Raw genomic sequence first — 60,948 nt, 5'->3', positions numbered from 1 at the left:
GAAAGGTAGTCTCTATTTACCAATCTGTGGGGTCGCCAACATTTCCCCCATGTTCTGCCCGCCCCCTCACTGACAGGAAGCTACTGTGTAAGTAAGTCAGCATACCTAGCTAGCTTCCTTAGACTGCCAAGTTTGAAATCAAATAGGATTATCACAGAGAAGCTACTTTTCAGCTACTTGCTCCTAAAAACAAAGAGCATTTTTCTGAAACTCAGAGTATCCTTTCCAGGGGAAAAAAATGTCCCAGGAACCAAGTGAGGACAGTGAGTCAGACTGGTTGCCTCCGAGATTTCATTCAGCTCTCAGATGTCTACTCCACGGTTACTCAATATTTGCCACAAGAGTTGTAATAAAGTCAAGTGCAATTCACATTGGTCCTGTTAAAATATTGAAGAGAGTTATGGGGTATGTAGGTGAGGGTGAGTAGTGCAACTTGCCAGTAAAGTCACACTCAAGTATTTCCCCCCAAAAATCGAGCTCTTAGACTAACAATCATTAATCTTAGCATGTCAAGTGAAATCATGAAATACCAATTTATACTCACTAGATTGGCAAAAAGTTTAGTGTGACGAAACCAAGTCTTGGCTAAGACACACTGCTGATGGGGCATCTAAATCACTATATATACTTGGAAAACAAGTCGACATTATCTTGATGTTATAAATAACCTATGATCCAGAAACTTCACTCCTAGGCATACACCCGAGAAAAACTCCTGAGCGTGTGCATCTGTCTATAGACAGGTACAAACATGATCATAGCAGCATTCCCTATAATACTGAAGACATTATAATAATAATTATATATATTTATATATTATATATAAAAATTATATATAATAAATATAAATATAATTATATATAATATATAAATATATATCATTATAATAATATATATAAATATAATAATAAGAAGAATTATAATAATAATTCCCTATAATACTGAAGACATCTCTACTGTCCATCAGTAGTAGAGTTGATTCAAAAGGGGTATGGAATGGTAATATAATGGAACAGTATATAGCTCTTAAGATAAAAGAACTATAATCAAACAAAAAAGGTATATTTCAAAAACAAGATGTTGGAAGGAAAAAATGTCAAAACACTACACCATTCTACTCCATTTTTTATAAATTCTCAAAATATGCGATACTAAATACACATTTTTTAGGGATGCATTCCTATGAAGCAACACATTTTTAAAAGGCAAGGGGGAGGGGCGCCTGGGTGGCTCAGTGGATTAAGCCACTGCCTTCGGCTCAGGTCATGATCTCAGGGTCCTGGGATCGAGCCCCGCATCGGGCTCTCTGCTCCGCAGGGAGCCTGCTTCCTCCTCTCTCTCTCTGCCTGCCTCTCTGCCTGCTTGTGATCTCTCTCTGTCAAATAAATAAATAAAATCTTTAAAAAAAAAAAAAAGGCAAGGGGGATGCTAAATGCAAAATTCAGAATAGTGGTTACCTATGCGGACAGGAAGGGGAGGATGGAGTTCGGGGAAGAAGTATACAGGGAGTCTGGCAGTAGAAGTAAACTTTTTTTTTTTTTTTTTTTAAGATTTATTTGTCAGAGAGAGAGAGATAGAGCGCGCGCGCACACACAAGCAGGCAGAGGCAGAGGCGGAAAGAGAAGCAGGCTCCCTGCCAAGTAAGAAGCCCAATGTGGGACTTGATCCCAGAACGCTGGGATCATGACCTGAGTCAAAAACAGCTGTTTAACCAACTGAGCCACCCAGGCGTCCCAGAAGCAAACTTCTTTAGCCATGGTGTGCTTTGTGTCTTCATCCTTTCCACATTAAATAGTATATTCTCTTGTGTTCATGAAATAGTCCTTAATCATATTTTCAGAGTCTCTGGATAGAAAATAGAATAGATTGGGACGGGAGAACTATTGTTTTTAATCAGAAGCCATTGCATACTATTCTGAAAAGCATACATGTTTTGCACTCACACAAACAAAAGCTTTCAGAATTTGCCTGCAAAAAAAATGTTGGGGGTTGGGATGTTAGGGCGCCCTTGTAGGCCCTGAAATAAAATGATCTCCTTGAAATATTTGCTGCCATTTGTGTATAAATATTTTTAAGCCTATATGCATCCTAGAGTATGCAAAGAAAAAGTCTAGGAAGATTTACAAGAATCTACAGCAGTTGTCTCTAACAAGTAGATTTTTTCGTTCTATTGTACAGTGTATTTTTTTTATTTAACTTTGTTTTTTTCTTTTTAAGATTTTATTTATTTATTTGACAGACAGAGACCATAAGTAGGCAGAGAGGCAGGCAGAGAGAGAGAGAGAGGAGGAAGCAGGCTCCCTGCTGAGCAAAGAGCCCGATGCAGGGCTCGATTCCATCCATGAGCCTGGGATCATGACCTGATCTGAAGGCAAAATCTTTAACCCACTGAGCCACCCAGGTGCCCCTATTTAACTTTACTTTTTAAAATCATTTTATTCTATATTATAACCGATTGGTTGGTTGGTTGTACCACAGGAGCTTTACGTTTCGAATTAGCATTTTAAAATAAGGGCAGGGCGCGGGAGAAGAGGATGAAAGAAGGCAGGACTGTGCGGACGCCGGCGTGGGGCGCAAGACGGCCTCCACCCGCTGTGCTGGGAGTGCAGAGCCCTCCTCTAGCATCCGGGCCAGGCCGGCCACCTGGCGGGGACCCGGCCACCTGGCGGGGCCGCGCAGCTGGCGGACAGGAGCTCCGCCCCGCCGCGCCCCCGAGCCGTTGCCCTGGCAGCGGGGCGGTGCGTGGCTGAAGCTCACAATCCGCCGGGTCTCGGAGGCTCCCACCCCGCCCCCTGCGCTCACCTGACAGCGGGCTTGCCCGCGGCGGACCAGGGGCCCATGGACATACGCACCCCCTCCCTGCTGCCCCGCGCGCCGCCTCGACCGCTCTGCCCACGGAGACACCATTCACGGCTGGGAGCCCAAGCCGCGCTCGGGGAGCCCAAGATCGCGGCTGGGGCCCCAGCCAGGTGGCAGAGAACAAGGGCTGGGGCCACAGAGCGCCCCCGCAGGCCGAGGCCCGTCGGTGCCTGGTCATCCGCTGCTCCTGATCACCCTTAGGACTAAGAGGTGAGCTTGGCACCTTGCTCCCTGCCACCTGGCCTTTCCCCTGAAATTACTTCTTAACCGCCCTGCTCCCCTCCGGATTTTTTTGAGACTTAAAACTGAAAGGGACAGGGGTGTCTGGGTGGCTCGGTGGGTTAAGCATCTGCCTTGGGCTCCGGCCCTGATCTCAGGGTCTTGGGATCGAGACCTGCATGGGGCTCCCTGCTCAGGGAGAAGTTTGCTTGTCCCTCTCCCTCTGCCTCTCACCCCCGCTGGTACTCTCTCTCTCTCTGCCCTCCCTCTCTCAAATAAATAAGTAAAATATTAAAAGAAAAAAAGGGGGGGGAGCTGAAATGGACAGTAAAACACACACACACACACACACACACACACACCACAACACAACACAACACAACAAAACCAAAAGTATACCGTGGTTTATGGAGGAGGAGTTGAAACCCAGGGAAATTTGATTATAAATCAAAAAGCAAGCCTGCATTGAGGGACTTTGCTAAATATTTTACTAGGATTGCCTCATTTTCTCTTCACACTGGTCATCCCTATTTCATAGATAAAGAGGCTGAGGCACAAACCAGGTAGATAATATGTCCAGGTTTATGTAACCAGTTTGCATAAATGATGCAGAGTAGTATCACAAAACAACAACAGATTTCCCCGCCTGCGATCCTACACTCTTTCCACTGTTCCAAGCATGTCTCCTGCCTTTCCTCTTTCTAGCAAATCACCCTGGTGTCACAGACTCCTTGGAGAAGTTGATAAATTCTATGGATCTTCCCTGTACCAGGACCCACACACAGACACACAGACATACACACACTGCAGATTGTCATATAATTTCAGAGGGTTCAGACCCAAACATGGACCGTGGGTCAAGAAATCCTGTTCTATTCCCTGTCTTTTGAGACTGTCCATATAGATGATGAGATGGGGATACACCAAGGTGGCTCCAGGCCCATACAGAGGTAACGTGTACACGGTGGGGCATGTGTATATATGATGACCCCCCCCTCCCCGAAGACCAGAGATGCTACACAAGTTTTTGCAGATCCCAGAACTAGAGCATATTATGCTAAGTGAAATAAGTTTTTCAGAGAAAGACAAATACCCTATGACTTCACTCATGTAAGAAATTTAAGAAACAAAACAGGTGAATGTAAGGGAAGGGAAGGAAAAATAAAATAAGATTAAAACAGAGAGGGAGACAAACCATAAGAGACTCTTACCTATAGGGAACAAACTGAGGGTTGCTGGGTGGGTGGAGATGGGGTAACTGGCTGATGGGCATTAAGGAGGGCACTTGTTGTAATGAGCATTGGGTGTTATATGCAAGTGATGAATCACTAAATTCTACTGCTGAACCTAATTAAAAAAAAAAAATGAAACTGATGAACCCAGAACCAGAGGGCAGGACTTTTGTTGTTTCCTCCAGAGGGGACGAGGCTCTTGGTCAGCCTTGGCAGCAGGTCGTGAAGGACAGCACTGAGCGAGGCTCTCCCTACCCAGAGTCCTTCAGGGCTTCAGCTGGAAGAGTGCAAGCTGTAGAACCCACCCACGGACTCTGGAATTAACCCACGTAGCTCGATGGGCGGACACCACATGCTGCTAAGTCTTTGTCGGGGGTGGGTACCTCAGAGACAGCCCTGAAGTCATTGATGAGGATGTCCCTACTCGCACAAATGAGGGGATGGAGATTCAGGAGAGTCAACGAGCTATTTGGAAGCATCAAATCCTATTCTGTGTACCTTGTGCCTCCATAGGCAGTATGACATGGCCCCTACCTAGACTATGGCTGGCAATAGCAAGAGAAACCATAAACAGCTGCTAAAGTAAACATGACCACAACACTCAGCAGAGGCCAAGTGGGTGACTTGTGGGGCAGCTCAGGACTAAGTGGGAACCTAGTTACACACAAGGCTCTAAGCAGCTGCGTTATCTGGTTTCCTAGTCCACCACATGTTATAAACAGATTAGAGGGGAAGAGAGGGGCCACAGCAAACAGGACATTAAAGCCACAGCCATGTGACGACTTGATGTCTCAGTGGCAAAGGAGGAAGCACAAAGAAAAAACAACAGCCAGAAGAGTGGGAGGAAAAGGACGTGGCGGCAGCATGAATTTGACTGTGGTGGTCACTCTTCACCCTTGACATGCTCTCTTCCTGGATGTCGCCCAGTCTCAGGCTCCTGTACAGCCACCAAACTCCCACACAGCTCTCCACAGGCCAGGCTCGGATCTCTCTCTTGAATTGTGTATCCGATTGCCTTGTGGATGCTGACTCAGCATGCCCAAAGCATAACTGTCTACACTCTCTGACCAATCTGGACCACACCTTGAGCTCCCCATCTCAGACACAGGTAGCCAGTGGCTCAAGCCAGGAACCTGAGCATTTTCTTGGGTTCCTTCTACTCCTCAATCTTATAACTTTCAGTCATCCTTTATCGAGCAACCACTGCTTGAATGCCTGTGTGAGTTAAGTTCTGGGTGATGGAGAAATAAAGGTATTATAAAACTTCTGTTCCATGAAGGCTCTCGACTAGTGGGGAAGTCACATGACAACACATAAATTGGATATATCTGTACCTATAGATCTACAGAAATGTAATATACAGAGATGTTTCATTATGTGGAAAAGAAAGGGATGAAGTGACATGGTGGCAGCAGTTTGAATGGTGAGAAGGACCAACTGACCAATTCTGCGCCAAGGGAACCCCAGGCAGGGGGAACAAGAAGTCAGAGGCAGAAGTGTGCTTTGTTCCACATATAGGAAGGGGCCAATGTGGCTGGAGATCACCTTATCAAGGGAGGCTGGAGTGAAGTAAGATCAGAAGGGCAGAGAAAATGCTCTTCAAAGATCATCATGAGGTATTTGGATTTATTCTGATGATGATGAAAAATAATTGAACTGCTTTTAAAAGATAGTTTGGAGAGAACTTTCTGACGTGACATGTTCTATATCCTAACAGGAGTTTGGGTTACATAGATGTGTGTGTTTATCAAAACCCATGGAATGGTACACCTAAGACATTATGTATTCAAAAGACAAAAAGAAAAAAAAAACTGTAAGCAAATATTGAAATCCAGATATTATATGCTGGAATATGTCTGCAATTTACTTTGAAATGGATCAAAAAAGATGGATGAGTGGATAGAGAGAGGGATGGCTAGATGTGTGATAAAGCAAGTAAGGCATTCATGGTAGGATTTCAGTGGTAGATAGATATATGAGTGTTCAAGTTTTCTTTATGTTCAGAAATAGTTATGCTAAAATGTTGAGGGTGGAAGCTTGTCTGATCTACATTTTAGAAAGATTTTTCTGGGGACTGAATAAAGAAGGGGCTCTGGAGGGCTGCTGAAGAAGCAGTGAGACAACCTAGAGTCTGGGGCAAGGATTTGGCCAAGGAGGGCACCACTGGCAGCTGATGTTGGGTTATATTCTGGAGGTAGAAATAAGGGGTTTGCTGATGAATTTAAAGAGTAGGGGATCTGCGGGGAAAGAATGAATAAGAATAATTTCTGGTATCTTCCTCTGAGTAGACTCATGGATGGTGATGACATCATTGGAAGTGGGGAGAACTGGAGAAGGTCAGAGTTACATTTACATGCCCAGTAGAGGTCCATGTGAAAATGAAGAGTCAATAGGTAGAGACCTCACTTTGGACTCTGGGGAGAGCCAGAGATGGCTGTATAAATTTGAGAATGAATGATCAGAAGCCTCAAATTGGGATGAAGGTCATGAGATGGGATGAGACCATCAGGGCATTGTGTGGGAATATAGAAAGGTCCTGAGGGCCAAGCCCTGGGCACTCCAACCCCTAGGCTTCTGACAGAAGAGGGGAGCCAGGTCAGCAAAGGGGGGGATGAAGAGTGGGTGGTGATGTAGGAGGGGAGCAGGCAATGGAGATGGGTTTGCCTGGAGAGACACAACTAAAGAGGAGTAAGTGGGGTTCGCTCCTCACCAGTGCTCCCCAGGGATAGTAGGCAAGGGAGCAGGTTTGTGGAGAAAAGGTGACACAGTTTCAAATTTTGCAGTAAGATGGAATCCTTTCCATTGCAAACAACAGAAGCTCGGCTAACTAGCTTATGCTAAGTTAAGAGGGGTGGGGAGGGCATATTTACTCCTGCAACCCCGAGCTCATGTTGCCCTAACATGTCGTGTGGACTCACTTAAGTGGTAGGTGAATTCTGGCACAACTGAGTCCCAAGCTGTGGGACTTGAGACATTCATGGTACCCGGGGAGAGAGTTCACTCAACACTGGCTAAGCCCCGGTCTCAGACCCATTCCTATCACAAGGGATAAAAGAGGCAGCCCCATCCAGAATTTGGGGGTGGGAGCTTGCTTGACCTCATCTGAGATACACTTTTAAATTTTTTTCTGAGGACTGACCAGAGAAGAGGAGTTAGGGGCCCATTGTGGAAGCAGTAAGTCAAATTAGAAGTCTGGGCAACGATTTGTCATCAGATAGCAGGAATGGATGATCTGGAATGGATCCCCAGTATGACAGTGGGGTTCTTTTTCCAGAAAAATTGAGGAAAGAAAAGCAATCTGGGTATGCCCAGCATGACCTATGACTCAATTCAAAAGATTGTTTTTCCAGAGGGAGTCAAGATGGCGGAGAAGTAGCAGCCTGAGACTACATCAGGTAACAGGAGATCAGCTCGATAGCTTATCTAAACATTGCAAACACCTACAAATCCAACGGGAGAGTGAAGAGAAGAAGAACAGCAACTCTAGAAACAGAAAATCAACCACTTTCTGAAAGGTAGGACTGGCGGAGAAGTGAATCTAAAACGACGGGAAGATAGACCGCGGGGGGAGGGGCCGGCTCCCGGCAAGCGGCGGAGGAACGGAGCACAAAATCAGGACTTTTAAAAGTCTGTTCCACTGAGGGACATTGCTCCAGGGGCTAAACCGGGGTGAAGCCCACGCGGGGCCAGCGTGGCCCCAGGCCCCGCAAGGTCACAGAAGGATCGGGGGTGTCAGAGTGTCGGAGAGCTTGCAGGTATTAGAACGGAAAACCGGCTGCAAAGACAGAGCCGAGGACTGAACTCTCAGCTCGGGGTTACCTTGAACTGGTCGCGGGCTGGGTGAGCTCCGAGCGCGGCTAGAGGCTGGGGATACGGGAGTGATTGGGTGCTGTCCTCTGGGGGCGCACTGAGGAGTGGGGCCCCAGGCTCTCGGCTCCTCCGGGCCGGAGACTGGGAGGCCGCCATTTTCATTCCCGTCCTCCGGAACTCTACGGAAAGCGTTCAGGGAACAGAAGCTCCCAAAAGCGAACCCGAGCCGATTACTTAGTCCGGCCGCCGGTAAGGGCGGTGCAATCCCGCCTCGGGCAAAGACACTTGAGAATCACTACAACAGGCCCCTCCCCCAGAAGATCAACAAAATATCCAGCCAGGACGAAGTTCATCTATCAAGGAGAAAGCAGATTCAATTCCTAAGACAGCAGAGCAATTCCAGAGGAGGAGAAAGCAAAGCACGGAACTCATGGCTTTCTCCCCATGATTCTTTAGTCTTGCGGCTACTTCAATTTTTTTTTTCTTTTTTCAATTTTTTTTTTCTTTTTTCAATTTTTTTTTCTTTTTTCTTTTTTCTTCTTCTGCTAAATTTTTTTAAAACTTTTGCCCTTTTCTTTTTTAACATTTTTTGACTAGTTCATCTAAATATATATATTTTTTCTTTCTTTTTTATATTTTTTTATTTGTTTTATTTTTTAAATTTTTTTCTTTTCTTTTTTTTCCTTTTTTTTTCAGAACCTGTTTTTTATCCCCTTTCTCCCCCCCACAATTTGGGGTCTCTTCTGATTTGGTTACAGCGCATTTTTCCGGGGTCTTTGCCACCCTATTAGTAGTTTATTTGCTCCTTCATATCCTCTTATCTGGACAAAATGACAAGGCGGAAAAAATCACCACAAACAAAAGAACAAGAGACAGTACCGAAGGCTAGGGACCTAATCAACACAGACATTGGTACTATGTCAGATCAAGAGTTCAGAATGACGATTCTGAACATTCTAGCCGGGCTCGAAAAAGGCATGGAAGATATTAGAGAAACCCTCTCTGGAGATATTAAAGCCCTTTCTGGAGAAATTAAAGAACTAAAATCTAACCAAGTTGAAATCAAAAAAGCTATTAATGAGGTGCAATCAAAAATGGAGGCTCTCACTGCTAGGATAAATGAGGCAGAAGAAAGAATTAGTGATATAGAAGACCAAATGACAGAGAATAAGGAAGCCGAGCAAAAGAGGGACAAACAGCTACTGGACCATGAGGGGAGAATTCGAGAGATAAGTGACACCATAAGACGAAACAACATTAGAATAATTGGGATTCCAGAAGAAGAAGAAACAGAGAGGGGAGCAGAAGGTCTATTGGAGAGAATCATTGGAGAGAATTTCCCTAATATGGCAAAGGGAACAAGCATCAAAATCCAGGAGATGCAGAGAACCCCCCTCAAAGTCAACAAGAATAGGTCCACACCCCGTCACCTAATAGTAAAATTGACAAGTCTTAGTGACAAAGAGAAAATCCTGAAAGCAGCCCGAGAAAAGAAGTCTGTAACATACAATGGTAAAAATATTAGATTGGCAGCAGACTTATCCACAGAGACCTGGCAGGCCAGGAAGAGCTGGCATGATATATTCAGAGCACTCAACGAGAAAAACATGCAGCCAAGAATACTCTATCCAGCTAGGCTATCATTGAAAATAGAAGGAGAGATCAAAATCTTCCAGGACAAACAAAAACTGAAAGAATTTGCAAACACCAAACCAGGTCTCCAGGAAATATTGAAAGGGGTCCTCTAAGCAAAGAGAGAGCCTAAAAGTAGTAGATCAGAAAGGTACAGAGACAATATACAGTAACAGTCACCTTACAGGCTAATAATGGCACTAAATTCATATCTCTCAATAGTTACCCTGAATGTTAATGGGCTAAATGCCCCAATCAAAAGACACAGGGTATCAGAATGGATAAAAAAACAAAACCCATCAGTATGTTGCCTACAAGAAACTCATTTTAGACGCGAAGACACCTCCAGATTTAAAGTGAGGGGGTGGAAAACCATTTATCATGCTAATGGGCATCAGAAGAAAGCTGGGGTGGCAATCCTTATATCAGATCAATTAGATTTTAAGCCAAAGACTATAATAAGAGATGAGGAAGGACACTATATCCTACTCAAAGGGTCTGTCCAACAAGAAGATCTAACAATTTTAAATATCTATGCCCCTAACATGGGAGCAGCCAACTATATCAACCAATTAATAACAAAATCAAAGAAACACATCAATAATAATACAATAATAGTAGGGGACTTTAACACTCCCCTCACTGAAATGGACAGATCATCCAAGCAAAAGATCAACAAGGAAATAAAGGCCTTAAATGACACACTGGACCAGATGGACATCACAGATATATTCAGAACATTTCATCCCAAAGCAACAGAATACACATTCTTCTCTAGTGCACATGGAACCTTCTCCAGAATAGATCACATCCTGGGTCACAAATCAGGTCTCAACCGGTATCAAAAGATTAGGATTATTCCCTGCATATTTTCAGACCACAATGCTCTGATGCTAGAACTCAATCACAAGACGAAAGCTGGAAAGAACCCAAATACATGGAGACTAAACAGCATCCTTCTAAAGAATGAATGGGCTAACCAGGAAATTAAAGAAGAATTGAAAAAATTCATGGAAACAAATGATAATGAAAACACAACAGTTCAAAATCTGTGGGACACAGCAAAGGCAGTCCTGAGAGGAAAATATATAGCGGTACAAGCCTTTCTCAAGAAACAAGAAAGGTCTCAAGTACACAACCTAACCCTACGCGTAAAGGAGCTGGAGAAAGAACAAGAAAGAAACCCTAAACCCAGCAGGAGAAGAGAAATCATAAAGATCAGAGCAGAAATCAATGAAATAGAAACCAAAAAAACAATAGAAAAAATCAATGAAACTAGGAGCTGGTTCTTTGAAAGAATCAATAGGATTGATAAACCCCTGGCCAGACTCATCAAAAAGAAAAGAGAAAGGACCCAAATCAATAAAATCATGAATGAAAGAGGAGAGATCACAACTAACACCAAAGAAATACAGACAATTATAAGAACATACTATGAGCAACTCTACACCAACAAATTGGACAATCTGGAAGAAATGGATGCATTCCTAGAGACATATAAACTACCACAACTGAACCAGGAAGAAATAGAAAACCTGAACAGGCCCATAACCAGTAAGGAGATTGAAACAGTCATCAAAAATCTCCAAACAAACAAAAGCCCAGGGCCAGATGGCTTCCCAGGGGAATTCTACCAAACATTTAAAGAAGAACTCATTCCTATTCTCCTGAAACTGTTCCAAAAAATAGAAATGGAAGGAAAACTTCCAAACTCATTCTACGAGGCCAGCATCACCTTGATCCCAAAACCAGACAAGGATCCCACCAAAAAAGAGAACTACAGACCAATATCCTTGATGAACACAGACGCAAAAATTCTCGCCAAAATACTAGCCAATAGGATTCAACAGTACATTAAAAGGATTATTCACCACGATCAAGTGGGATTTATTCCAGGGCTGCAGGGTTGGTTCAACATCCGCAAATCAATCAATGTGATAGAACACATTAATAAAAGAAAGAACAAGAACCATATGATACTCTCAATAGATGCTGAAAAAGCATTTGACAAAGTACAGCATCCCTTCCTGATCAAAACTCTTCAAAGTGTAGGGATAGAGGGCACATACCTCAATATTATCAAAGCCATCTATGAAAAACCCACCGCAAATATCATTCTCAATGGAGAAAAACTGAAAGCTTTTCCATTAAGGTCAGGAACACGGCAGGGATGTCCATTATCACCACTGCTATTCAACATAGTATTAGAAGTCCTAGCCTCAGCAATCAGACAACAAAAAGAAATTAAAGGCATCCAAATTGGTAAAGAAGAAGTCAAACTATCACTCTTCGCAGATGATATGATACTATATGTGGAAAACCCAAAAGACTCCACTCCAAAACTGCTAGAACTTGTACAGGAATTCAGTAAAGTGTCAGGATATAAAATCAATGCACAGAAATCAGTTGCATTTCTGTACACCAACAACAAGACTGAAGAAAGAGAAATTAAGGAGTCAATCCCATTCACAATTGTACCCAAAACTATAAGATACCTAGGAATAAACCTAACCAAAGAGACTAAGAATCTATACACAGAAAATTATAAAGTACTCATGAAAGAAATTGAGGAAGACACAAAAAAATGGAAAAATGTTCCATGCTCCTGGATTGGAAGAATAAATATTGTGAAAATGTCTATGCTACCTAAAGCAATCTACACATTTAATGCAATCCCTATCAAAATACCATCCATTTTTTTCAAAGAAATGGAACAAATAATCCTAAAATTTATATGGAACCAGAAAAGACCTCGAATAGCCAAAGGAATATTGAAGAACAAAGCCAAAGTTGGTGGCATCACAATTCCGGACTTCAAGCTCCATTACAAAGCTGTCATCATCAAGACAGCATGGTACTGGCACAAAAACAGACACATAGATCAGTGGAACAGAATAGAGAGCCCAGAAATCGACCCTCAACTCTATGGCCAACTCATCTTCGACAAAGCAGGAAAGAATGTCCAATGGAAAAAAGACAGCCTCTTCAATAAATGGTGCTGGGAAAATTGGACAGCCACATGCAGAAAAATGAAATTGGACCACTTCCTTACACCACACACGAAAATAGACTCCAAATGGATGAAGGACCTCAATGTGAGAAAGGAATCCATCAAAATCCTTGAGGAGAATGCAGGCAGCAACCTCTTCGACCTCAGCCGCAGCCACATCTTCCTAGGAACAACGGCAAAGGCAAGGGAAGCAAGGGCAAAAATGAACTATTGGGATTTCATCAAGATCAAAAGCTTTTGCACAGCAAAGGAAACAGTTAACAAAACCAAAAGACAGCTGACAGAATGGGAGAAGATATTTGCAAACGACATATCAGATAAAGGGCTAGTATCCAAAATCTATAAGGAACTTAGCAAACTCAACACCCAAAGAACAAACAATCCAATCAAGAAATGGGCAGAGGACATGAACAGACATTTCTGCAAAGAAGACATCCAGATGGCCAACAGACACATGAAAAAGTGCTCCACGTCACTCGGCATCAGGGAAATACAAATCAAAACCACAATGAGATATCACCTCACACCAGTCAGAATGGCTAAAATTAACAAGTCAGGAAATGACAGATGCTGGAGAGGATGTGGAGAAAGGGGAACCCTCCTCCACTGTTGGTGGGAATGCAAGCTGGTGCAACCACTCTGGAAAACAGCATGGAGGTTCCTCAAAATGTTGAAAATAGAACTACCCTATGACCCAGCAATTGCACTACTGGGTATTTACCCTAAAGATACAAACATAGTGATCCGAAGGGGCACGTGTACCCGAATGTTTATAGCAGCAATGTCTACAATAGCCAGACTATGGAAAGAACCTAGATGTCCATCAACAGATGAATGGATAAAGAAGATGTGGTATATATACACAATGGAATACTATGCAGCCATCAAAAGAAATGAAATCTTGCCATTTGCGACGACGTGGATGGAACTAGAGCGTATCATGCTTAGTGAAATAAGTCAATCGGAGAAAGACAACTATCATATGATCTCCCTGATATGAGGACATGGAGAAGCAACATGGGGGGGTAGGGGGATAGGAGAAGAATAAATGAAACAAGATGGGATTGGGAGGGAGACAAACCATAAATGACTCTTAATCTCACAAAACAAACTGGGGGTTGCTGGGGGGAGGTGGGATTGGGAGAGGGGGAGCGGGCTATGGACATTGGGGAGGGGAGGCGAACCATAAGAGACTATGGACTCTGAAAAACAACCTGAGGGTTTTGAAGGGTCAGGGGTGGGAGGTTGGGGGAACAGGTGGTGGGTAATGGGGAGGGCACGTTTTGCATGGAGCACTGGGTGTTGTGCAAAAAGAATGAATACTGTTACGCTGAAAAAATAAATAAAATGGAAAAAAAAAAAAAAAAAAAAAAGATTGTTTTTCCATAAACAGAAAAGAAGAGATAAAATTACATATGAGAATGCTTATCACAATTTAACAGTGGGATTATTTATGAAAATTACAGTTGCCTCTCAGCCACTTACCTATCTCATTCCCATGTGAAGTGACATGAATCATCCATCACATTTGGTATCTCACCAAGCCCAGTAGATCCCTGCTTGTAATAAGCACCTCAAGATTCTACACGTTCTTTGTAACTTTTGTTAACTGCTAAAACCTGTGTGGTTTCTAGGTTAGGAAGGCATGCTGGTATGGTGCCATAGAGTGGGGAGCTCAAATTCTTACCTTGGCATTTTCGTTAGCCTTACCTTCTTCATGGATAAAATAGGGAGGCTGTGTCGAGCAAACAGGGGTAAATGAAACAAATTAGATTAACAAGAAAGCTGTATTAGCAAGGCTGATATTAATTATGATGGAAGATTTGTTTTGAAATATTTTAGCTTTGTGCTAGCTGAATATTCTCTGTATTTATGTGTAATTTATACTTTTTGTGACATCAATTGCAATAAATGGTGGTAATAACATTTCGTGAGAAACAGTATCTCTTCTTAGGGAAGACTTAAAATATTATTATTTATACTGGAATAAAGATGACCAAATTAACTTGGAGTTGTATGTTTCTGTTTTTGTGCTATAGTTTTTGTTTGGTCCAGAAAAGCATTTTCAAGAAGGTGGTCGAGTATGGCTTTAGCCGATAGGAGACTTGAGAACTTGCAGATCTACAAAGTTCTTCAGTGTGTTCGGAACAAAGACACGAAGCAGATAGAAAAGCTGATCAGGCTTGGATACCCTGAACTGATCAATTTCACAGACCCCCTCAATGGAAACAGTGCTTTGCACTTGGCCTCGGTTTCCAATGACGCTGATATGGTCAGCTTTCTCCTTAGCCTTGGTGCTCACCCTGATGTGCGAGACAAGATGGGTTGTACTCCGGCAATGAGGGCTGCAGAGCTGGGGCATGAATTGTCCATGGAAATATTAGCCAAGGCAAAGGCTGACATGACTATAGTTGATAATGAAGGAAAAGGTAAAAATCCCGACATTTTATCCAGTAGATGCAATCCATTCTATAGCCAGAAATCCATAAAATTTACTTTCTTGATTTCCAACTGTAGAAGTGAATTACTCCTAAGTTTAAGTGAAAAGCCAGGTTCTCACTCCTGTACCTACGGACACCGTCTCTCTAGAATTTGAAAATGGTATTAAGGCATATTTTAGGGCAACGAGTTCTGAGAGATGTCTCCCTTAAAAAGAAGATTAAAGTTAGATTAATCTGTATTTGGTGATTTTTTTTCTAAATGGGGAGAGTTTTTAATGATATACACTGATATTAACATAGTCATAATTATCAATTATAAAATGTAAAAATCTTGTTTAGAACATAAGGGGAGTATTTCTTACTCTTTTTTATACTTTAGAACCTCAAATAGTACTTGACTTGGACTCCAAAAGGATTTTTCCCCTTCCAATAACAGTCTCATGTAGAAAGGGGCTGCAGTGGGAACTGGAAAGGCTAAGGTGGATTCTAGCATAAAATCCTATTTTCTAGGGTCAGTTTAAATGTAGAAATATGACTTGAGGGTTGAGACATGGCATTTCCATGCTTTTTCAGGTGAGACAGCCCTACTTCTCCACTCTATTCTCCCTAATCTCATCTCGACACCATGTCTGGGAGCTTCTTGCCCAAATAACTCAAGGTTCCAGAAGGACTTGACACAGCCCCATGAAAATCACCAAGAAAATTACCACCAGGCTTAATATAAATTGATAGATTTAATCAGTTGTCCCAAGGAGTTGCTTCAAGTACAAAGCCATTAACATCAGTCCCACACTGGAGAAATAAATCCCATTTTTTAGTGTTAATGTTTTCTGAGAAGAACAAAATCCAGTTTTAAAATTCTCCCCAGACTTGGTTATTTGATAAGTGACTTTCTTAAAACAATAGGAGAGGACAAGGAAAGGACCAATCATTGAATTACTTAAAAGCACCATATAATGAAATGAACTTCAGATGCATTCAGGGATCAAATGTGTTTTAAAATGTAAATCCTGTAAAAGAAAAAAAAAAAAAAAGGAAGCCTCTTAAAGTTCTATAGAATATTACTTCCCAGTGTGTGTTCCATGAACCTCTGAATTGCTGGGATATTGATAAGCATTACATGCAAAATTGGTTCCACTGTCAAACTTGTTAGAGAAACATTGGATACAGCAAATTGAGACATGTTGATTTCACATTTGTCAGACAGACTAAAGACAGTGACATTTTCCTTTTGTCTTTGACCCTTGAAATAGTTTTTCCTTGTGGCCACTTACATGCTTGGAGTCTTGTGAAATATATTTTGGGGAAACACCGTAGTGAAGAACAGTTTACCTTCTGGAGCTTGAACCAGAAATATAAGTTTTTTTAAAAAGTGAGAAATTTTATCATAAAAATCTAAAATTATAAAATTAAATCAACAATAGCAAATGCATTTTGCAACATATTTGCATTCTGTAGCAAATGCAACAGCCATCTGGTTAATATCTAAGCTCATTCAAATTAATATTAAGCCTGTCAACGTTCTGGGAGATGAAAGTATGAGAAAACAATCTGACCAATCACATAGGAAGAATTCAAAATATAAAAGCTTGGAACAAATATACATCATGTTGCATGCATGACCTTGTTAGTCCTGCCCTACAGAGTCTTGATTCTGTCTAACCCATGGTGTGCTTATTGCACACTGTCTTCCCACAGCAATGAATAGAGCTAACCTTGCACAGCTCTCAGTATGACTGCCACGTGCCCAACTGCTTTGTTATTCTGCAGAATTCTCTGCCATTAACATCCTATTTTCCAGCAATTGATGAATCACTCACTGCACTTTTGTCCTAAAGGACAAGCCAACATTTTTATGGTTAAAATACTTACTGGATTTGAGAAGGATGTGGGACACACTCTAGGCTAAACTGTACTTTGAACAATTTTGCAGAACATGGAAAAGGTAACTCTCAAAGCCAGGAAACTCTTCTATATATGTTGTCCTAGGGGATTAATTAGGGTCTGTCCATTCTGGAGAATAGAATGGTGTCTATTCTCTTCAAGGGTTAAGCTAGACTAGCTCCCAATAGCACCCTTTCCATTGGTTCTCCCATTTATAGGAACGTATACCCAGTCCGAAACTCAGTATGCGCATTCTACAGTTTATCATCTTTGCCCTCTTTTTTTGCTTCAGTTTTAGAAGGTTGATTCATGTTCTTTGTGGCTTAGAGTCAGCCCAGATAGATTGTAATTGTGAGTTGCACCTGCCATCATTATAAAATATCCATTTCCTAAGTCACTTAGGGCCTTTTGTAATGAATTTGGCCTCACCTGGCATTCTCTAGGTGGCATTGTTTATTGTCATTTTGGCCCACTTTTGCCTGCTATGAATGATTGTGTCTTTGATTTTCTATTTTAAACCATGTCCTTGGCCATCTTTCTGTTTTTAACTGTTCTGAGTAACCCTATTTTAGATGCATCTGTTTATATGAAATGTATTTAGATTTTGATTTTATATGAATGGTGGTTTTTATTTTAATGGTAGAATGTATCCAATTTACATTTATCTAGATGGCCCAAAGGTGTGGCCCCAGAACTGTCATTTATTTTATGAAATGAAGGTATATTTAACATATATAAATATATAAATAAATACTTATAAAATATTTTCCTATATGGTCCATATGTTCTTTATTTTGGTGTGTGTGTGATATTTTCTAAGGTTAATGATCTGCTTTTAGGTCTTTTTTTTTTGGTTGTTGGAATGATAGTTTTATTTACTGTTATTTACTGATTGACTTTTAAAAATTGAGGTATAATTGACATCAACATTGTATCAGTTTCAGGAGTACACATAATTTGATATTTGTCTACATTGCAAAATGATCACCAGAATAACTCTAGTTAACACCCACCACCATATATAGTTACAGATTTTTATCTTTCTTCAGAATAGAACAGTTTTTGGATTTTTTAATGGCAAGTTTGATAGCTTTTCATATACATAAACCTTTGTTTATTGAATTAGCACTTTACATGGTATTCATTAGTATTTTTCTATGGAAGAAGAGATAATTATAATAACTTTTCACCCTTAAACTTACCTGTCCACTGCTTTTCTATATGTACAATCAGCTTGGTAGATACAAAAAACTCCCATTTTCTTTCTCAAGTGATATTTTAAAGATTGTTTAGTTATTTTCTTTTCTTTTTTTTTTTTTAAAGATTTATTTATTTGACAGAGAGAAATCACAAGAGAGGCAGGCAGAGAGAGAGGAAGGGAAGCAGGCTCTCCGCTGAGCAGAGAGCCCGATGCGGGACTCGATCCCAGGACCCCGAGATCATGACCTGAGCCGAAGGCAGCGGCTTAACCCACTGAGCCACCCAGGCGCCCCTGTTTAGTTATTTTCTAGCACTGAATGTTGCTGTGGCAAAATCTGGAGGTCATCTTGGTTTTTCCTCTTTAGAGAGGACTTGAGTTGTTACCCAGATGCTCACAGAACATGTCCTCTACCTAGCTTTATCTAGGCACACCTTATTGATTGTACTTAATCCATTTTTCCTGAGACCTCAGTATGCTTTTTTAATCTTCAAATTCAGGTTTTCACTTCAAGAAAGTTTTCTTCTATTGTATCTCCATATTTTTTCTGTTCTACTTGGTGTTTTACTATTGAGCACCAATTATATATATGTTAATTCTTCTTTGTCTCTCAAGACCATTTCAGCTTCCATCACCTGTTACATTTTCCTTAGCTCTTTCAAATTTTTCCTTCACATCCATGGTTTTTGTGCTGTCTTGTCACCAGCTTCACTTTCCTTTCTTTGGTAGCTTTATTTTCTTCTATCATTCCTTCCCTAAACTCAGCTGGTTAAACTTCATCTTTTCCTTCTATTTATCTTCTATTGTCCTAGAAGCCCTGCTTTTAGTCTTGATCCATCTTTGCACTTCTGTTTTTAGAAAAAAAAAAAAAGTTTTATTTAACTTCTTTGCTGTCATAGAAATAGGACAGTCAGTAATTCTCACATTGTATCATTTTTTCTAGTGTGTACTTTTTGCCTAGCTTTTATTATCAGGTTTCTTCCTTTCGGTATCTGTATTTTTCATAAGTCCCATGCTAGTTCTTTTTTTGTTGGTTACTGTTCCTCTTTGAATGAAGCCTCTGTTTAGAGTGAGGTCATTACAGAGTCAGTTTGGAGTTTGACTGTTGTGTGCTCAGATTACAACACTACCCCTAATCTGTAGTTCATTTTTGACATGGATTATGTGGAGGGTCTGTATGTCCGAGGTCCTACGTGGGGGGATTTCACATTTTCCTCTCTTCATTGGAACAAAACAAGTTGTCAAAAGGGCAGAGCTCCTTGTCATCAACTTGTTCTTCTTAATGCTGTGATACTGACAGTCTGCTTCTAATAAACATGGCCGGTCTGCACATTTCATCATTCAGTACCATCTGCTTTGTCACTCTGCAGTTTCAGAGGGGACACAGTAACCCATCACCAGCTCTACAACAGACACAGTCCTGCATGTGGGGTACAGATTGCAAGATGCCCAACACCCAAGCTTGACAAGGACTCACCATTCAGCACTCAGATTCTTCTCTGAACCAAGTCCTATCACATTTGGTTATATGACTGTTTTCTAATTCTATTGGAGGTTGACTCTTGTTTTCCTGTCTTTCAGCTGTCTTTCAAGAAGGCAAAGCAAGGCTCTGCCACCTTCAACTAGCCAATTATGGTTTCCAAAATTGTTACTTTTTCTTTGCTAACCAGTTCAAATATAGAGAGACTATTAATGAAGTGCTCTTTGGGGATTCTATTTTTCTACAGGTATTCTGTTTTACTGCATTTTGCCTACTAAACGGCATTATCGCTGCGCATCGATTGCCCTGGAACATGGCGCAGATGTCAACAACTCTACCTATGAAGGAAAACCAATATTTCTTAGAGCTTGCGAAGAAGCGCATGATGTTAAAGACACGTGCCTGACACTTTTGGAAAAAGGAGCCAATCCGAATGCTATCAACTCAGTATGGCTATTCCTGGGATTATCAATATCCCCCTCCCTTTTTTTCATTTATAGAGTCTTAGTAGTGCAATTTTTGCATTTAAATATGGTAAAATTATCCTGTCAGCTTATAGACTGTTCATTTCTATTCAAAATGCTTTATGATGATATATCCTCATTATCTTTATATTGCCATGATTTTACAGTTTATTTCCTAATTACGTTTGGAAAATTGGTATTTATTATGCATAACGGTAAAACATTAGAGAAAATAGAGAAGATATCACCAAAGACTAATAAAAATTTATCTTTTTTGGAAAAAAAATATGTAGTTGTGCTATTTCCCTTATCCATTTGCTCCCTCTCCAAAATGCTCCCTCTCCAAATTTGGCCAATTTTATTGAATTTTTTAGTTCTTTAAGAAGCATTTCAAGACAATAATTATCAATTTATTTCTCATTAGAAAACACTTAAACCTAATTTTAACATATATTTTGCCCTCTTTTCTCCCCTTTTGCTTTACTTTCTTTGCAAAATAAATTGCATCTTTAGCATGATTTTTTTCACAGGGACATGGTGTGACCTTGACTTTGATATTGAAACTCTCTTCATTGATCCACTGCACTGACTTCATTTTTCCCATTTGCTTCGTGGAACTAATAAAGATATAGAGAACTATACCTGCCAGTGTGACTCTAAGGCCAAATGGATTGAGAACATGTGTATACCAAATGTGTTATTTAAGATGTCAAATATAACCAGAATTTGATTTGCTTCTCATCCAGTCCACAGGTCGAACTGCTTTAATGGAAGCATCAAGAGAAGGAGTGACAGAACTAGTTCGAGGGATATTGGAAAGAGGAGGCGAAGTGAATGCCTTTGACAATGAGAGAAAACAAGCTGCACATTTTGCTGCCCAAGGAGGCTTTTTTGATGTAATAATCTGCCTTTTGCTTTAAAATTTTTGCTCACCATTTCTCGCTTTTTCCTCAAATTTTTAAATATCATATGGGTTACACTAAGAATTTATTCCATCTTGATTTCCCTAAATAATTCTGAAATTATATTTTATACCAAATACTATTTTTAATGCCTGTTTCTAGCTCCTTATTCAGCTTTATCTGATTGCCAAGTTTATTCATCTAGTATTATTAACAACGGTTTTCTCTATTTTTAACTATGGCAATTTAGAAGTTTTGCCAACCAAGACTACTTTATTTTATACCTCCATTACATATTAGAATCTTCATAATACATACAACGTGACTGAATTGTGGGGAGAACAATGTCAACATACTCTCATCTCACCGATTTTTTTGTGTGCATCTGATGACTCACCTCAACTTTAAACTCTTCAGTATTCTGACTACCTGGACAGCAAAGGGTATCTCATAGGTACAATGATGTTGCACAAATGAGATAGAAACCTTTTTTTTTTAATTCTCAATTACATCTAAAATTTCTTTACTCAATTTTCTTAGCTTTAACAATTATCTTTGTTTTTGTCATTGAGTTTCTTCCTTGCAATGAAAATCTAACCACAATAGAAGCCACATTTGGTAAAGAATGTGCTTCCCTGGTATTTCTCATAGGCTGATGTTTTCTAGAATTATTAGAATTCACTTGATTGCATGTCCCAGCTGAATATAGAATTTTCTAAACTCTAGATCAACACTATTTGAAAGAATTTTTGGCGATGGTGGAGAAGTTATAATAATATAGTATAATATAGTAGCCCATGTGGCTTTTGAGTATTTTAAATATGGCTAATGAAACTAAGGAATTGGATTTTTAAAAATTGTTTTCTATTTAATTCAATTTAATTTAAAATAGCCACATGTAGCCTAAGTAACTATGGAATAACAACGGTTAGGTGCCAGTCTTCATTCAATGAATGTACATTGTTATTCCTCTATTCCTCTAAATATTTTGCAGATATTGAAGCTTCTTTTTGCTTACAACGGAGACATGGGGCTGATTGCAATGAATGGGAACACACCACTTCATTATGCTGCCATGGGTGGTTTTGCAGATTGCTGTAAATATATAGCTCAGCGAGGTAAAATTACCTGGCAATTTTATGCTTAAAGTATTTATGATTTACCCATGTTGTAGATGAGCAGGGAATCTGGGCCTATCACTTGTCAGTTGCTTATCTTTTTCAATAGCCAAACCTCAGTTATATATGTAGAAAAAAAATGAAAATCTTTTCTTACTCTACCTTCTGTCAAATTATGAATCTGATCTTAAAGTGATGAAAATATTCTCAAATATTTTTAGGTTATTAAAAATCTAAACAGGATTGTTCATGGGCCAACTAATTATTAAAATGCTTATGGTTATTAAACTCTTTTAAAAAAATGTTGACATCAGGGCGCCTGGGTGGCTCAGTGGGTTAAGCCACTGCCTTCGGCTCAGGTCATGATCTCAGGGTCCTGGGATCGAGTCCCGCATCGGGCTCTCTGCTTGGCAGGGAGCCTGCTTCTCTCTCTCTCTCTCTCTGACTGCCTCTCTGCCTACTTGTGATCTCTCTATGTCAAATAAATAAATAAAATCTTTAAAAAAAAAATGTTGACATCAGTCTGAAAGACGAATGCTGAAAACTGTCTTTTAGTCTGAAGTCTTAACTGTTTTATTAAAAATTCAATTGTATCAAGTGTAAAGGATAACTTTTCTAAAGAACTTGAAGTTGTGGGAGAAATGTTTTAGGGAGAAATGTGAAATAAAATGAAAATTTTCATGGAAAATTTGAAATGTAAGTAATATTTTAGGTTTTCCTATAATTTCTATGTTACTATTAACTTAGGAATATGAAGTATGTATATGTAGCTTAATGTATTCCATAAAATGGAATATTAGCTAATTAAGTTTATGGACCAAATTGGTGTTAATTACATGCTGACTGGATGTACATTAAAAGTTTTTAATTTACGGCACCTGGGTAGCTAAATCAGTTAGGTGGCTGCCTTCATCTCAGGTCATGATCTTGGAGTTCTGGGATCAAGCCCCATGTGGGGCTCCCTGCTCAGTGGGGAGCCTGCTTCTCCCTCTGCGCCTCCCCCTATCCCCACTTGTTGTCTGTCTCTCTTGTGCGCACAAATAAAATCTTTATTTAAAAAAAGTTTCGGGACGCCTGGGTGGCTCAGTTGGTTGGGCAGCTGCCTTCAGCTCGGGTCATGATCCCAGCGTCCTGGGATCGAATCCCACATTGGGCTCCTTGCTCTGCAGGGAGCCTGCTTTGACCTCTGACTCTGCCTGCTACTCTGTCTGCCTGTGCTCACTCTCTCTCTCTGACTAATAAATAAATAAAATCTTAAAAAAAAAGTTTCCAGGGGAGCCTGGGTGGCTCAGTGTGTTAAAGCCTCTGCCTTTGGCTCAGGTCATGATCCCTAGGGTCCTGGGATTGAGCCCCGCATTGGGCTCTCTGCTCGGCAGGGAGCCTGCTTCCTCTTCTCTCGCTGCCTGCCTCTCTGCCTGCCTCTCTGCCTTCTTGTGATCTTTCTCTGTCAAATAAATAAATAAAATCTTTCAAAAAAAATAAAAAATTAAAAAAATGTCTAATTCTTCATCAGATCTGGAACTGCGTTATGCTGAATTTTATGGTAGTATTTTTTTTTCCAGTTTAAGAAATAGGCAAAAACTTAGTGTCTGTTCTACAACTTTAGAATAGAGCAGAGAATTTTAGAAGTCTCTGGGACCTAGAGATCCTGCATTGTGACCACTCCTGCATTGTGACCACTAAGTTAAATAAGACTAATATGCCTGTATAACTAATAGTATAATAACTGATTCACTTCTACTTTTTATGAACTTTTACAAGCTTGTGCTTTTTCCCTATTCCCCCAAATAATAAACACTTAACAAATAAAGGAAAATATATCAAATTCAATATACATCAAATGCAATATATCAAATGCCCCCATTAATTGTCTCATCAGTCTTGTTTTCAAATTTGTCACTAGCAGCAATTTATTCTGACATTTTTAACACTGTATATTTCTAAAAACTATGGATCTGCCCAGGTTAAGACAAGCTTCTACAACTCTAACATGTTGACCACTTTATTATTGGGACAAACATCACCAGACATCTACTCTGTCATTTAAGTACTCTTGGGAGAAAGTCACAAAAAGCAAGTTGAGAAGCACATTTGGTCAGAGCTTGCCCAAAGATGCCGAAAAGTATTACCCTCCTGGCAGAGTCATGAGCCTAGACCGTGGTTCCGAAACAAGGGTCTGAAAGCATTCTTTTTTTTTTTTTTTAATTTTTCTTATTAATTAGTCTGAAAGCATTCTAAATTCTGTAGCATGTTTCGAAGTACAACCACTTCACTGGATCTCAGGTGGGGGACCCAGTTCCATAGCGGAAGCGGGAGCAGTTACATGTCCAGCTTTTGAGTCTTGGATCTAAGGCAATCAGAGCAGCAACAGACAATGCATTAACCAAGAAATGCTCATTTCTGAGTCAACTCCCTGGGTTTAGTGTCTTCTGCACCTAAATGTGAAGGATGGATTCCTTTGATACATTAAACTCTTTTCTTCAATGTTCTCCTCCTTTGCCCCTGGTCCTCTTGCTGGAGCAATTTACAAGTCCCGTAAGCAGTGCTAGTACCTAATGCAGGGCAGCTGCTGGGAGTTTGGAGCAGTTCTAGGGAAGCACCCCATGAGGCTTCTCTTTCTCTTGGGCCTTTGGTGGCTGGTGTTCTGCGGCACACACCCGCTGTAAGTTGAGTACCCTGGACTGCAGATCATACGTCACAAAGAGAATGAATGGATCTTTGGTTTTACTAATTATAAAGGAGGAGACCAAAAGTCCCAAGGCAAAAGGAGAAGAAAAAGGCCTTCAGATACTTAAGCTGGGATGTTGGAGTCTTCCCCCTCCGCCCTCCCCCCCACACACAAAGGTTTCCAACTAGGAGGAAACTAAGAGCAGAAGGAGACAAGTTAAAACCACTTTAAAGTCCTTTGATCCTTGTGGGCAAATATAGAAGGAGTGGCTTGGGAGATGGTAGATAAACACCCAGACACCTTGAATCAACAAAAAAGCTAAGTAAAAACAGCATTCTCAAAATTGCTCTGGAATTATGCTATTGAGACCAGTCTCAGGTCCGCTTTCCAAAAAGTCACTGCTCTTAAAACTGTTCAATATGGACATTTTAGAATTCTCATTGTTGTAATACTTTTTCTGAGTTCTTCGACCACTAGTAAAATTATGAGTCTTAGTATGAAATTTTAGTTCTGATAATGCCAAAGGAAGTATTAATCTTAAAAAGCATTGGTCATTCATCTTTTTTAAAAACGATTTTATTTATTTATTTGACAGAAATCACAAGTAGGCAGAGAGGTAGGCAGAGAGAAGGGGAAACAGGCTCCCCACTGAGCAGAGAGCCCGATGCAGGGCTCGATCCCAGGACCCTGAGATCATGACCTGAGCTGAAGGCAGAGGCCTAACCCACTGAGCCACACAGGCACCCCCTCATTTTCTTTTTGGTTAAGGAATGAAACTGTAAAGTATTGGAGGGGCATGCCGCTGCCTATACAATTTGGTTGCTAGACATACTGATTGAGTAACAATATTTTGATTATGTGATATTGGCAAAGCAAGAGAAGAGCCTTCTAGATTCAAAACAGTAGAAAGAGCTGCTTCATCATCGGATTTACTTATATACGCAATGGATTTTTAATGTCTCAAGACACTTAGAGACAGCACAGCCTTCCTAGGGACACTAAGTAGACTCTGCAGTGCACTCGGAGAAGTTTGTTTATTTCAGGAATACTTATATATAATGTTGGTGTCATCATTTTAAGGAAGGGTCCAAGAAGGCAAATGAATGTTCATGCCTAATTTGCACAAGTATAATGCTGGAATCCTTTCAGGTTTGATGAACAAATGACTTTGTCCTCTGTCAGGTTGTTCACATGACCTATCATCACAAAAAGCAGATTGATATAAGTTACAGTGATTGCATGGAGAATATACATAAATACAGTTTAAGACGATACGCAGATTTGCAGTCGTAATCATTCCGACAGAAGCAGGTGTTCAGCATTCTGAGTTCCTAAGGGCCTCCCAAGCTGTCTGAATCCAGCTTCTTTCCAAATTCAAATGCCACCCTTATTCTTTTCCTGTTGGGCAGAAAGTCTACTGAGCAAGTATCCCAATATGAAATTTGTTTCAAGTGTCTGTAGGGATTCATGTTTTAATCCTTTAGTGGGGCAAAGAATGTAAATTGGAAACATATTTCCCTCAGAATTCACCAAAGTGAAACTCACAGAAAAAAAATTCAGTTTAATTTTGTGATTATAAGAGTTAAATGTACTCATCACTCTATGCAAATAATTTAGGGGTAAACTTCTTTTTTTCCTTTTTAAAGATTTTATTTATTTATTTGACAGACAGAGATCACAAGTAGGCAGAGAGGCAGGCAGAGAGAGAGGAAGAGAAGCAGGCTCCCTGCTGAGCAGAGAGCCTGATGTGGGGCTCGATCCCAGGATCCTGGGACCATGACCAGAGCCGAAGGCAGAGGCTTTAACCCACTGAGCCAGCCAGGCCCCCCTAGGGATAAACTTCTGACCAGTAGTTGGAACTTCACATAATGGTTGCACGAATGTCCTCTGCAGAGCCAGGCAGATGCCTAGGCACTATTTCATAATGACAATGCTTCATGTTTTAGGATGTGACCTGAAATGGAAGAACTTGGATCATAAAACGCCCAGGACTGTGGCCAAGGAAGGCGGCTTCAAAGCAGCAAGCAAAGAAATACGGCGGGCAGAGCGAATCGCCAATAAACTGGCGAGGCCAGGAGCCAAAAATCCAAATCCACTCTGGGCCCTGAGACTTCACGACTGGTCGCTGGAACATGAAACGTTCCTTCGGGAAGCATTTTCGTTTGTGGACAGGGGCGATGGGACAGTCAGCAAGGAGGACTTCGTGTTGACGCTGGAGGAGAGGCAAGAATATGTGACCTCAGAACAGCTGGCTACCATAGCTCAGTATCACGAAAAAGTACGGGGAGCTGGGGTCAACATTAATGATTTCTTTAAAGGAACCAAGTACTTGAGTAAGTCTTACGTCTTGGGATCCTATGGGCCTAAGAAGAAGAAAAAAGGAATGGCCAAAAAGCCAAAGAAAGGCAAGTTCGTCTTACCTCTCCCAATCTGCATTATTCCTGACCACGTGTTTCCCCACCGGGGCGACGGCGGGCCACCCTATTACATGATTGAAACCTACAAGAATGTAACAGACAGCAGTCGGTTTAACCGAGACCGGCCACCGGAACATCCCATCCAGGATGACTCTGCCTGGTACATTGATGACCCACCGAAGGTATTTTCAAATATTAATTTCATCACCAAGGCAGGAGACCTGGATTCTCTGAAAAAGGCGTTTGAATCAGGAATACCTGTGGATATGAAGGATAATTATTACAAAACGCCACTGATGACTGCGTGTGCCACTGGAAACATAGATGCCGTCAAGTTTCTTCTTGACAGAGGGTATGTTTTCTTGGTTCGGCTCCCATTCAACCCCAGAATTTTAGGACAAAGAAAGTGCTTCATTCCGGACATCTAGATTACAGACAGATCGTGTATGGGAAAGTGGGTTAATGGGAACCTGGGAATGTAGGCACAGAAAGATGGTTTGCCAACGACAACTAGGAACGAAGTTGCTTTACCTAGAGATTTATCTATGTGACGTGGAGTCACTTTTTATTTTATTTTAAATTAATGAAAGAATTTTTTTGAACTATTTTTTAAAAGATTTTATTTATCTGAGAGAGAGAGATGATGAGCAAGGGGGAAGGGTAGAGGGAGAAGCAGACTCCCTGCTAATCAGGGAGCCCAGCAAAAGAGTTTTTTTTTTTTAGTAGTTTTTGTTTTTGTTATTTTGTTTTTTTTGTTTCAGGGGTACAGGTCTGTGAAGATTTTTTTTTATTGTTGTAGGAACAGATAACATGATGTACCCTCTTAATAGATTATAAGTGTACAGTAAAGTACAGTGTTAACTATAATCACAATATTGCACAGTAGATCTCTAGAACATATTCATTTTATCCATTGCTTTTTAATCTGTCTCCTGTGTGTGGGGATCCTAACAAATTCAAACAAGCGGGTCAGTGGTCATGATGACGGAGGACGTGTCTCTTTCCCTCCCCCAGAAGCAGCAATCTTTTCCTTGGCTCATTTACAAATATCTTTAAGATAACCGGGCATGACATTTTTAGTGAACTTTTAAAGCAACTACTCAGGTTTAATTCCTTCTTTTACCAGGGCTGAATGACCCGGCATAAGTTTCTTTTTTGTGTTTCACTTTTCTCATTTTTATAATGGGGCTCTAATAAGAGTCAGCTTGCAGATTTTTTTGAAGATTAAATGAATTAAAATATGTAAAGCACTTATTAGCAAAGCATTCCATATTTCATAAAAGGGTATTATTATTATTACTATAATTGTCAAGGTCAAAGAAGCATTCAGATTTGTATATTATCAAGAGGGAATATAAAGCAATTAATGAGAATTTGAACTTTTGGACAGTGAAATTTTAAAAAGGACTAACATTTGGGGCGCCTGGGTGGCTCAGTTGGTTAAACAGCTGCCTTCGGCCCAGGTCATAATTCCAGGGTCCTGGAATCGAGCCCCGCCTTGGGGCTCCTTGCTCAGCTGAGAGCCTGCTTCTCTCTCTCCCTCTGTCTGCCGCTCAGCTTACTTGTACTCTCTCTCTCTGCCAAATAAATAAATAAAATCTTAAAAAAATAAAAAGGACTAACATTTAAAGTAATATATTTTCATGCTTAGAATTTTAATAATGAAGGTGCATTTAAAAATCTATAACATGTAGAGAAAGTAGCTACAAAATGAAATAATAGGATTTTTAAAATTTCTTATCAGCTTTAACCTTCATTAGATCTATTTATACAATTTTCCTTAATTTTAACCCTTGCAAAAAGTGTAACCCCTGGGATCTAACTAAGTGCCTTTTAAAACTAAACAAAATATACATGTATATGCAAAGAAATTAAGACTGTCGGATAATGCAGAACACGAGTCAAGAAAAATTATGAAATGGAGTTTAACTTTACTCGGAGCTTCCCTGGCTCACATTTGAACAACTTGGTAACACTGATATGAAATCTTGCTTTGCATTTCCAGGCTCTGGTATTTGGAACAACCCACATTTTCAGCTTATGCATCTATCTTATTTTATAGGGCTAATGTTAATGCAACAGATAATTTCCTGTGGACTCCGCTTCATTTTGCATGCCACGCAGGCCAACAAGACATCGTCGAGCTTCTTGTTAAAGCTGGAGCGACGATAGATGCAGTCTCCATCAACAACTCCACTCCTTTGTCTAGAGCCATCGAGAGCTGTCGACTGGACACCGTAAAGTACCTCCTTGATATCGGCGCTAAATTCCAGCTGGAAAATAGAAAAGGTGTGTGTGCGCATGATCGGTGTTGAGGGTCAGAAGAGGAGAATTTATGTTAGATTCCCTTCTGATTCTCTTGTAAGACCAGATCTCCCCGCGATTAGCTACTGCAGTCACAAGCTCAAGTTGAATGTTTGGGAAGTTGGTTTTATACACAGTGCCTCTCAAATCACGGGTGTGAAAGGACCAGTTCTTTATGTTTGCAATCTGTCATGAATGGATACTTTTGTAAATATAGCAAAACGTGATTTACTAGAAAATGAAGTGGGGGAATAAAATACAAGCATTTAAAAATTTTTTTAATTTTTTAATTTTAATTTTTTATTTCTTTTCAGCGTAACAGTATTTATTGTTTTTGCACCACACCCAGTGCTCCATGCAACACGTGCCCTCCCTAATACCCACCACCTTGTTCCCCCAACCTCCCACCCCCTGCCCCTTCAAAACCCTCAGATTGTTTTTCAGAGTCCATAGACTCTCATGGTTCACCTCCCCTTCCAATTTCCCTCAACTTCCTTCTCCTCTCCATCTCCCCATGTCCTCCATGTTCTTTGTTATGCTCCACAAATAAGTGAAACCATATGATACTTGACTCTCTCTGCTTGACTTATTTCACTCAGCATAATCTCTTCCAGTCCCGGTCCATGTTGCTACAAAAGTTGGGTATTCCTCTTTTCTGATAGAGGCATAATACTCCATAGTGTACATGGACCACATCTTCCTTATCCATTAGTCCGTTGAAGGGCATCTTGGTTCTTTCCACAGTTTGGCGACCGTGGCCATTGCTGCTATAAACATTGGGGTACAGATGGCCCTTCTTTTCACTACATCTGTATCTTTGGGGTAAATACCCAGTAGTGCAACTGCAGGGTCATAGGGTAGCTCTGTTTTTAATTTCTTGAGGAATCTCCACACTGTTCTCCAAAATGGCTGCACCATTTTGGGAACTTGCATTCCCACCAACAGTGTAAGAGGGTTCCCCTTTCTCCACATCCTCTCCAACACATGTTGTTTCCTGTCTTGCTAATTTTGGCCATTCTAACTGGTGTAAGGTGATATCTCAATGTGGTTTTAATTTGAATCTCCCTGATGGCTAGTGATGATGAACATTTTTTCATGTGTCTGATAGCCATTTGTATGTCTTCATTGGAGAAGTGTCTGTTCATGTCTTCTGCCCATTTTTTTGACATGATTATCTGTTTTGTGTGTGTTGAGTTTGAGGAGTTCTTTATAGATCCTGGATATCAATCTTTTTGTCTGTACTGTCATTTGCAAATATCTTCTCCTATTCCGTGGGTTGCCTCTTTGTTTTGTTGACTGTTTCCTTTGCTGTTCAGAAGCTTTTGATCTTGATGAAGTCCCAAAAGTTCATTTTCACTTTTGTTTCCTTTGCCTTTGGAGACATATCTTGAAAGAAGTTGCTGTAGCTGATATCGAAGAGGTTACTGCCTATGTTCTCCTCTAGGATTCTGATGGATTCCTGTCCCACGTTGAGGTCTTTTATCCATTTTGAGTTTCTCTTTGTGTACGGTAAATCACTAGATTGAAGTGATGGAAAGTTCTATCAAATACATCCCCAAATTTCTAAATGCTCACTCTTTTTAAAAAAATTTTTTTCATGTATTTGTTTGACAGACAGAGATCACAAATAGGCAGAGAAGTAGGCAGAGGAGGAAGCAGGCTTCCTGCTGAGCAGAGAGCCCTATACGGGGCTAGATCCCAGGAGCCTGAGATCATGACCTGAGCCGAAGGCAGAGGCTTTAGCCCACTGAGCCACCCAGATTCCCTGTAATGCTCACTCTTGATTTCTTGTTATTTCACCGTGGCCCAGGAAGCATTGCTTTGTGGGATTGTACCAGATTTCAGACTATACTGTGGGTTATGACACTGTCATAGCTACCACATCCCTAGGAAGTGGAATAATTTTAAAAGCTGTAGAAGTTGGATTTTTTCTAAAGCTGAAAAAAATAATAATTCCCGAGTTAGAGGCTCTTTCTAGGAAATAAACGGGAGGGGCCTGTTGTATGTCATAAAAATATAACCTGAAAAATAAGCATTTGAGTACTTGTTTGAGCTCTTTGGTTGGAGGTGTCATTTTCTTAGAGTGGAACCCATTGTTTGCTTTTGATTGGGGAGAGCACCAACTTTTCTGTCTGCTTCAGGCTTACCTTGGGTCACTGGTAGTATTGTTCAAGGCCTGCCTGAGGATATTACAGGTGTCATAATACCCAGCCATCTGCATAGAGCACTGTGACACCAGCTTCCCCAGGCCTTTTTGATTATACCTCCTTGTATAAGGGAAAAGGGATGATAATGTAAAGTTGTCACATGAAAGGAAATGTGTGCAAGGTGGGAAGAGAGCCATCAATCAAATACTCAAATGTAAATATTCTACCAATATTTCCTATCCACTTCTTAAAAAACATGCTCAGAAAAACTAACAAGAAAATGTGTTGCCAGTAAATGGCACTTTACATTATGAGATTTCAGAGTTGGGCCCACCTTAGAGGGTATCTGATCTGGCTCTGTGACCTTACATATAACCACTGGCTGTAGTAATCACCCTTACTACCACATGCTGAGGGCTGGTGCGCTGAGGGTTTTCTACATGGTTTCTTATCAGTCTGTTTATTGCAACTCTGAATTTATGTCTTGAGCAGGACATACTGCCATGGATATTGCAAAGGCATATGCTGACTATAGAATAATTAGTTTGATTCAAGAAAAGCTGGATAACTTGCCAAAACCAGCAGAAAGTCAAAAACTGAAAGGCAAACCCCCTCCTAAAGCGAAGACTGAAGGCCCCGAGGTTAAGAAAGAGGAGGTAAGAAAAGTGATTGACTACTCATTAGTAACTGGAACTTAAAAACTTACTGGGGGTAGGGCAGCGTTACTATTTACATATTGTTACACAACATGGATAAAATAATACACAAGCCATATTTTCAGCACTATTAAGCAACACTAAAAAAAATACCTAGCAAAGAAATTCCTATTACTGAAAAGTCTAAAATGTGCTCATTGCAGATAGAATCCACATAAAAACCAATTTGGCTCAGCCCAATATAATTAGAATGTTGAAAAAAGAACTGGGGTTGGATATGTATATATTTGGTTCTAAGACATACATATTTGATGAGATGGCTCAGACAGGGAAGGAGGGAAAGAGGGATGAAGGCAAACCATGATTTGCCTTCATTCTGGTCTCATAATCTTTCATTTCCCACCTTACCTCCTTCTAAGGAATTTTAATTGAATTTTAATTTTAATTCAAATTAAAACTTGAATTTTAATGACTACCAGTGAACCCTGGGGATATCAAGCCACTTGGGACTTGGATATGCCACTTGGAATGACTCCAGGAAGTTCTAAAGGTGACAAGGTGATTGTTCCTGGTAATCTGGAATGATGTGGGCAAAAGGTTGAGGTTTTTGCCTAGGCAGGTTATGCAGAGAACAAGACTTTGTCATTAGCAGGGAAGCCGGAGTGTATTTCTAAGCTAGAAGTATCTTTTAGGGAAGCAAGAGGATCCCTAAAGATTCTTGGCAGACATAAAACCAGGATGAAATTCAAAAAGGAAAGGCTCTAATGTTATCAAATTGGAAAGTGTTGGAGAAACATGGAAGGGGGGTGAAAGGATTATGACAAACATGAAAGACAATAAACAGTAGAGAGTAATAAACATGTAAGACAAGAGTAAGAGGGTGGGGGCCAGAGGTTAAGGAAGACCAGTTGGCTAAGCTTCTACTACATACATCATTATCTTTTTAGTAGGATAATTTAATTCTTCTAATTAATCAATGGCCCTAGGTCAAGGATGGATATTCTGAAGACTTGTATGCTCTGTCTCTGATACTACTAATTAAGTAGAGTTAAACAAGGCAAACTAATTATCTTTCCCTGTCCAAAGTTATAATAATAATCCATTTCATTTCAAATTATAATTTGCATGATAACATTTTTATTTTTTCTTGACTTCAGAGTAAGACATAGAACAGCAAATAATATTAGCAAGTATATATAGGTTTTTGCAATTAATAGGGCTGGTTTTTCTTTTGTTTCATTTCCAGGAACCACTTTTATCTGTTTATACCATACCAACCGTATCAGAGGAAAAGAAAATACATAAGGATAATGTGGTTTATCTCAATTCTTTGATTACCAGTGGGTATACCAAGAAAGTGGATATCACATTTATTCCACGGAGGGTGAGTACTTTGGAAAGAACTTCATAACGTGTATAAACTCATATTATCATTTTCCAAATACTTTTTATGCAGAGCACCCAAACAAATATCCAAAGATTATCTTTCATTGTTATAATTTGAAGGTGTCTTTTTGCCAAGTCCTACTGCTTTGACTCAGTAAGTCTAACTTGTTCAGCTTCCAATATTTTGTTTCCTCTGTTACTATTTCAATATTGACATTTTAATTTTCCTTGAAAAACTATCTTTTGGTCAACACCATTCCCCATAGCCATTTGGCCACCAATACTATAGGTACATTTTCTTAGTGCCTCTCAGACTCTAACCTTCCCCTTTGTACTCTAACTACCATTTCACTTGGGAGTTTCATATAAGCAACACTGGATTTATTCAGTACCTGCCTAAAACATCCACAATTAGAGAGATGGAGGCATTTTTGAAGTACAAGAGGGGTCTTGCCAATGCTCATCAAAGCATGCTGAGTAAGAGACCACCAGCCTCCTCTTCTTTCTACTATGAAAATCATTTTCTCAGGACTTTCCTATTAGACATAAAGGTAGCAAACTCCAATGATCTTTTTTTTTTTTTTTTAAGATTTTATTTTTAGGGGCGCCTGGGTGGCTCAGTGGGTTGGGCCGCTGCCTTCAGCTCAGATCATGATCCCAGCGTCCTGGGATCGAGCCCTGCCTCGGGCTCTCTGCTCAGCAGGGGGCCTGCTTCCCTCTCTCTCTCTGCCTGCCTCTCTGCCTACTTGTGATCTCTGTCAAATAAATAAAAATAAAGATTTTAATAAATAATAAAATAATATATAAAATTATATATAATATATATAAAATAAAATAAAAAATAATAAAAAATAATAAAATAAAATCTTTATTTTTATTAATTTGACAGACAGAGATCACAAGTAGGCAGAGAGGCAGGCAGAGAGAGAGAGGGAAGCAGGCCCCCTGCTGAGCAGAGAGCCCGAGGCAGGGCTCGATCCCAGGACCCTGGGATCATGACCTGAGCAGAAGGCAGAGGCTTTAACCCGCTGAGCCACCCAAGCGCGCCGCCCCCCCTCCTTGATCTTTTAACTCCCATCACTTCCCTGTTTTGACATGAACAACAGAGGATCATCAGAGGTCACTGAAAAGAATTCCAGCTGCCCAAATAGTCACCATCAGAAATAACAATGCCCATGTAACCACTGATGTCATGTAAGAGGAAAACATAAGTTAAAATAGATTTAGAAGTAGATTTGATAGTTTCAGATGAACTATACTGGGCATTGTCTGTATACTGCCATGTTTGCTGGCTTTCCTACTCATGCCGGCTCTGAATATGGTGGCTTATTTCAGATCTGGAGTCCTGAAGCCACAACAGCAGAGCTGATCAGGAAAAGGGAGCTGCGGCGAGAAAGGTTCACTTATGAGGTAGACTTTGAGGACTTCATGATGCCCTTTCAGAAGCACATCACAGAAAAAGCTAAAGCCTTGGAAGCCGCCCTCAAGATCTAAATCACAGCAATTACTTCTTGGGGTCAACGTTGTGAGGCCCAGGGATTCTACTACAGAGAAAGGTGGTATTTCCATCAAAGTCAAAGCAATCTGCAAATTAAGAATTTGTAACCAAATCTTTGCTTTTGATCTAACAACTATAAATATTCTGAACTATCTAGAAAGTGTGCATTTTATTTTGCAATGAATAACATATTCCAGGTAAACCTCCTAATATCTTCTTTAAGCATGAGTGGAATAAGTGACATTTTGGTTATAAACATAACATTATTGTCAAAAAATTTACAGGATGTACATCATTATGCTGGCTAAAGATATAATGCTGGTGGAAATTGATGAAAAGAATTTAATAGTAGGGAAGAGAAGTAGTTTTAATTCGTTGAGGAAGGAGTTGGTTTCTTACACGCATCATATATACTAGATACTGGTATGTATCTGATACCTTGGGTCAGATAAACTTTAGTATCTCTGGCAGATGCTGCCAGCACTCCACCCCTTTCTCCTCTGCTTTGGGATTGAAGCAGGCCTGACTTCCAGATGTTGGAAGGCTGCCTCCGACACTTAGACTCATATCGTAGGGCCCAAGTATGTGAGAATGAGAGCCTTCTAGAAGCTCTCAACCAGAGACTGAACAGATATAGTGTATTAACACCCCAGCTCCCTCACCGCTCTGGTTGGATTGTTTGGAAATGTGCGTTCCTACGGATTGCTAAAGCTCCCCCAAGAGGTTAAGATCACATTGTCCACAGTGGTAATTTGATAACATACTCTTCACCGGCCACCTTCCCTTCTCTGTCCTCCCACATTTCTTCCAAGCCTGCAGGTCTTTATCAATATCACCTCCAAAATACATATACCTAAACACTTATCTCAAGGTTGCTTCTGGAAGAACCTAGACTAAGATAACAGCTACAGCACTAGTTATGATTTTGAGCACCCCCTAGCAAAAAATCTAAAAGCGCATTCCCTTATCTTCTGTTTACTATAAAATAAACATTCCCCCAGCAAGGACGATGTGCCCCCAGGGTCTTGTGCAATTAAGAAACAGTCCAAGTGATATTCATACACTAGCTGAAATTTTGAGCAAAATTTCCAGATGCCAATAAAATGTATATATGATAAAGAATGACTAGATATCGTATGTGACTTTTTCTTATGGCAAGTGTATTGGCGGTGTTGGAGTGGGGAGGAGATGGGGGAAATTTAAAAGACCCACCATGAAACCTTACAATTGCCCATTGGGATTTAGGGCAGGAGCCTGATACTTGGAAAAGAGATATGTCTTTTCTACAAGAGATATAGAAAAAATCCAGAAAAGGATTCTACCAGAGATATAGAACCAGTAGTATAGATAGATAGGTTGTAGAGGATGATAGATAGATAGATAGATGATAGATAAATAGATAGAAATAGATAGATGATAGAGAGAGAGGGAGAGATAGATAGATAAGGGGACTTACTGCAAGAAACTGACTTACATGACTGTGGGACTGGCAGAGCAGGCCATCAGGAAGGCCAGGCTGAAAACTCTTAGATGAGAGCTGTCCCTGATTCCCAAGTGGAATCTCTTCTTCCTCAGGGAAACTTCAGTTCTGCTCTTAAGGCCTTTCAACTGAGAGGATCAGGCCCACCCACATTATAGAGGATAATCTCCTTTGTGTAAAGTCAACCAGTTGTAGGTGTTAATTCCATCTACACAGTTCCTTCACTACAACACCTAAACTTAGTGTTTGACTGAGTAACTGGGTACTGTAACCTAGCCAGACTGAGACATAAAACTGACCATCGCGGGGCGCCTGGGTGGCTCAGCGGGTTAAAGCCTCTGCCTTCAGCTCAGGTCATGATCCCAGGGTCCTGGGATCGAGCCCCGCATCGGGCTCTCTGCTTGGCTGGGAGCCTGCTTCCTCCTCTCTCTCTCTCTGCCTGCCTCTCTGCCTACTTGTAATCTCTATCTGTCAAATAAATAAATCTTTAAAAAAAAACAAACAAACAAACAACAAAAAAAACCTGACCATCGCTGGAGGTGTACTACTGAGCAAAAAGCGAGGGGGAGGCCTCACCCATACCAGGAAATGCAGTGAGTGCTGGGCAGGAGCTCCAAAAATAGGCACAAAAGCCCCATTGACAAAAGAGTTCACTTTAGGATTGCCTTAGCAAAAGGCACTGACACCAAATTACAACACTGACAGCCATATATGACAAAAACCCTTTGCTCTATCCCTCCCCCACTTTCCACCTGTGAAGAGCCTTTAATGGAGCTGGTGAGTGGGGAGGAGCCTGGAGGAGCCTGGATGAGTGAGCCAGTAGTAACCAGGCCTGTTTTCCCCTGAGGCAAATTCAAGCTGGAGTTTTTTCCAAGTTGTATATTATGGAGCCTGGGGAACTAAATTTTGTTTGTTGTATGAGTTTTGTGTGTATATGTTTATTTTAAATCATTTTGAAGTTTTGAGTTAATGTCCAATGTACAGAAAAGTTGCAAGAATTTTACAAAGAGTTCCTGAATATTCTTCACCCAGATTACCTACATGTTAACCATATGGCTTCTTTATTTCTTTCTCTCTCCATATACACGTAATTTTTTTCTGAACTATTGGAGTGTCAGTGGAAGACCTGATTGCCCTTACCTTAAATACTTCAGTACATAACTCTAAAAAACAAAGACATTCTTTTGCAGAACCATGGTATAGCTGTCAAAATTAGGAAATTAATATTTGAATTAACTATAGATGTTCAGATTTTGCTATTTGTCCCAATAATATCCTTTATAGCAAAAGAAAATCCCAGATTGAGGGCTGCATTAGTTGCCCATCTCTTTCATCTCTTTAACTTTTTGAAACAGCTCCTCAATCTTTGTGTTTTATAACATTGTAACACTGATATATTAGAAGAATACATGCCAGTTATTTTGTAAAATGTCCTTCAATTTTGATGTCTTAAGTTTCCTCAAGATAGATAACTTCAAGTGATACATTTTAGGCCGGAATACCACCAATGTGATATTGTGTCCTTCTCAGTACATCATATAGGGAGGCATGAGACGTTGATATGTGATGTAAACTTTGTGAACTTTAATCTCTTGGTTAAAGTTGTCTCCATCTGGTAAAGTAGTATTTCTCTACTGTAAAACTATTATTTTTCCCTTTGTACTTACTACCTTATGAATAGAACCTATGAAACTACGTAAATTTCCTGTTACCCTAATTTTCACCTACTAACTTTAACATTCATGATTTTTGCCTGAAATGGTTATTGTAGTGATGGCTGTCATAAGATAATGATTTTCTAATTTCATCATTCTTTCTGCATTTCTTAGTTGGCTCTCTAGTTCGAGACAGAACTATCTCTTCTTCCCCATTAACTTATGTATTTACATAAGTATGGACTTATGCATTCCTTTTTACCTTAATGAGTTATAATTCTTTACTAAGATGACTTTGATGTTCAAATTGTCCCTGATTTGGCCAGTAAAAGCCCCCTTCAAGGTGTTTCCTGAGAATAAGATATGTTGGTTCCTCAAATAATTACAGGACATTTTATTTCTTGAATATGGTGGGGAATGCCTTACCCATAGTTTTATTCAGGAAGAAGGAAAGCCCTAGCCTATCAGTATATTGACTGCTGTCATCCTAGTGAGTATAATACTTGCATCTACAGTACTGTTCTGTGTCACCTTCAGCCATTTGCAAATGTACACTGAGAGAAAGTATTAATGTCAAGTCCTATTAATTCTCTTTCCCCATCATTTGAAGGACTCGTCAACATGTTTGAATGGGAATTGTGTGAGGGAACATTCAAACGACTGAGTTTATTTCAAGTTTAACACTAAACCAAAAGAGACCAAAGCCAGAGTTCTCTGTTGGCCCCAGAAAGCCATCAGTACTAATCAAGGAGTGGTCCATGGACCAGCAGCATCACCTGAAGGCTTGGTGCCACCCCCAAAAACTACAGTACAGAACACCACATAAGCTTAAAAAATATTTTATAGAGGAAATTTTACTGACATAAAAAGGCAGCATGTCAAAGACATAAAGAAAAAAAAAAAAACAGCAGAGGGGCGCCTGGGTGGCTCAGATGGTAGGCATCTGACTTTGGCTTAGGTCATGACCTCGGGGTCCTGGGATGGAACCCCCTGTTGGGCTCTGCACTCAGCAGGGAGTCTGCTTGTCCCTCTTCCTCTTTTTTTTTTTTAAAGATTTTATTTATTTATTTGACAGAGAGCGATCACAAATAGACAGAGAGGCAGGCAGAGAGAGAGAGAGAGAGAGGGAAGCAGGCTCGCCGCTGAGCAGAGAGCCCAATGCGGGACTCGATCCCAGGACCCTGAGATCATGACCTGAGCCAAAGGCAGCGGCTTAACCCACTGAGCCACCCAGGCGCCCTCTTCCTCTTCTTTTGATCCCGCCACCGCTCGTGCTCTCTCTCTCTCTCCCAAATAAATAAATAAATAATGTCTTAAAAAGCAAAACAGTATAAATAGTATGTAATTTCAGACCTGTAAATATGCAATACTCAAATAGTAGTTTTTCTGGGTTTTAGAATTCTGAATTGACTTTCATTGTTTTAACTTATATTTACTATCCTTCTTTTTAAAAATAAGCATGTATTACTTTTCAATAAAGAACAAAATTATTTCTTTGAAAAAAACAAGTTCATCCGAAAGTCCAGAATGCCAAAGTGATTTTATTAGTATTTGTCTGTTTTATTCCTTTATGTATATTGACTTCATTATGATTCTCTCAGAGGGAGGCCCTGAGCCAGGAATTCAGGAGCAGGTGATTTGCTGAGAAAATACGGGGGATGCAGGGGCTGCAGGGGCTGCAGGGGTGCAGGGGGTGGGGGTGAGCAGGGCAGAGAAATGAAGGAAACCAAATGAGGGTGAGTTTTCTGGTGAAGTCCAAGCTTTGTTTTAACTCATGGAGAGCCATAGAAAACAGGCAAAAAGTACTGGGCTTTTGGATTCCTGCATCTGTTAATAACCACAGCCTAGGGAACGCACTGGTAAGGCTATTCCAGTGCTCAAGGCAATTCAATGAATTGCAGTTGGAAAACAGACAGGTGCTCTCAGTGGGTGCATTATGGGAAAAGGGACACCTGCAGAAGTGGGGATGTTTAGAAGGAAATACTCTCAAATAAAAAAAGGAAACACGCTCTTCCATGCATGTCTTTATCTTTAAATTGACACTGTGTAAAAATGGTTAAGAATGTGGCTGTTGATACAAACATCGTGATCTGAAAGGTCACCTGCACCCCAATGTTTATAGCAGCAATGTCCACAATAGCCAAACTGTAGAAAGAGCTCAGATGTCCATCGACAGATGAATGGATAAAGAAGATGTGGTATATATATATACAATGGAATACTACTCAACCATCAAAAAAAGAAGAAATCTTGCCATTTGCAACGATGTGTATAGAACTAGAGGATGTTATGCTAAGTGAAATAAGTCAGAGAAAGACATCATATGATCTCGCTGATATGTGGAATTTAAGACACAAAACAGAGGCTCATAGGGCAAGAGAGGGAAAAATGAAACAAGACAAAACCAGAGAGGGAGACAAATCATAAGACACTTTTTTTTTTTTAAAGATTTTATTTATTTATTTGACAGAGAGAAAGGGATCACAAGTAGGCAGAGAGGCAGGCAGAGAGAGAGAGAGAAAGGGAGAAGCAGGCTCCCCGCTGAGCAGAAAGCCCAATTCAGGGCTCGATTCCAGGACCCTGAGATCATGACCTGAGCTGAAGGCAGAGGCTTAACCCACTGAGCCACCCAGTCACCCCAAGCGACTTGTTTTTAACCCTCCTTCAGTCTGTAGGGGCAAGGTAAACCAAAAGAAGGTGCAGGGATGGAGATCCAGACCTAGACAATCAGAAGGGTAAATGTTTTTTGAAGCAGAATCACTTTCAGACTGTCAGTTGAAGTGATTTAAACACAGAGACATTTTCTTTATCTAGTTTCTGATAATCAGAGAAAGATGAACATTACCCCTTTCACTATGAAAATAGTCACTTAATTCCAGCCGTATTAATTATAGTGGCCAAAGGTTAACTTTTTTTGTTTCTAGAGCCTAACGCAACTTCTAGATTAATTAAAATAGGTTAATAAAATGGAGTTGTATTTGAGCTCCTTAGAAATAGAGCTTGAGATGGAAACTCTTATGTAACTGCTTTATTGCAGAAATGCTCCCAGAAGAGACTTTTCAGGACATGATGGATGCTGATAAATAGGGGGAGGACCTAAGGAAGAGAAAGTTAGATTCAGTCTGACTCCAGGGGGTGGTTGTACTCTGCATAGTCAACATTGGCGAGCCACCAGTGGGGACAGACACCTCACAGATGCAAGGTAGCTCCCATCAGCCAATGGCAATCCTCCAGAGAAGGGGGGGGAGCTCTGAGCCACCAGCCACGGCCATGGAACAATACATGTGCCAGTTGGTAAGAGAATTTGGTAGCATCTGCTATAAATGACATGTTTATGGTCACAAAGTTCAGGTGTAATGTTTCTGACGGTGATTTCTTGGGGCTCATATGTATAACAAATTCACTTTTAAAAAGAGATGTAATTTTTGCAAACTTCCAGACTTGTCTAAATCATTTTTTTAAAGATTTTTTATTTATTTGACAGAGACAGTGAGAAAGGGGACACAAGCAGGGGGAATGGGAGAGGAAGAAGCAGGCTTCCCACTGAGCAGGGAGCCCAATGTGGGGCTCCATTCCAGGACTCTGGGATCATGACCTGAGCTGAAGGCAGTCACTTAACAGACTGAGCCACCCAGGCACCCCTGTCTAAATCATTCTTAAGGATACAGAATGAGCAAGAACAGCAATGAGAGCCAATTCAGTGGCTACATAAAAAGGAGAAAGTCATTTCTGTTTCTTCAAGCTTGAGTTGAGCATTATCAATCACTGAAAATTATGACGGTGAGAAACAAAGACAGATGCATTCAAACCCCATGCTCAGGAGAAGGTCATGTCTAATTGGTACAAATGAATCACACACAACCTGTCCCCCGCACTGTGTGGTTGATTTAGCAATTTTTATTGAATTCACAATGTAGCAAATTCCCTATGTAGCCATGAAGGTGCGCAGGAGAACCACTGAGCCTGCAGTTTGTTTTTGAGGAGGTGCTATGACAAGAGAGGAAGGGAAGAATTTAGATGCATTCTGCCCACAGCTATAAATTTGTAGTAAATAGTCGTCTACATTGCTATTATTTTCTAAATATTTGTACAGCGGATATATTTTTTCCTGGATTTGTGTTTCTTTAACAATGGATCCTGGAGGGAATTTATAAATGAGGGCAGATGAAGCATTTGTGCACATCAGATAAGCTCATGTTAACATTCTTAGGTCCTTAGGCAATTGTTACTACATCATGAATTTTATCTGGGCAATAAAGAAGAACGGAATATTCTGTTAATATTCTGGAACTCACTGGAGATTTTTTTTATCCCACATAAATAGTTGAGTATTATGTGATGCATATATGTGTGTATTTTATTCAGGATTAATAATGATGGTCTTTTCCTTTTATCTTCAGTAAATAAGACTTTGAAGAACTAATACATAAAAGATGATTTGATTTCCATAGCTTTAGTGACTTTTTTATAAGATGGTTTGAAATATCCATGTATTTCCTTAAACCTGGGAGGTTATTATGTTCTTTGTTGTTGAGACATGCAGGCTCCAATGAGATGCTCCTCTCTTAAAGAAGTTGGAAATAAGAGAAATAATATTTTCTCCCCAAAAATTATATAATGAAATTAAGACAGGGAGAATGAAATGAACAAGAGACAAAGTATTCCTGATAAGTCTGAATGGATCCCAAGCTAAAGCAACATATTGGTCAGCTAGAGAAAGAAGAGTGTCAGCCAGAAGGAGGATTGGTCAGTGATAGAATTATCGTGAAACGACAGCAGCCAGGCTGACTCTGTTTCTCCAGATTCTGCCCTGCTGAGGGATCTTTGTTCTCTGTAACATGTGCATTTTTGTTGTGGAACTAGACTTGTCAAGACTGGTTCCACTAGAATTTTGAATCAACCAATAACACTTTTTCTGCACAAAATTTGGTCTGATTCATTCATTCAGCATCCATTTGTTGAGCACTGATAAGGACTATCCGGGAACTGTTTCTTACTTTGCCCATGTGGTGTATCATGGAGAGGAACCCAGGTTTCCGCTTCCCTGGCTTCCGGCTAGATTTAGGCAAGGGCAGACACTGGTAAAAAGATGGGAGAAGAAAGGGAGGAGAGGAGAAGCCAGGCTAATTCTATGCTTCTCTTCTTGCCTTAGGCAGCTACTGTGCAATAGCTGTGTCCATTTCCCCACGGCACCAGCTCTCCCCTGACCACCCACCATGGTTCCACTTCCACCAGGTGAACCTGGCCCCGGACTCCAGTAGCACCACCCCTTCCATCTGTCCCTCCAGCTTGGGGATGGTGCTGGCTTGTTAACATCCGGGCTGGCTCACTCAGCCTCTTCCACCAGCTGCATCACCAAATCCTTGCATCAACCTCCCTTCTGTAAGAACTCAAGAGTGTGTGTTCTGTTTCTGGTTGGATCCTGCCTCGCCACGTACCAGGCATGATGGCATGTCAGGAGAAAATAAAATGCAAAAAATCAGGCTTGGTTCCTAAAAATCAGGCTTCCAGCTTCGTAGCAGAGACCTTTTTTTAATAGAATAACCACAAAATCCATCTGTGACTATCGCACGAGTTTGGATAATTAATGATTATCATTAAGACAAGATTCCATAGGGTTTACTCATGTAAATTTTTCTTTTTTAAATTCCAGTTAGCATACAGTGTAATGTTAGTTTCAGATATGCAATATAGTGACTCAACAATTCTCTACATTACACAGTGCTCATTTTTTTTAAAGATTTTATTTATGTATTTGACAGACACAAGTTGACAAAGAGGCAGGCAGAGAGAGAGAGAGAGAGAGAGAGAGAGGAGGAAGCAGGCTCCCCGCTGAGCAGAGAGCCCGACGCAGGGCTCCATCCCAGGACCCTGGGATCATGACCCAGGCTGAAGGCAGAGGCTTTAACCCACTGAGCCACCCAGGTGCCCCTACACAGTGCTCATTGAGATACGTGTACTCTTAATCCTGGTCACCTCTTTGACCCATTCTCCCCCTCCACTTCCCCAACCATCAGTTTGTTCTCTATCATTAAGAGTCTGTTTCTCAGGGCCCCTGGGTGGCTCAGTGGGTTAAGCTGCTGCCTTCGACTCAGGTCATGATCTCAGGGTCCTGGGATCGAGTCCCGCATTGGGCTCTCTGCTCAGCAGGGAGCCTGCTTCCCTCTCTCTCTCTCTCTGCCTGCCTCTCTGTCTACTTGTGATCTCACTCTCTGTCAAATAAATAAATAAATAATAAAATCTTAAAAAAAGAGTGTGTTTCTTGATTTGCTTCTCTTTTTCCCCCTTTGCTCATTTGTTTTGTTTCTTAAATTTCACATGAGTGAAATCATACGGTGTTTGTCCTTATCTTATTTTCCTTAGCATAATACTCTCTAGATCCATCCATGCAGTTGCAAAAGGCAAGATTTCATTCTTTTTTAGGGCTCATATTCCCATTGTGGCTATAGATCACACCTTTATCTATTCATCAATCAAGGGGCACTTGGGCTATTTCCATAATTTGGCTGTTGTAGATAATGTTGCTATAAACATCGGGGTACATGTATCCCCTTGAATTTGTATTTTTTTTAATTGTTTGAGAAAATACCTAATAGTGTGATCACTGCATCCTAAGGTAGTTTTATTTTATTTATTTATTTATTTATTTATTTATTTGATAGAGAGATAGAGATCACAAGTAGAGTAGCAGGCGGGGGGCGGGGGGAGGAGTCTTCCCTCACTGAGCAGAGAGTCCGACACAGGGATTAATCCCAGGACCCTGAGATCTTGACCTGAGCCGAAGGCAGAGGCTTAACCCACTGATCCACCCAGGTGCCCCGGTAGTTTTATTTTTAACTTTTTGAGGAACCTCCATACTGTTTCCCAGAGTGGCTGCACCAGTTTGCATTCCCACCAACAGAGGGTTCCCCTTTCTCCACATCCTTACCAATGCCTAAATAAGGATTTAATCTAGTTAGAGAGTACACTACAGCAAGACAGAGCATAAGGAATCAGAGTTGGCTTTAAGGTTCCAGGCATACCACTAGGCATACCCCCAGGGCCTTTCTTGTTATTAGAATAGGTAGGACGCACTTCAAATACTACTAAGATAACTGGGGGCCCAGGGACTCCTGGGTGGCTCAGTAAGTTAAGCATCTGCCTTTGGCTCAGGTCATGATCTCGGGGTCCAGGGATCAAGCCTCAAGCCCCACATTGGGCTCCCTACTCAGTGGAGAATCTGCTTCTCTCTCTGCCTCCCCCCATCATCCTGCTCATGGGCATTCTCTCTAATAAATAAATAAAATCTTTTTTTTTAAAGATTTTATTTATTTATTCGACAGACAGAGATCACAAATAGGCAGAGAGGCAGGCAGAGAAAGAGGGGTGAACAGGCTCCCTGTTCAGCAGAGAGCCTGATGTGGGGCTCGATCCCTGGACCCTGAGATCATGACCTGAGCCGAAGGCAGAGGCTTAACGCACTGAGCCACGCAGGTGCCCCTAATAAATAAATAAAATCTTAAAAAGAAAGATAATTAACTATGGGCCCAGATACCTGTTTATTGAGTTAGCCTCACCCCGCTGTAAGCTACCCTGTCCTGAGGCCACATGTAAAGTCACAGAGTCCCTACAAAATCGGGGGACTTCACACTGGTGAAATGCCATTTTAGCCATGATCTGAAGGAGGAGTAAGCAATTCAGTTGGTCCTGATGGAAGGGAAGAGTCTGACGGAGGGAACAGCATTTTGCAAGGCAGATCGGCTCCAAGAAATGAAACGAAGGCAGTAGAATGAGAACAGAATCAGAAGCTGGGTGGAGGAAGAGACCCAAACCAGATCCATGGAGAGCCCAACCGGGGTTTTTACTGAACTGACTGGGAGAGAGTATCTCTTTTCATTTGGAATTCTAACGGGTTGTGCGCCTGGAGCTGTGGGCGGGCATCTGTGCCATGTCGTGGGGACTTTCTGGCTGAGACCAGAGCTCACATGAGTTTAAGCAGAGCTGAAGGAGCCAGGGAGCTGGAGAGTGAGTGCCCACAAGCTCAGGAAAGAGACACACTTTCTCAAGGGTTCCGAGCAGTCTCCCTTGGTCCACTCCTGCAGATTCTAACCTTCATGGGCCATCATGTTCTCTTTTGATTAAAATGGTTTGTGTTGAGAGCCCTCATACAAAAAGAACCGCCCTTCAAAGGATATCAAAAAGTACCAGAAACTGGTGTTACTAAAGTGAAGGAAATTTTTAGGGTGAGGGAAGAATCAGCAGAATTAAATAGAAATCAGTTACTTCCCCAAATCCATCTGGTTGCCTTGTAAATCTCTGAAGGGATATTCCTGCCACATTGAAAATGCAAGGTAACCTACACTTAAGTTATTTTAAAATGAGTCACGGTAAGCAACTAAAAGTCATGCATGTACCTCCTTAGTGCCCAGTTCCCTGGAGAGAGTTTCCTTCTGATGCTAATTCATCCCTGAAGGTTACACTCCTGAGTTCCTGCCCCTGTTTCTTCCACTTCCCTTGTTTCTTTCTGTGGGACTGTATTAGCTCTCCCTTTTGCCCTTCATAGCTTTTTGTCTGGAGCTGGTCTTCTTCTAAAGGGCTGCTTCTCATCAGTGCTCGCTGGTTAGGGGCTCCCCCTTAACTCCACCGCCCTCCTATCGGGGTCTCAGTTCCACCCCAGGCTCCAGCATGCATTAAAAAAAGAAGTGTTATTATCGGGGTGCCTGGGTGGCTCAGTGGATTAAAGCCTCTGCCTTTGGCTCAGGTCATAATCTCGAGGTCCTGGGATCGAGCCCCACATCGGGCTTTCTGCTCAGCGGGGAGCCTGTTTCCTCTTCTCTGCCTGCCTCTCTGCCTACTTGTGATCTCTGTCTGTCAAATAAATGAATAGAATCTTTTAAAAAAGGTGTTATTATCATTCTGAAGAAGTGAAGGAATTGCACATAAGCAGGGAGTAAGTGGTCTCAAAAACTCTACACATGATTTGGCAAGAGCGCTTCTTTTTTGGAAGGCAGTGTGGGAGGTGGAACTGTTAGGCTAAGAACACTGCCTAGACCACACGTCAGCAGAAAGATGTGTGCTGTAGCACTGATGTTGCCCTTGAGGTGCCAATTTCGAAATGTGCCCTGTGCTTTACGATGCAAATGCAAGCACCTCGCCTCAGGCTTTTCTTCATTGGATATGTGTGAGTAGGAATGCATAGAAAAAAAACCAAGAACAGATGATATTCTCTAAGCTATTTGGGGAGAAGAGTCTGACCAAAAAAAATGTTAAGATGTACTCATCGATTCGAACACAGTAATTGGTTTGGGGCTTTTCTAGATCTCCTTTCTACTTATGGAAATCATCTTGGTTAGAACAGAATGTTCTTAATTTTTTTTTCTACATCATTTTCAAAATCAGTAAGTCCAAAAAGGTTCATCTTTTTTAGGCTTTGGGGAGGAAAAGATCAGCAGAGGAGAGAACAATTTTCATTTTATCTAAACGTTGGTTGTGTCAGGTTTTCCCATCTCTATTTTCTGATCTTCAGCATTAGAATTGTTGGCAAAACTTAAAAGAAGAGAGACATACATTGATATCGGGGGAGTTCAAGCGAAATCTTCCCTTAAAGACTACAAGTCATTCATTCATTCATTCATTCATTCATTCATTGCTTTCACTAAATATTAAGGATCCCCTACTTTCCCGTGAGCATCCTAAGCACCTGGTGTGAAACCTGAACAAAGCTCATTCACTGCTCCCTGGGTCCCTGCTGCCATGGTCAGGGGAGATAATAAGTAAATAAATACAAAATAAGTAAATAAATAAATAAATATAAATTGTGATGAGTGTTACTAGGTGAAGCTTTAGGTTGGGAGACAGGGCTTCTCTGAGAAAGTATGTAATTCGCTACCTAAAGAATGAGCAGAAGCTACCAAATTGGGAGGAGAGAAGGAGGCAATCTGTATACAAATTAACCACCTCCACGGCTCTGAAGTGAGAGAGAGGCCGGGAAGGAGCATGCTGCAAGGAAGACCAGAATGGCGGGAACAAAGACAGCGGTGGTGAGGGAGATGCGGACGAGGTTGAGAGGGAGGCTAGACCCAGATGCTGAAGACTTGCAGGGAAGGGTGTGGTGTGTAAGACTTTCTAAGTTCAATATAATGGCATTTAAAGGATGCAAGCTGACAGATGACATGATCCAATTCTCTTTATTAAAATGTCATTGTGGAAAAAAAAAATAAATGAATGTAGCTGCTTTATAGCAAAGACTAAAATGAGGCCAAAGTTAGAAGTGATCAGTTGGGGCCTTTTAATATTCTTGGTGAGAAATGATTATAGCATGGATTGGAGTATTGGCAGTTGTGTTCACCAGTCTCCAAATCAGCCCCCTCGATCCTCTCCTCCTGGGTTTCACATGCTGGTGTGGTTCCCTAGAACAACCAACAGGGCTGATTTGGGTAAGCAATAAGGCCATACCAAAATGATGGTGTGTGACTACAGAAAGTCAGTCCAAAGAGACATTGCAGCCTCCTGTTTGCTCTCTCAAGGATCACTCCCTTTGAAGGCATCCAGCCACCATGTCCTAAGAACACTCAAGCAGCCCTATGGATAATTCTACGTGGCGGGAGGAAACAAAGCCTCCTACAAGTTGCTAGCACAAACCTCCCCAACCATGTGGGTGTGCTACCATCGGAAGCAGATCTTCCAGGGCTGGTCAAGCTTTCAGAAGACTGCAGCCCTGGCCATCATCTCATATTGGAATCACGAGAGTCCCCCCTAGCCAGAATCATCTAGCTAAGCCACTCCCATATCCTTGACCTCCAAAAACTGTATGTGATAGAAAACATTCATTGTTTTAAGGCACTAAGTTTTAGGGCAACGTACGATGCAATAAGAAATGCCTAATGCAGTTAATGCAGGCATAGAGAAGATTGCAGCTTTGAAGTGGGTTTGGAGGTAGATAAGATGGGATGTGACCAAGGGTTGGGTCTGTGGGTGAGGTTTGAAGAAGGACAGCATTGAGATCACCTCCCAGATTTCTGGCTTGTGTAACTGGAGAGACTGCATTGCACAGTGAGAGCAAAGAAGACATCAAAAGAGCACACATCTGAGGTCAAGGGTCTGGTTTGGGATATGTTATGCTTAGTTAAAGATGTCTATAAAACATCTCAGGGGATAAACAAACTCCAAAAAGAAATCTGGGTTACTGAGTCACCGAGGCACCCGTGTTCATTTACTCCTTAAACATTTATTAAATACTTGCTTTGCAAACCATAAAAGACTCTTAATTTCAGGAAACAAACTGAGGGTTGCTGGGGGTGGGGGGTAGGGATGGAGTGGCTGGGGGATGGACATTGGGGAGGGTATGTGCTATGGTGAGTGCTGCGAATCATGTAAGACTGATGAATCACAGACCTGCACCCCTGAAATAAATAATACATTATATGTTAATTAAAAAAATACCTGTTTTGCAGCTGGCATTTGGGCTAGATGTTAGGGATATAAAGAACAAGATAGCAGTCAAGGAAATTGCAGATTTGAAAAAAAACAAATAAATGCACTTCAGTGTTTATAAAAAAAAAGAAATCTGGGTTACTGACATAAATTTGGGAGCTTTTGGCTTTATGATGGTGATTAGAGGCATAGGAATAAATTACAACAACTAGACCCAGGGAATGATTTTGCCTTAAGAGCTGAAATTGGAAGATTTCTATAATGTAGAAATCTAGAAGAGATGAGAATGAAAAAGAAAAATAGAGGAATTTGAAGAAAAGAGGAAAACAAGAGAGTGTGGAGTCATGGAAGCCAAGCTCATTGCTTCCCAAGAATGGGGAGGAGCCAATATCAAAAGTTGCTGTGGGGGCGCCTGGGTGGCTCAGTGGGTTAAAGCCTCTGCCTTCGGCTCAGGTCATGATGCCAGGGTTCTGGGATCGAGCCCCACATCGGGCTCTCTGTTCTGCGGACAGCCTGCTTCCTCCTCTCTCTGCCTACCTCTCTGCCTACTTGTGATCTCTATCTGTCAAATAAATAAATAAAATCTTAAAAAAAAAAGTGGCTGTGAAGTTTAGTACAATATTGACTAAAAGGAGCCTCCCATTCCTGACCTTGGGTGCATTTTGGAATCAACTAAAGAACATCAAAAAGCAGCAAAACAAAACAAAACAAAACAAAAAAACCACACAGGTACCTGTCCTCTACCCATAAAGACTACCTTAATTGGGCCTAGGCAGGGACACTGAGCCACCCAGGCGCCCCAGGTATCTGGATTTTAAAAAATATATATTTTATTTAAATTAAAAATATATATTTATTTATTTGACAGCGATCACAAGTAGGCAGAGAGGCGGCAGGCAGGGCTGGGGGTGGGGAGTGGGAAGCAGGCTCCTGCTGAGCAGAGAGCCTGATGTGGGGCTCAATCCCAGGACCCTGGGATCATGACCTAAGCCGCAGGCAGAAGTTTTAACCCACTCAGCCACCCATGCACTCAGGTATCTGGATTTTTAAAAGCTTTGCGAGGACCGCCTTAAGTACAAAGTTGAGAATAGATCTAACAGATTTGGTGATACGGCTGGACTTGTGGGTCTTGGCAAAATTGTTGGCCAGACACCAGATCGACAGGTGCAGGAATCAAATCTATTACAGTTTATCTTTCTTTGTTCTTTCTCCCAAGGACCTCATCTAGTAAGCTGAGCTTAGTGGTAGTAACTCTGTCTTGGGATACTTATTAACTCTTTCTTAGTTCAGTTGTTCTTAACATAGGCTACTATAAAAACCATGGGAGGAGCTTTGCAAAACATTCATGGCCCTATCTGGGGGCAGTCAAATCATATCCCAAGGGTGGGAAAAGGGCAAGGGGATTTTTTTGAAAACACCCTGGAGTATTAGGGTGCTGCCTGGGTGGAGACCACTTGCCAGAGATCATGTAGAAGCAAGGAAAATGTGTTGTTTGCTTGGTGTTGCTCTATCTAGGGAAGCAGAGGTTCTTTAGTACCTAGGAGCAGGGGCTGAAGGTCACAAGATGTCAGATGTTAAAAGGGAAATGACCATGGTGCCTGGGTGGCTCAGTTCTAACTCCTACTTACAGGAAGTGAAATACTACAGAGGAGAGGGGCTGAAATTGGAGGGCGAGTAGGACACGTGCCCCCTAGGAGGACAGATGTGTTTTTCGGACAACGCATTGCAAGTTCTGGGAGGGTCCAGGACTGTGGAATATTTTGTGGACAATGCCCCTGGAGTTACAGCGCACAACAGGCCTGTCTCTAAGTCACCTTAATGAGAAATGCACATTCCTGAAGCAGGTTGGAAGGATAGTGTTGACTCTCCTGAGGATTATTTGGCTTTATCTTGCTAACAACATCGTCCAAGTCATTGCAAGTCACATTGGTCCTGATGGTCATGAAATTACCCAAGAACTCCGCAGGTCAGAACATTTTTACAAGGAACTCAGCTCTGGTCACAAGGTCACTACTTTTGGTCTCCAGCAGTTGGAAGTACAGCTAAGGGATTTCAGAGTTTACGAAACTGAGACCAAGACATACCTGCGCATCTCTGTTCATTTTCTAATATTCATGTGTCTTTCTAGATGCCACAGAATTGGTAGGCTCAGAATTTCCTATAAGATTCAGGCTTAAGTCTTTATTTTTATTTTTTTTAAAGATTTTATTTATTTATTTGACAGACAGAGATCACAAGTAGTCAGAGAGGCAGGCAGGGAGAGAGAGAGAGGAGGAAGCAGTCTCCCCACTGAGCAGAGAGCCCGAAGCAGGGCTCCATCCCAGGACCCTGAGATCATGACCTGAGCCTAAGGCAGAGGCTTTAACCCACTGAGCCGCCCAGGCGCCCCAGGCTTAAGTCTTAATAGCATCTTTGCTCTCTCACTTACCAGCTATGTGACTTGGCAAACTGACCTCTCTCAGATTGTTTCCTCCTGTGTAAGGTAGGGTCCCTCGCTCACTGTAGCAGTGGTTAGTACTGTTCGTCAAGTATTTCCTGTCTGTCCCCACATGCTGTAGGACTGCACTTCCTGTTCTGCCCCCTTCTGTGGGGTGGTTCCGGGCAACTAGTTGTGAACAATGAGTTGTGAGCAGAAGTGATATTTGTCATTTCCAGGCTGGAGCTTTGAATGGAAGGTTTGACAGTCACTTCCTCTGCTGCTGGTTCTTCTGTCAGCCCAGGAGGTACGGAGCTAGGTCCAGAGCTGCCTGTCAAGGGACATGACAGGGAGAGGTTCTGTCACGGTAGGTCATAAGCAGCTGGGATTACAGGCTGTCAACTACTCTAATAGACTTTCTTCCTAGATTTGTATTGAGGACACAGTGGGACAATATATACTATGCAATTTCTCTATTTATTATCTATGACACTATAAAGTGCTAAGTACATGTAAGTTTCCATCTTTTATTCATTGCTAGCCTTCTGCATCTAAGTATTAGCATTTGCGTAGCTCTCAGGTTAAGAGTTTGAGGCCTAGGATTGGAGGACACTTTAGAAATCTCTATGCTGACATTTAATTATTCATGAAAATAATTGATCATCAAGTTTTTTCAGTTCATGGTAATTGATAATATACAAGATATTGGTAATATACAAGATATTGTATTGGTAATATACAAGATATTGGTAATATCATCAATATTTTCAGTTCGTGGTAATTGATAATATACAAGAACCTTAAGAACAACTCATAATGGCTAAAAACCAATATCTAATCTCCTTTTCAATAAATAACAATAAGCAACTGATTTTTACTCAGCTCTCACCAAAGGCAATTGAGAAAAGTCTTAACTGTTTGATAAATATTGAAAGAGTGTTTAGTGTTAACTCACAATAAATGCAAAGCATATGGGTTTAAAGAAGAAAATAAAAAGAAATTCTAAAATAATACTGGTTCCTACCTTTCTCTTTGCCTTTTTTCAAATATTTATGCTCTACTTATAAATATACACCTGTATAAATTATGACTAAAGCTGTTTTTACTGCCTCACAGTAAATCTTTTACTGAATATATGGAGCTTTAATCTCCGGTGTATTATGTACCAAAGAACAATAGATTTGGCAACAGAAATACATTCCATTAAAAACCCACTCTATTCTTGTGAAAGGAACAGATAATCATACAGGAAAAAATGGCCAATTAGAAGGAATAAGAAACAATGTCACCTATTATTCCAACTCTAGAGAAAACCACTGCTCACCCCCTGAGGACTTTATCTCAGTCCTTTTGCTCTGCACACATTTGCCATAGAGGTAAATGCGAATACAAAATAATATATAATGTTTCTTAACATTTGTTCCTGATTACAAATGTAATCCATATGGCTCCTTGTAGAGAATTTTGAGAATATGAAAACTAAGACAAAAACATAATCCAGGGGAAAACCACCAGAGATCACTACTACTAATAGTTTAGGGCTTCCATTAAAAGCCATCATTACTTAGCCACTTCAGAGTTCTCTCAAAAGATGTATTCCGGAGAACAGTCTTCAGCAGGAGGATTAGATTTTTCAGAGTGCTGAATATTTGTTCACTTCTGAGTTGGAGCACCTGCATTCATCACACATTTGCAATACGGGGCAACTACACTACATTACATCCCGATGTTAGAGAGATTAAAATCCAGCCTCTTCTCACAAAAAGCTTCAGGTTTGGGGAGGATGTAGGGTAGAAAATAATTACAATACAGAGTGATTAGTGCTAGCAATTGAGATAAGCTCAGGATGCGAGGGAGCACAAAGCTGTCTTGCTGCAGAAGAAAGTGTAAGGCAAAACCAGCTTTCTGGAAGCTCTGCAGTACGGCTTTGTTCTCAGGGGTGGGTGTAGCCAGAGACTGAGAGGCTGGGGGTGGGGGTGGGGGACGGGAACAAGCTGGGAGCACATGCTACCCAAGAACAAAGGTAATCCCACACAAGGTTGGAAGACAGAAAGATCAAGACAAGAGGTGCAGTGGGAGAAGTCTGCTTAGGCTTTGCACTTTCCTTGTAAGGAGTCTGAGTTTTCTGCAGATGGCAATGAGGCAATTAAGCAACAGTGACCTAATCAAGTGTGCAGGAAAGAGAGAGCACTCTAGTGGGAAGGGATGAGAGACCCCGCAAGGTGGAGCCTGAGAGAGAACACAAAATATGGCACCATTCAGACTAGAACTGGAGAGGGCCTGTGTGAAGGCACATGTGACAATGACCACTGGGTACATCCAGGAGGCCTAGGAAGTCCCTTACTCCTTCACATGCCACTCGGGGACCAACCTTAGATATTGACTATAATTGAAGTCAGAACACAGAGACCTGTGCTAGATCACGTGTGGAGAGCAAATGACTCAGTGAGGTCACTTCAAAGACCCTTCTAGGGTAATGTGACTCCTGCAGAACTAGAAACGTACTTCTTCAGGCCATGATGATTTTATCTGAGGTACAGGTTGAAAGAAGAGTGACTCTATTCAATACAGTTACGGAATCGTAGTCATTCATAGTACACCCATGAGACAGTGACCCAAATGGGTACACACTTGCTGGATAAATAAATACGTTGCTTAGGGGATGAGGAATTTACAGATGTCAGGAGACATCGAGGTTCAATATAAATTGTTTTCTTTTCCCACATGGGCTGGTTACATGGTTTATTTTAGAGTTCCCTTAATTAAGATGACCAACCCAGAAAGTTATCACATTTTTTATTTTTTTAATTATTTTATTTTTATTTTTTTTAAGATTTTATTTATTTATTTGACAGATAGAGATCACAAGGAGGCAGACAGTCAGGCAGAGAGAGAGGAGGAAGCAGGCTCACTGCCGAGCAGAGAGCCCAACGTGGGGCTCGATCCCAGGACCCTGGGATCATGACCCGAGCCAAAGGCAGAGGCTTTAACACACTGAGCCATCCAGGCACCCCACTATCACATTTTTTAGCACAACACTTACAACTGTCCATAATTAGGCCCCTGGATATTTTTTTTCTTTAACAATTAGAACTTTCTGAAAGTTGTTTGAATTGCTTTGCAAGGGGATATTGAGTTTGCTATGACTGGAAGTACTTTTTTTTTTTTTTTTAAGAGGGCTGAAAAACCACTGGAGGAGAAGTTTTAGGTGAATTAACATACCAGTTAAAAAAAAAAAATACCGGTTTACACTTTGAGGTGAGGATTTTTTTTCTGTTGTAGTTATGTAAAGATATGCTTATATATTACTTTTTTGCCTTCCTGCTATCCAGCATCACAAAGTCAATGAAATTGGTATGAGATTTCAGATAGAAGATCAGAAACCCAGATACCTAGAATTCCTTTAAGGCATATATTTGAAGTGTGCATACAGCTTAGCTAGGTTGGATTTTCTTATAAAGCAATGACTTAAATGTTTTATTCATTCAGCCTTAATTGAGAGCTAACTTTGGGTTGCTAGCTATGGAAAAAATAGGTCACAGGAAAGGGCTATTGAAAATGGAATCAAATTACAGACAGAGTACAGGTGCCTATTCCCATTGTAAAGCTTTTTTAATGAAAGAAAAGTTGATGAAAACAATCCATAATTATATGTAAAAACGAAGTTTTCCATCGGAGAAATAAACACTGTGAAGAGTCTCTGAGAGGCAGAAAACATCACGTGCAGAGAACGTGACAAGACCAAATACAAATGGGATAGCATAATTCTTCCAAAAGTCAGAAACATTAGAGAAAGCCCAAGGAAAGGCGATACCATCTGTGGTAGAATATGATGCAAGGGGACATGCCATTATTTGATGACAAGTAATGATGTTTCTACTGGAAGACTTCAGGAAATCTTTTAAGAAATGAGGTCTGAGCTGGCTTCATAATTCTTTTTTTTTTTTTTTTTTTTTTTTTTTATTTTATTTATTTTTTTTTTTTTTAAGATTTTATTTATTCATTTGACAGAGAGAGAGATCACAAGTAGGCAGAGAGGCAGGCAGAGAGAGAGGAGGAAGCAGGCTCCCTGCGGAGCAGAGAGCCCGATGCGGGGCTCGATCCCAGGACCCTGAGACCATGACCCGAGCCGAAGGCAGCGGCCCAATCCACTGAGCCACCCAGGCGCCCCTGGCTTCATAATTCTTAAAGTTCTTCGTATTCCCTCTAACACTACGGACTGAACTTGCTCAGGATGAAGCCACAAGTCCCTTGGGAGGGTGTTACTGGAAGGAAGTAATGTGTGACTCAGGCAATTTGACAGTGACTCCCCTTGCAAGAAAGATATCTGTGATGCAAAGTCTTTGGGGAAGACATCGCTTCTCATACTCATTGAAGTCCCTTTCACTGTGCCACAATTACTTACAGAATGTCAAGAACCTAAGACAAGCTTCAGGATTACTTTCTGAAAGATATGGAATTACCTTTGGCTGAGGGGCAAGACAAAGTGGGGAAGTTTGTAACCAGACGAATTGGAGCAATTCCAGTCCCAGGTATATTGGAATTGTCACCCTTACTACATTGAGAAGGGCTTCAACATTTCCGTGTCTCCAATGAGATTTTTTTTTTTCCTTAAGAAACTAGATTAAAGAAACCTAGGATGGAAAATGGGAACTGTCAAGGCAGTGATGGGTGAAAATGGAACTGGGAAATGTGACTAATGGGTGGGCACAGAGAAATGAGAAGCGTGATGTTAAAATGGGATCAAATGAAAAATCTGCAATTTTATCCTGCAGGAGTTGGCTGAAAACAAAATAGTTTCATTCTGAGTGAGAATGGAGAGCTAAGAATCACTCTTGAAGTAATCCAGGATTTAAATCTCCACGTTCTAGACTCAGAATTTACATGGGCAAACTGATGCAGAAGACTTAAGGACCACGCTCCTTTCTTCATATGTCTGGCTTCTTCCCATCCTTCCACTTCCAGCATTAAGATTATATCCTTACACAAAGTTTTCCATGATTACTAAGCAATGTGGGCTTATGTAGTTCTTTGGAATGCAACACATTTTGTAAGGGCCTATTCAGCCAGAGCCGCCCCACCCCGGTTGAACTGCCATCTTGTTGTAAAACTTAAATTGACTCTGCCCCCCGCCCCCCAGGGGAACTTACTTAAAAACAAGTCCCGGAAACCAGTCCCAGGTAAAAAAAAAAGCCCAAATACAAGGGTGGGTCAGGTCAGGTGGAGACATTCAATCAGTGGGGCGCATACTATCTTCTAGCTACCAAGGAGTATGGGCCCCGCCCTTTGGGCACCTTTTGGGCGCCAATTCTGACCAAGGTGATAGGCTAGTTTCCATAGCTCCTATGGGGTGAATTGTAATTCAATTAGCCACCTGTGTGTGGCCAGGCCCAACCACATGGCCTTTGCTCTATAAAACTTAGTCTGGAAAGCAGGGAGGGGTCGTCCTCTCTGTAAGGGGCGGCCCCGACCAGTGTATTTGATGGTCAATTTGATTCTTGAGGCTTGGTGGGAAATAAAACTTTGCTTGACTTTCGCTTTGTATCAGTCTCACTCCTTTAATCACGGACCCATTATTGGGGGACCTAATATCGGGAGCCCAACAATTCAAAATCAAGTGATTAGAAAACTATGGGCCCTAAATACTGTTTGTGAAAATATGCATCCATAGCAAACCTGAGCCCTGCCCAGCTTCTGCTGGCCCTCTCTTCTGATTCTTCTCTTCACTGAACAGCCTCTTACAAAGCACCTGCAACTTTCCCTGAGAGCTTCCTCTCCCTGCAGAAGCCTGATCCAGTGTGCTAGGAAGGCTAGAAGTATCTGTGAGTTGATGTTTCCAGAAGCAGCCCTCAATACCTGGCCACTGGGAAATGGTTGGTAAGTTCTGGTGGGGAAACACTGAGGCATGTTATACAAAATCTCCAAAGGCTTGAGCTCCTGCTGCCCATGACCACAGTAATTCTGCTCATTAGCACACCTTTAAGACCTTTAATGGCTTTTCTCCCTTCCTTGTCTTACCTCCTCACTCAGCTTTGCCTCCAAAATGGTTCCTGGGGATCACCCTCCATATAAACTACGTGCACTCACATCCTTATCTCATATTCTACGTCTGGGGAGACCCAAGCGGAAGCAGCATTTTCCCACATGAGAAAATGAAGCAAATATGAAAGAAAGTAGATTAGGACATGTTTGAGCCAACAATGGCTGATGATTAAGAATCAAGCATAGCTGTGATTAAGAACTCTAGATGACCGCACTGGGGAGGCACTGCTCAGGGTTTTCCCAAGCCTTGTAGAAATTCCTCCTACCCACCTGTGCACAGCTGTGAAATAGTGAAGCTTTCACTGGAATCTGGAATTACTGTTCTCAGTAAACTCCAATAACGTACTAGCTAAAAATGTATGAATACCAAAGTTTAGTAATAGTGAATTCTTCGTATAGTAGTCTACTAGTACATAGCACTATCTTGTATATTAAAAAAAAATGGTATATGGTGTATTATTTGCTCATAATAAAGAAAAAGCCTCTCAACCTTTCATCAGTTTGAGCCTTTAAGACTCCTGAAAGCCTCATGAATGTTGCTCCACACTTCTGACAATCCCTGCCATAAGCAGAGATCACATTGGGTGAAAACCCCACTACTACAACCAAATGTCCTCTGCTTTCTTGGCAGTCTGACCCTTGGACCAAAAATACTTTAAACAGTGTGTTCCTAGTCTTTGAAAGAGCAAATACGCCTTTAGGGAAAAGAGGAAAAGAAAAGCACACAGCAGTCTTATCGATGTTGGGTTTGATATTTACTCTCCTCTTTCTTGGGTCAAGGCTGCTGAGTATCAACTGGGCTCCCTTCAACAGCCATTCTTCAGGAAGTTCGGCTTTCTAGAGGGAAAAACCAAAAACACTTGGGAGGAAATCAGCCATGCTTATGCTGTTCAGTGGTTCTCTGTTTGGGGTGGGTGTGGGTTGGGGTTGGTGGGTGTGGGTGGGCATAATACATGGCATATAAATGTTAAAACATTGCAGCGCCTGGGTGGCTCAGTGGGGTAAAGCTCTGCCTTCAGCTCAGATCATGATCCCAGGGTCCTGGGATCGAGCCCCACATGGGGCTCTCTGCTCTGCAGCTAGCCTGCTTCCCCCCCCCGCCTGCCTCTCTGCCTATTTGTTCTCTCTCTGTCAAATAAATAAATAAAATCTTTAAATAAATAAATAAATGTTAAAACATTCACTGAAGAGAACTTCCTTTGGGTCTAGATTTCCTCTATCACCTGGAAGCCATTTTTCTAGTTGCCTATATGTGTTTTGCAAGTTCGTCTCCCCCTACTAGGTTGTAAAGGAGTTGAGGGCAAGGGTTTTGCCTAAAACCTACCTCCATATTCCTGGGGACAGTGCAGAGAGAAAACCCTGCTCCCTTGCCCGCGTTCAAGAAGGAAAGCAAACCCGAGACCAGACTTCCGCTGCAGCGCCCCCTGCAGGCTCCATCGACTCAGTCCGAATTCACCCCCTGCTTGACTTCCTTCCCTTCCCTCTTGCTTCCTCTATTCCTTATACTGTCTCCCTTGGAGCCCTTCCTTAAGAAAGGATTTGCACATGATTCTCATCTACAGGTTTTCTTCCGTGGATCACCAGCTATGAGGTCAACCCTGAGGACTAAAAATTGGAGCACTGGCAATATGCAATGGCTACCATTTTGTCTTAGATAAGTGTCCTTGACTTCCAAGGAGAAACACCCTCAAAGTAGTAAGAATGGGGAGTTTACAGAAGTACACCATGCTGTGGGGGAATTAGAAAGTTACCTGTAACTTGTTGGTACCACATAGTCTCCCTTCTATTATTCTCTCAGTGTATGAGCTCATTTATTTTGCTGCAATTCCATATTTCCTGTGATGCTTTACTCTAACGTGGTTGCTTGCACATGGCTGTGCCTAGTAAGGAAACAAAATGCTTGCCTTGGTTCTACAAAAAACCAGCTTATTCGAACTCTTAGTTCCCTAGGTCCAAATGCCAAATATCAAGGGGGAAAAAAACAAATAAAACCCAAACGCCAGAATCTGATTAGCCCATCTAGGGTCAGGAGTCTTCCCCATCCTAATCAGATGCAGCTGAGGAGCAGGTTCCTTTTCTGAGACACAGCCCCTTCTTCAACAGTACTGTGGCATGGGTGGACTTTTTCACAAGGGATTACAGGCTTGAGGCAAGACATCTCTAGGAGAATAATAAGCCAAGACTGTTTTGCTCTGCCTTGAAACCTCTCAGGTTAGCCCTGCCCTGCCCAATTCATTATGAAGATTCTCACTCTTGAACCTGTCTCATCTACTCCAATCCCATGGGCTTATTCATGGTCTATCAACATGCTATGCTAACTTTGTCTCCATGCTGATGTTTTTTCCCACTTCTCCAGCTGTACGGGCTTTGCCTCTGTTTCTGCAAGCATCCTACTTCCTCCATGAAGCTTTTCCCATCCTTCCCTAATGCCTACAGCACCATTCGATTTTGTTCATTTGCCCATTATATGATAAAGTAAGGGCTGTCCTCCCTACTTAGGAAGCACCTCAAAATCAGGGAAAGACCATGCTTCCTACTTCTGCTGTTTCTTTCCCAGCATCTGGCATCCTTCTGAGCGCTCAGTAAAACAGCTGCTTTTGCTTAATGCGCCAGTTGGA

The 60,948-nt window shown here is 41.2% G+C and overlaps 1 protein-coding gene across 5 annotated transcripts; it reads left to right on the top strand.

Annotated features, from left to right (window-relative positions):
- Positions 1–2,796: 2,796 nt before the first annotated feature.
- ANKEF1 (ankyrin repeat and EF-hand domain containing 1) lies at positions 2,797–36,404 on the top strand. Of its 5 annotated transcripts, XM_045980176.1 has the most exons (10): positions 2,797–3,069; positions 14,802–15,191; positions 20,013–20,212; positions 20,976–21,125; positions 22,126–22,249; positions 26,864–27,686; positions 29,397–29,623; positions 32,278–32,441; positions 33,688–33,825; positions 35,163–36,404. In XM_045980176.1, the coding sequence occupies exons 2-10, from the start codon at positions 14,846–14,848 to the stop codon at positions 35,319–35,321; spliced, it is 2,331 nt and encodes a 776-aa protein (XP_045836132.1). In that variant the 5' UTR covers positions 2,797–3,069; positions 14,802–14,845; the 3' UTR covers positions 35,322–36,404. The 5 variants fall into 5 exon arrangements, with proteins under 5 accessions (XP_045836132.1, XP_045836135.1, XP_045836136.1 ...); XM_045980179.1 differs by lacking the exon at positions 14,802–15,191 and having other exon boundaries at positions 2,801–3,069; positions 20,983–21,125; XM_045980178.1 differs by lacking the exon at positions 14,802–15,191 and having other exon boundaries at positions 2,802–3,069.
- The last annotated feature ends 24,544 nt before the right edge of the window (positions 36,405–60,948 follow it).

Source organism: Meles meles, chromosome 16 (assembly GCF_922984935.1).
Source record: "Meles meles chromosome 16, mMelMel3.1 paternal haplotype, whole genome shotgun sequence".
Classification (NCBI taxonomy): domain Eukaryota; kingdom Metazoa; phylum Chordata; class Mammalia; order Carnivora; family Mustelidae; genus Meles; species Meles meles.
The sequence above is the reverse complement of the archived record's forward strand: the minus strand, read 5'-3'. Positions and strand labels throughout refer to the sequence as shown.

Bases quoted from the DNA above. Each gene is read 5' to 3' on its own strand.
- ANKEF1 (XM_045980176.1), top strand. From the start codon at position 14,846: ATGGCTTTAGCCGATAGGAGACTTGAGAACTTGCAGATCTACAAAGTT. The intron at 21,126-22,125 runs GTAATAATCTGC...AATATTTTGCAG, and splicing joins CCCAAGGAGGCTTTTTTGAT to ATATTGAAGCTTCTTTTTGC. The intron at 27,687-29,396 runs GTATGTTTTCTT...CTTATTTTATAG, and splicing joins AAGTTTCTTCTTGACAGAGG to GGCTAATGTTAATGCAACAG.